Source organism: Panicum virgatum, chromosome 6N (assembly GCF_016808335.1).
Source record: "Panicum virgatum strain AP13 chromosome 6N, P.virgatum_v5, whole genome shotgun sequence".
NCBI classification, from domain to species: domain Eukaryota; kingdom Viridiplantae; phylum Streptophyta; class Magnoliopsida; order Poales; family Poaceae; genus Panicum; species Panicum virgatum.
This window is the reverse complement of record NC_053150.1, coordinates 40842426-40913556: the sequence shown is the minus strand read 5'-3', so window position 1 is coordinate 40913556 and position 71131 is coordinate 40842426. Positions and strand designations below refer to the sequence as shown.

Sequence of the window (71131 nt, the reverse complement as noted above, 5' to 3'; positions counted from 1 at the left end):
GATTGGCGGACTCAGTTTATCAACTTCATCAAGGAGTTCAAGCTTCCACTGCACGTCGATCCTAAAAGCGCTGAAGCTGCCCGCATCACTAGGCATAGCAAGGGTTTCGTCGTGGTTGGCGACAACCTATACAAGCGCTCTGCTTCAGGCATCCTCATGAAGTGCGTTACCCTTGAAGAAGGCAAAGACATCCTCCGAGAAATACACAAAGGAGTTTACGGAAATCACGCTGCATCAAGGATACTAGTCGGCAAGGCGTATAGGTCAGGATTCTTCTGGCCAACAGCTGTTTCAGATGCAGAAGACCTGGTCAGGTGGTGTCCTGGCTGCCAATTCTTCGGCAAGAAGACTCACGTCCCAGCAATAACTTGATAACAATCCCTCCATCATGGTCGTTCGCCTGTTGGAGTTTGGACATGATCGGACCATTAACCGTCGCTCCAGGAGGATTCAATCATGTGCTTGTAGCAGTCGACAAGTTCATCAAGTGGATCGAGTACAAGCCCATCATCAAGATCTCATCAGATAGAGCAGTGGACTTCATCTCCGACATTATCCATCGGTTTGGATTTCCTCACACCATTATTATAGATCTTGGCTCCAATTTCACATCACCATCTTTTTGGGATTTCTGTGACAACTACTGCATTGAGGTCAAATATGCTTTAGTAGCTCATCCTCGGGCAAATGGACAAGTTGAGCGCATCAATAGTTTAGTACTCGATGGCTTGAAGAAAAGACTCTATGATGCCAACACCAAGAAAGATGGCAAATGGATTCAAGAACTACCTCATATAGTCTGGGGGCTGCAAACCCAGCCTAGCAAAGCAACTGGACAATCTCCTTTCTTCCTTACCTATGGGTCAGAGGCTATACTACCCGCTAATATCATGTGGAGATCCCCAAGAGTAGAAGCCTATCAAGAAGGAAAAGCAGATGAAGCTCGACAACTGGAGTTAGATTCAGTCGAAGAGGCCAGAGTCAACGCCTTAACTCAATCGGCTAGATATCTTCAAGGAGTCAGACGCTATCATGATCGCAACGTCCACCAAAGATCCTTTAACATTGGAGATCTAGTACTTCGCCGGATTCAGGATGAGACATGACTGCACAAGTTAAATTTCAGATGGGAATGTCCCTTCATCGTAACTAAGGTTACAAGACCAGGTTCATATAGAATCACTGATGCAGATGGCAAAGAGGTACAGAATTCCTGGAACATCGAGCACTTGCGCAAGTTTTATCCTTGAACCAAGCAATCTAGTATTGTCAGTTGATTTCTTTAATGAAGCAAGGGTCCTTAACGGCATATCGACTACATTAAAGGCAATCTCCCCGTCTGACAGCATCCCCAGTGCAGGATAGCTTATACAGTTTTCCATCAGAATAACTACACAAGCCGCATCCTTGACCTTAATATAAGGGCGCAACCTACTCGCCTAGCTCGAGAAGGTGAATGGATACCTTTACTAGTTGTCCATCTTAGGTAACTCGACGGAGTTCATCCTAATAGATCAACTATGAGGAACTCCAGCACTGTTGTAAATGCAAAACTACTCGCTTGCTCGAGTACGTTGTCGATACTACTACATTTTGTCCATCTTAGGCAACCCGACGGGGTTCGCCCTAATAGGTCAATCTTAGTAGTTACTCCAGTCTACAAGTTAGACACCTTACTCGCCTCGCTCGAGTAAGTTTCGGATATCTTTCTGGTATTTACATCTTGAACAACCCGACGGGGTTCGCACCTAACAGTTTTGCCTTAAGAATTACTCCAGTCCTTAGTTAAAGGACACCTTACTCGCCTTGCTCGAATAAGCCTTGGATATCCCTATGACATTTACGGCTTGGGCAACCCGACGGGGTTCGTACCTAACAGTTTTGTCTTACGAATTACTCCACTCCTTGATAAGGACACACTACTCGCTTGCTCGAGTAGTTTATGGATACCTTTACAAGTTTCTCAAATCGGGTAGTCTGACAGGACTCGCCCTAAATGATTAACTTTAAGGACTACTCCATTCAAGTATTCTACTCGATTAGTTCATATTTATCCTACGGTATCATATCATGCTTCTGAAGACACACCAACATGATGCAAATTATGGACAACGACAAGAATCCAATGAAGATTATAAGAGTTGTTACAAACAGTCTACTCTACCATGTTCTTCAGAATTTCCTCCGCAATCACTTCTGATACCTTACAATACTCTCGGAATTTCTCATCAGAGCAACTGGGAGCTATTCCTTTAGCTATTGGAGCTAAATTAAACTGAGGCAAGTATGACTTGACAACTCCTATCATGTGGGTTAGATAATTTTTGGAAGTACCAATCATAACATCAAAAAAATTCTGGGGAGCTTCTTCCAAATGCTCCACCAAGTACTTGCTACTTGACGACTCTTCTCTAGTATCAACCACATCCACAAGAGCTTGAGCTGCTGCTATTAGTCGAGTATGGTCTTCCGGAGAACCTGATGAGAAGATATCTCAGAAATTGATATGACAAAGCAAAATCAAGACAAAAGATCGAGTGCTTACAGGCTTGGGCAGTCTGCAATTGCTTCTAAAGCCTGAAATTTTCCTCTTGAAGCTTTGATCTTTCTTCTTCAAGGTTCTTAATCTGGCGCTTCATGTCACAAACCTCCAGATGATGCTGCTGACTTGCTTCATAAAGCTTGTTCCGAGCAACAAGGGCTTCATCTAGTCGTTTGGCAATCATGGTCTTTTGCTCCTCTAAGATCTTCCGATTGTCTACAGTCTTATATAAAGCATGAGACTTCAAGAAAGTTCGATTGGCTACATCCTGAGACATACAAGGCGAATCTGGTCAGATATCAACAACTACTCGACGAAGACAAGTCGCGGCAGAAGACTCACCTTGTCGAATGGAAGGACCTTTTGACCCTTCTGCTCCACTACTCCTAGACCCACCAGCATTGGAGGCTCCTTCAGCTGCAGCTGGAGTATGTTCATGTACTTCAAGGGTTGGCTCGCTTGGCTTTTCAGTTGTGTCTGTACTGGGCAAACTGGCAGCTGGGGTTTCGATCAACCCAATTATAGGGGACTCGGGGGCTGATCGACTAGTTCCCTTTGAACTACTCGACACCCAGTTGCGGAAGTCTTGGACTTGATTCTTCTCATGCGCCGGAAGATGTTGGACCCTAGCCAAGCAAGATTCTGAATAAGAAAGCTGAGGCAACAAGGATAAAATCAACAAAATATTATATACTTACTGGTCGACATCAAGACGAGGAACTTTTCTCTGCAACACTGATCCGGGAGTCGCCTTCCGTTTCTTGCTGTCATCAGAATCAGCATTTACAGAAGTCGGTGGCATGCAATACCAGGATTTATAATTTTACTGCAGAAAAAAGGCCAAGAATTAGTCAGAAGATCACAAATGGTTAACTACAAGTACTCGACATGGTATCCAAAACACGTACCCAGGTATTCTCAGGAGGATTTTGTGCCGAGAAGAGTGTTGGAAGCGTCAAAGACTTGTCGAAGTTATTGAGTACTTTGCAGCATCTCTTTATTACTTCAGACTGAGCCATTGACTCTGAGGACATCCTAGTGGGATCCTGCGTGCCTTCATATCTAAAGACAGGATGTTTTCGCAGCTGGAGAGGCTGCGTCCGGTGACTGATAAATGAGAAGACCACACGATCTCCAGTGACTCCCTTCTTCTTAACAATCTATTGCACGAAGAATGGCTTCAACTTGCTTGCCACTAGGTCCTCTTGTAAGGATCGATGGACCAAGAGGGGGGGTGAATTGGGCCTTTTTCAAAATTCTAAAGCAATTAAAACAACTTTAACCTATGCAATGCTAGTAAGGCTCAATTCACCAACCGGCTAACTAAGCAAGCTACACAAGCTACTAAAGAAAAGAAACTAAGCAAGGTAGAGCTAAGTTATGATCTCTAAGGTCAAGCACATGAAAAGATGCATGAAAGTAAATGCTTGAAATGAAAGAGTGGGCAAGAGATAACCGGATTTTTTCCCGTGGTGTCGATGTGTTGGCACACACCCCTAATCCACGTTGTGACACTCACTAAGAGTCTTGTCACCTCCCATGTCACCGAGACTTGGGCGCTCACTAAGAGTGTCCTCAAGAACTAGAAACTATAAAACCTAGCTAAATCAAGTGTCCTTCATCTCCTTGTGACACTTGAGACTAGAAAGGTCCTTAATCTTTGAAATTGAGTCCTTGGTACGCATGATTGTTTCGAATTGAGGGGTCTCCTTTCATATTTCATATGAGACTAATCCAGTCATTGAGTTTTCCTTTAAAACACACGTTAGTTGCATACGGTTGTCATTAATGACCGAAACTTACCATTAGCATCTATCGGCCTAGATGCGCTACAATCTCCCCCTTTTTGGTGATTGATGACAACACAAAGTAGAGATACACAATATATGAAATTGAAAGCGATAAACAGGCATGCATTACTCCAAATAAAGCACATGTAGGGACATGTCAACACAGAGCATACACAATATCCAAAAAACATGTCCATACACAAAATCCAAGAAGATCCAATCACGCCACAAACCACCAAGCTCCCCCTATCTCTACTCCCCCCTATCTATCTCCCCCATTGGCAACAAAGCACCAAAAAGGAAGGCAAACTAATCCTGAGCTGGAGAAGGCGGGGTCTTCAGGCTGGGTCCGGTGGAAAACTGAACGGCGGAGTCGTCGGCGTCGTCGTCCGTCCAGTCGTCGTCGACCGAAGAGGACTTCTGCTCGACCGGAGTCGTCGGAACAGCAGAAGTAGCTGGTGTAGCGGTAGAAGCTGGCTCGGCGATGACCGTGGAGTCCGTCGGAGGAGCAGACGTGACGGGAGTCAGGTCTGGCTGAGTGGGGCGTACGACGGATGGACGGAGCACCTCAGGCTGTGAAGGTGACTCGAAAGTGAGGGACTGAGCCGAGGGGTGCTGGAGCTGGTGTAGGATCTGTTGCTGCCTAAGAAACTCTGCACGCTGCTCGGCAGTCCAAACACTAGGCTGTGGAGCAGGAGCCGGAGCAGCAGTAGGAACAGGACTGGTAAACAACCCGGTCTGAAGAAGTGGTGACATCGGGAAGGATGACAAGGGTGTCTGCACAAAACCGCCAACAGGTGGAGGTGGAGCTGGAGCAGTGGGGTCGAACTGGAGCTGCTGGGGTGTAGGGAGCTGAGGCTCAGGCAGTCCAGTGTGACGGTACAGCTGACCGAAGCATCCCAAGAAGAAAGTGAACATCTGCTGCTGGATCTGGGACTGCTGGTGAAGCTGTAACCTCATGGCCTCCTGCTGCTGCCGAATCCCCTCAAGCACTAGAATCTGGGCCTCCTGCTGGCGAGCCTGCTCGGCTTGCATACTCAGCTGAACTGCAGCAAATCGGTCCTGCTGGTCAGATAGCCTCTGAAGAATAGTAGCGAGTGCATCGGGCTGAGTGACCTGAGCAGTGGTGACTGGAGGAGCAGGGGCTCGTGCTTCACCGGAGGATCCTGCCTCATCATCATGAGCTCCTCGAGGGACGGTAACAGTAGGTATGAAATCCTCGTCATCCTCCGAGTCCTCTGAGTCTGTGACCAGGTAGTGTTGGAGCTGGGCCTCTGCTGCTGCTACTGAAGCGTCCTCGGCTGCTGTCGGATCATCTGCAACTCTGCCCTCAGCCAAGACACGCTCATCAAGTATCTGCTGTGCCCTGCGCTGGCCTCTCGAGCCACGACGACCGTCTCGAGGAGTAGCAGGTGAGTAAAAACTGAAGTGTGTCCTCGACTGCTCCAGCTCATCCATATGCTCATTCTGACTGAGCTGAGCAAGTATCCAGCAGATCCAATGAGCAAAAGGATGGCGACGGTGAACTGTCATCCCATCCAGAATCAGGTCTTCTAGCTCGCAGATAAAGAAGTCGACGAGGTCAAAATCTCGTCCTGTCATGATGTAAAGTAGAAGCCACTGCTGCAGAGCTGTGATCCCCTCATTGTATCCAATCCGAAACAACAGACTCTTCCTCAAAGCTAGATGTACTGAGTGAGCTACGTGAGTAAGTCTGTCCGGGGTCCTCGGTGTGCCAGGCAGGAAAGGCTGCTCAAAGAGAACGCTGATCTCCTCGTCAGATGGGACGTGAGACTCATTAGGACGAGGAGGAGGCATCGTGCTGCCATAAGCCTGATAGTGCACGAAGTGTAGCTCCTCGGCAATCTGAACTCCAAGCAGTGTAGCTAAATGTGCTTGAGTCAATCTGTAATGCCTCTGCTGGAACATAAAATCTATGAACTGTCGGTCCTCCTCAACAAATAGGGTGGTGTAGAAAATGCGAACCCACTCTCTGATGTACCGAGACCTCTCATTCAGTAGAGCTGGTAAACCCTCATATCTCTCAAACAAGGGGAGGATAGGAATGCCTCCTGCTGCCACGCGCATAGCCACCTAGTGGAGCATTTTGTGCTCACTGATCTTGATATCCATCTGGGTATAAGCGTGGTAGAAAGACTCCTGGAGCAGAGTGTGAAAGCGACGGTCAACTCCAATATCCCTCTGCTCGGGAAACCACTGCTCCGGGGTCACATATCTCAGTCTCTGGACCCTAGGTCCTGGAATACCCCTGAGATCAAATAGCTCAACCTCGGGCAGCTCCTCACCACTGTCCTGACCTCCTATCTGAGTGCCACTGCCGGTGTGCTGCTACTGCTGTGCATGACCTGCTCCCCTCTGAGTACCACCACCTCGAGTCCGTGGACGTGAGCGGGACTCAGGTGTGGTCTGAGCTGTCTGAGTACGTCCTGAGTGACATAACTGCTGCTGTGGCTCCCCCTGAGCCTGAGGATCTCTGATCCTGAGTGAACCCTGCCTGTCTGCTGCGTCTGCAACTGCCTCAGCTTGCTCTCGCTCGCGGTCCTCACGGGTGCGCTTCTTCTTCTTCTGCACAACCATCTTACCCTTGCCCTTCTTGTCACCAGCCATCTGTCATAGAAGCAAAAACATGGATTTGACTTGAGCCTATGACGTGAATTCTAGTGGATATCTACTGAAAGAACACACTAATAGAGATCTTATCAAGTCAAGAGCCCAGGTGTGTGTGTGTGTGAGAGGCAAAGGTCATATGTGGCCATGTGTAAACGATATATAAAGAAAACATGACACATGCCACTGAAGTGTGAAGATCATACCCTTGCGGATTAGTGAAGAAACCACGAAGAAATTGATGAGAATTTCTTTGAGGCAAAACATCGAACGCCTTAAGGGCACACGAGCAAGGGGTGGAAGGAACTCAAAACTGGCTCGAATGCACGTGCGTGGGGAAGGAGTTCGGAGCAGGAAGGGCTGCGCGCGTGGAGAGAGGGTGTCGGCGGTGGTGGTGAGCGGCGGCGCGGCGGAAAAGAGGCGGCGCTGCAGGTGTTGCGCAGGCGCGGCGTGTGCGTGTCGCGGGAGCGGCGGCAGAGCAGGGTAGCGGTGGAGGCGCGGTGGAGCAGTGCGCGCGCGGCGACTGAGCGGCGGCGCAGGGGGTGCAGTGGATGCACGGGCGAGGAGCAGCAGCGGCGCGGCGTCTGGTGTGGGGGCGACGGTTCGCTAGGTTGAAGAAAGAGAGAGAGCGACTGATGCGCGGGGCCCGCAGAAGGGTTAAGTGAAACAAGTCAAGCGGGCCCGCCAACCCTAAAGCACCGGAAGTTCCGATGGTTCGGAGAAATAGGCATCGGTGTATCCACCAGTTTGAGTTTGACCAGATCTAAAAGAGTTGAAAACGGGTCAACAGAGGGCACCGGAAGAACCGTTACTGAGGCATCGGAACATCCGATGGGCGTCGGTGCAACGGCAGGAGTAAGGTCCAGAGACACTGCAAGGGCCAAAACTCCACGCAGTAGCACCGGTTGAACCGATGCTGAGGCGTCGGTTCATCCGCCAACCATCGGATGCACCGGTGGCCATCGGTGTAACGGTCGGAGGTTGTTCCAGAGACGATGCAAAAACCGAGCCACGAAGACTTAAGCACCGGTTGAACCGATGAAGGAAAAAACAGGGCGTCGGTTTAACCGGTGGTTAAGGAAAATTTCTGCTGAACTAGAAACTCTACTTCTGATCCAAATTTACAAAACCAAAGCCATAAACACTCAATTTGGACCATTTTCGAGAGACAACCTCACCCCTCAAACACGCATACTAAGTTCTCGCAAGCTTTTACATAAACATAGGCAAATTAAGATCCAAGCGAGGTTTTAAACACAAAAACCAAATGTATGAGCCACTTTGCCTATGAACTTAGAGATTGAAACTTTAAGTTCGATAGGACGTGACTCAATAGGCATGAAAGCGCAACATTGATCTTATCACCCTTGTAGAGATGATATTTCATATTTAGCATGAATATCTTTCTCGAAGTGTGATTTGCTCCCTTGTGATGCTACTAACGTGATGCAATGCCAATGCAAAGCTTAGAATTAAACATGGATGCATTCTATATGACAAGCACATGCATTGCACAAATTTAAATCCATCTTGTCAAGTTTGAACCCTTGGCAAGCTTCTTCATGATGAACCATTCTTCATGCCATGAGCGAAACGAAGACCACCGGCTCATGCAAGACCCATGTTCATCACTATCTTGACAAGGTTAGACAAGTGTCCTATATGTATGCATTTTTCTATATGACAAGGCAACTTACATGACGTTTGCCGCATCTAATACATTAAGCTCATTCCTTAGCCTAACAAAAGTACTCTCGTCTAAAGGTTTTGTGAAAATATCCCCCAATTGCTCCTCGGATCTCACACCTTGAAGAGATATGTCTCCTTTAGCTTCGTGATCACGCAAGAAGTGATGGCGAATATCAATGTGCTTTGTACGAGAGTGTTGAACCGGATTTTTGGCAATTTATACGGCACTTTCATTGTCACAAAGGAGTGGGATCCTATCTAGTTTCACACCAAAGTCCAAAAGGGTTTGCTTCATATATAGGATTTGGGCACAACATGCACCGGCCGCTATATATTCCGCTTCCGCGGTGGACAAAGCCATGGAATTTTGCTTCTTACTTGACCAAGAAACTAGAGAACGCCCAAGCAAGTGGCAACCCCCGGAGGTACTCTTGCGATCCACACGGCTTCCGGCAAAATCCGAATCTGAGTATCCCAAGAGATCTAAGCTAGCGCCTTTGGGGTACCACAAGCCTATGCTTGGGGTGTGCTTGAGATACCGAAGGATCCTATTCACAGCCGAGAGGTGTGATTCCTTTGGGTTTGCTTGAAAGCAGGCACACAAGCACACACTAAACATTATATCGGGCCTAGATGCGGTAAGGTAAAGCAAAGACCCTATCATAGAGCGATAGAGGGATTGATCAACCGATTTACCGTCCACATCCAAGTCGAGATGCCCATTAGTTGCCATGGATGTCTTGATTGGCTTGCACTCATCCATCTTGAACTTCTTCAAGATATCTTTAGTATACTTTTCTTGATGGATGAATGTCCCTTCCTTCAATTGTTTGACTTAAAAACCAAGGAAAAAGGTCAATTCGCCAATCATGGACATCTCGAATTCCCTAGACATCATGGTAGCAAACTCATGGCTTAGTGAATCGTTAGTTGAGCCAAAGATAATATCGTCAACATAAATTTGACAAATGAAAAGATCCCCGTTGACGTCTTTTGTGAACAATGTGGTGTCCACCCTCCCGATCTTGAAGCCTTGCATGATTAGGAAGTCACGAAGCCTCTCATACCAAGCCCTTGGAGCTTGTTTGAGCCCATAGAGTGCCTTGTGCAACCTATAAACATGGTTAGGATTCCTCGGATCTTCAAACCCGGGAGGTTGCTCAACATAAACAAGTTCGTTAATAACGCCATTTAAGAAAGCACTTTTCACATCCATTTGATATAATTTGATATTATGATATGAAGAGTAAGCAAGAAGGATGTGGATAGCTTCAAGTCTTGCAACCGGAGCAAAAGTTTCACCAAAGTCCAAACCTTCGACTTGAGAAAACCCTTTTGCCACAAGTCTTGCTTTGTTGCGTATCACCACCCCATGTTCATCTTGCTTGTTTCGAAAGACCCACTTAGTGCCGATGATGTTCTTGTCTTTTGGAGGAGCTTCGAGGACCAAAACTTCATTGCGGGTGAAGTTATTCAATTCTTCTTGCATGGCCATCACCCAATCCGAGTCCTCAAGCGCTTCCTCTATGCTAGTGGGTTCAATACAAGAAACAAACGAGTAATATTCGCAAAATGAAGCATGCTTAGAGCGAGTTCTTACTCCCTTGGAAGGACTACCAATGATTTGACCAATTGGATGATCCTTGGAGATGCGACCATGCTTCACTAGCGGTACATGTGTGGATGCTTATTGGGGTGAATCATGGGTGACTTGTGCTTGTGGTGGAACATTTTGCTCTTCTTGTTCTTGATCTTCATCCATTTGGGGTGCCATGGAGGTGCTTGGTGTAGATGAGGAAGGTCCTCCCCCTTGATCATTGCCTTCATGCACCTCTTCCGGCTTTATATCCCCAATGGACATCTTCTTCAAAGCTTCATCAATCTCCTCATCACCTACATTTTCATAGCCAACAACCTCCTCTTGGGAGCCATTAAATTCATCAAACTACACATCACATGTTTCTTCAACTAACCCGGAGGTTTGATTGAATACTCTATATGCTTTGGAGTTTGATGCATAACCAAAAAAGAAACCCTCATCACATCTACTTTCAAACTTACCGAGCCTTTTCTTCTTATAGATGAAGCATTTGAAACCAAAGACTCGAAAGTAGGATATATTTAGTTTCTTCCCGGTGATGAGCTCATATGGAGTTTTCTTGAGGAGTCGGTGGGGATACACTCGGTTGGATGCATGACACGCCGTATTGATTGCTTCCGCCCAAAATTTCTCGGACATGCCATAATCATCCAACATTGCTCTTGCTAGAGTGATTAGTGTCTTGTTCTTTCTTTCCACCACTCCATTTTGTTGAGGCGTGTAGGTGGCGGAGAACTCATGCTTGATGCCCTCTTCATCGCACCATTCTTCAATCTTCATATTTTTGAACTCGGTGCCGTTGTCACTCCGGATCTTCACAATTGGGGAGTTGTACTCCCTTTGAGCTCTTCTTGCAAATGTCTTGAAGACTTCCGGAGTTTCACCCTTATCGCCTAGAAACATGACCCAAGTATAGCGTGAAAAATCATCAACAATTACTAGGCAATAGAGGTTATCACCAATGCTCTTATATGTAGGTGGACCAAAGAGATCCATGTGTAGTAGCTCGAGCGGCTTGGAGGTAGACAACATCGTCTTGATGGGATGATGTGTTGCAACTTGCTTTCCGGCTTGACATGCTTTACATAGTTTGTTCTTGTCAAACGTGACATCCTTCAAGCCGGTGATCATCCCTCTCTTGTGGGCTTTCTTGAGGTTTCTCATGCCAATATGAGCAATTCTTCTATGCCAAAACCACCCAAGAGACGACTTGGTGAAGAGGCATGTCATGGAGCTTGTTTGCTTTGAAGAGAAATCCACCAAGTAAATATTGCCATGCCTAAACCCCGTGAATACCAATGACTTGTCTTCTTCAAGAGTTACTACAACACCATTCTTGTCAAAGGTACACGTTAGTCCAAGATCACATAATTGAGCAATAGAAATGAGATTAAAACTAAGTGCTTCAACAAACAAGATATTAGAAATAGATAAATCTTTAAAGATTGCTATTCTACCCAAACCTAAAACTTTTCCCCTTGAGTTATCACCATAGGTGACATGTTCATGATCGCCGGGGTCTTCAAGAGAGGTGAACATGCTATCATTGCCGGTCATGTGTTGAGAGCAACCGCTATCAAGTACCCAATGTTTGCCACCGGCTTTGTAGTTCACCTACACACATGAGAATTCACTTTTGAGTTTTTGGAACCCAAACAAGCTTTGGGCCTTGCACATGTGTGACAAGAGCTTTTGGGACCCAAAGTTGCTTGGGGAGCTTCTTCTTTGACTCCTTAGCAATTTTGCTAATGAATTTGGCATTCACCGAGAAAATGGTTATTTTGAAACATTGATGAGTAATTCTTAGGTAAAGTGGGAAGATGGCGTGATGGTAAGGTGCACTCCCTAGTGTGGTGCCCGGTGACTTGGCAATGTTGGCAATATGAACCAACTTCCTTGATGAAGCTAGTCTTGATCTCCGGAGAAGGAGTAGTGCCTTGATTTGGCTCCGGAAATGAACCAAGACCTCTCTTGCCATAGTCACGAGCATTATTGAAGAGAATTTCCTTCTGGATGTATTCTCCTCTTGAGAGCTTCTCCACACTACTCTTGAGGCTTGCTACTTGATCCATCAATTCATTTTCCCTAGAAGGAGCAAGCTCGGGCACAATATTAGTGGCATTTGCATTAATGAGTAGGTCATCACATGAAGTAGAAGCATTGACCTTTTCAATAGTTTCATTGACAAAGTTCTCAAGACTTGGGTCAATTGCTTCATAGGCAAATTCAAGTTCTTGATATTTGTGAGCCAACTCCCTATGCTCTTGTTTAAGCTTTTTATGGCTCTCTTCAACTTGCTTAGCAAGTACAAGTAACTCATTGTGCTTTTTGAGCAAGTCATTGTACTTGCAAAGCAAGTCGGAGTGGGCAAGCTCTAACTTGGCATGAGTGCTCTCAAGAATCTTGACTTTGCCCTTTTCCCTCTTGATAACGGATGTATACTCATTAATGAGGTTAGTAAACTCAAAAGGGTCAAGCTCATCATCACTATTATTATCACTATCACTATCCTCCTCACATACCTTTGTTTTACCTTTTGCCATGAGGCACATGGGAGGTGGAGGTAGCGATGATTCTTCATTGGTGAGGGCGATGGTGACGATGTCTTCTTCCTCATCACTTGACTCTTCGCTTGATGAGACATCGGTCACCCACTCTTGTTTTTCTACCAAGAAGCTCCTCTTGGTGTTGCCCTTTTTCTTTGGGAAGAGCTTGGTCTTCTTGTCATGGCTCTTCTTCTTCCCAAATTTCTTGTTTTTGTTCTTCTTTTCATCTTCATCATCATCATCGCTTGAATCATGGCGATGCTTGCTCTTGTTGTCCTTCTTTCTCTTGTCCAGCTTGGGGCAATTTGGAGAAATGTGACATTTTTCTCCACAATTGTAGCAAGTTTTGTTCTTGATGTCTTCCTTTAGCCGGAACATTCTTCTTTTAGGGTCAAAGTTGTAACCCTTCTTGTTTATCTTGTCGCTCAAGCGTGTGAACTTTCTCATCATGAGAGCAAGTTCTCCATCTTCTTCATCATCGGATGAGCTCTCATGATGATCTTCTTCTTCATTGCTTGAGCTTGATTCTTGCTTGATCATCTTGAGCTTGCGGGGCTTGTTTGCCTTGGTTTTGAGAGCGATTGACTTGTTTGTAGTTGGCTCTTCGGACATACCAAGGATACCCATTTCATGAGCGCGAATTTCGCCCACAAGCTCTCCCACTTCCATTGTATCAAGATTCTCCTTTTGAAGCATAGCATTGATGATGTTGTACTTGGGCTTCGGAAGGAGCATGAGAATCTTGCGGTTGATGGAGCCACTGTCAATTTTATAAACTTCAAGAGCATTAATGTCCTTGACAATGACATTCAAGCGAGAATACATATCATTGCAATTTTCGTGAGCTAGCATCTTAAAGGAATCATACTTAGCTCTAAACAAGTGATATTTTTGTTCACGGACTTTTGTGGAGCCTTCATGAATTTCAATTAGCTCTTTCCATATATCACTTGCTAAGTCCATGCCATTTACTCTAGCAAAGACTTCCTCACTAATAGCTTCGAAAATTGCATTTCTAGCCTTAGCATTCCATTTTAATTGCTCCGAGGTGGGAGTTCCGGTGAACCCGGTCTTTGTTGCCAACCACACTTCGGGAGCAATCGCATCAAGGTATGCGGCCATACGAACTTTCTAATAGACAAAGTTCTTGCCCTCGAAGTGAGGCGGCGAACCTCCCATCTTGGCCATAGCTCTAGGCGCTGAAGCCTAATGATCCAAATGAGCAACGAGGCTCTGATACCAATTGTAAGGATCGATGGACTAAGAGGGGGGGTGAATTGGGCCTTTTTCAAAATTCTAAAGCAATTAAAACAACTTTAACCTATGCAATGCTAGTAAGGCTCAATTCACCAACCGGCTAACTAAGCAAGCTAGACAAGCTACTAAAGAAAAGAAACTAAGCAAGGTAGAGCTAAGTTATGATCTCTAAGGTCAAGCACATGAAAAGATGCATGAAAGTAAATGCTTGAAATGAAAGAGTGGGCAAGAGACAACCGGATTTTTTTCCCGTGGTGTCGATGTGTTGGCACACACCCCTAATCCACGTTGTGACACTCACTAAGAGTCTTGTCACCTCCCATGTCACCGAGACTTGGGCGCTCACTAAGAGTCTCCGTTCACCATCCCGGCGTGGTGGAGCTCAAGCCACGTACAAACTTCTTCGGGCTCCCACAATCCTTGGCAAGCTCCGAAAGAAACACCTTCAAACACCAAGATCGTCTAGGTGCTGCTAATCACCAAGAGTAACAAGCTCCTAAGCCTTCACTTGACCTACACTCAGTTGGCCCTAGCTCAAGCACACTTGCTACACTTGCAAAGGATGAATTCTTCAAGGTTGAAGCACAAACAAAGCACTAGATCTTCTCTCTTTTGCTCAAAACACTTTCTCTTCTTCTCAAGGGTGGCCTCAGGTTTTCAAGGTGTCAAAAGGCAACTGAAATGAGCCAGGGGGTACCCTTATATAGAGTGGAGGAGGTCACATAGCCGTTGGAAGTTTTCTGCAGAAAAACCGTGACCACCGGAAGAACCGACGGGATAGAAAGTATAGGCATCGGTTCAACCGGTCTCTCTGTGTCCAATTAGTAGCCGTTGGAGTTCTGACACAGTATCCACACTTGCGTCATTGCACTGGTGCATGCTCCGTAGGGGCATTGGTTCAACCGGTGCTGAAGAGGTTCACTGATCAACTCAAACAAGCGTTCTGGAACAAAGTACATCCAATACACCGGTGCTTTGATTCTAAAGCATCGGTTCAACCGGTGCTGAAGAGAAGTTGAAGTCCACCAAAACATGCTCTCTGGAACAAAGTACATCTAATGCACCGGTGCTTTTCTTGGGACCATCGGTTCAACCGGTGCTATAGAGTTTTTTGACTTGATTCCTGCCTGCTTCCAAAGAAGATAGACCGACAGAGCATCGGTCCTTCCGCCATGCATCGGATGCTCCGACGCTAGGGCACCGATTCAATCGGTGCTGCTATTTTTCTTTGTTTTCAGCTGAATTGACTTGGATTCGAATGTGACTTTGATTGTTTCTTCTTCCAAGAGTTGTGTTAACTTCTATTGACCATCTTTTCCTGTTTTTGAGTGAGTGTGCAAGATTTCTAAGGCCAACTCAATTTTGATCAAGCTACTAACTCATGAACCCCTCTTAATAGTACGATCAAGAACAAGAAACTATAAAACCTAGCTAAATCAAGTGTCCTTCATCTCCTTGTGACACTTGAGACTAGAAAGGTCCTTAATCTTTGAAATTGAGTCCTTGGTACGGATGATTGTTTCGAATTGAGGGGTCTCCTTTCATATTTCATATGAGACTAATCCAGTCATTGAGTTTTCCTTTAAAACACACGTTAGTTGCATACGGATGTCATTAATCACCGAAACTTACCATTAGCATCTATCGGCCTAGATGCGCTACACCTCTACTCGACCAGCTCTCCTGGACTTGGGAGGCACCAGCAGTCCATTCTAGAAGTGGGGATTCAAAGTTCCCAACATGGAACCAGAACTTCTTCCATTCGGCTCCTTTACCCGTCGGATCATAAGCCAAGTACTGGCCTCGGTTCTCAGGGCGGAGTACCAATTCACATCCCCCGACGACGGCGGGATTTATGGCATTAGGGATGGGAACAAGGAAGAAGAAATGTTGAAAAAGGTGAAAATGGGGGAGAATTCCAAGGAATGCCTCACAAAAATGAGTAAAAATTGAAAGATGCAAGATGGATTGGGGAGTGAGACGGTGTAATTGAATTCCCCAGAACTGAAGCAGTCTATAGAAAAATTCTGACACGGGAAGAGTGAGACCATGTTCTACAAAATCACGAAACATAATTGTCTCAAGGGTACCTTCCATGGGGTAATCTTCTCCTTCACCAGCGCGCCACTGGCTTACGCCCTGCTCTTGGAGGAGACCCATACTATCCAACTCCCGGACCAGTGATTCAGACATCTTGCTTTTATACCAACCTGTGGACATATTGGCGATCGCTTTCTCTTCAATCTTGGACTTGTTCTTCTTGGGAGCCATCTCAAAATCACGAGTTTTGGCTCGGGGGCTACGAGAGGGGCTCTTGGATTTTGACTGAGAAGAGGCGAATGTGAATCTGAATTTGATGGCGGCCAGGAGTTCAAGGGGTAAAACCCTTGGAAGTTTTCAACCGGCTTTATACGGTTTTCGGGGGCAATTTTGTGAATATTTGGGATGCCAACGGATTCTTTCCTTCTCAGGGAAGTCTTCAGTTTTTGCCACGAGTTTACATTGATTCTTAAATCTAAATGGAGGGATTTAAATTCAAGACTCGGGGGCTGCAGAATATATGTATCAGAGATTTATTTTTCAAATTTTTTGAAAAATAAAGAAGAAAAAAAAGACAGAAGTGACCCTCAGCCTGATTCTACGATTCAACCTAAGGCTCGGGGGGCTACTACATATGGAGCGCGAGTACTTCACGCACCATATATGATCAAGATTTTGGGACTTGAGCACCTCACAGTCTCGAAGCAAGCGGAAGTAATTGAAGGACTACTCGAGGAATCAGAAGCAACCAGAAGGATGTTCTGACTACTCGAAGTACTCGAAGACGCCCAGCCAAGTACTCGATGCCTGCAGAACTCGGCTACGAAGAGCTCGGGGGCTTGTCAGACCCGGGGCAGCGGGACTGCTTATAGGGATAGCTCATAGATGTACCTTACCTCTTTTGTAACTACCCGAATAGGCGTAGAACTAGATGCAGTACAAGGAAACTACCCGATCATATTGTAGAAGGACTCCAACTGTACTCAGTTAGGACTTTCCATGTAACCCTGTCCCTCTGAATATATAAGGGCGGGCAGGGACCCCCTCAAAACACATCTACACCTAAGGCAATACAAATCATCACACAGGACGTAGGGTATTACGCAACTCGCGGCCCGAACTTGTCTAAATATTTGTGTTCCTTACACTATCGAGTTCCAGAGCCGTCGATCCCTACCTACAAACCCTACTGTTAAGGGTATCCCTAAGCAGGCTTGGCGGTAAACACCGACATATACCTCTTTGTGCTCATCGTCTGATGAATCGGAATCATATTCAACAGCATGAGTATTTGAACGATGGGACTTGTAGGTATCCTTTTCTTTTTTAAATTTAGTTTCTTGACTCAAAACTTTAGCCTGAAGCTGATTTATAGAATAAAAACTCGAACCATCAAGTTTCTCTCTATAGCTAGAACATAAACCCGCAAGAGCCAAATCAACCAAATTTTTTCAGAAAGCGACAAATTAAAGCATCGGTTCTTAATATCTTTAAACTTCTTAAAGTACTCTTGGATAGACTCATCTCTACCCTATCTAACCGATGTTAAATCCGTCAACTTAGTCTCGTTATCCCCACTATAAAAATGATCATGAAATTTTTGCTCTAATTCGTCCCAAGAACGAATCGAGTTAGGAGCTAACGAAGAAAACCAAGAGAAAGCCGTTCCAGTCAAAGATAAAAAAAATATGCGAACGCATAAAGACTTGCTAGAACCGACTTCTCCAAGTTGAGCAATATATTAGCTAATATGCTCCCAAGTGGATCGGTTATCATCACCGCTAAACTTGACAAAATCGGGAACACGCCAACCAGTGGGGTAAGGAATTAAATCAAAAGCATCAACATACGGCCTACGATATAGCCGACTCCTACCCGCAACAAAACCAAGTTTTTCTTTAAACATATCGGCCAGATCTTCTCTCATCCAGATCGGCCTCATAGTTACCCGTGGATGTTTGGCCGAAATGATGTGTCGCAGGACCAGTAGTGGACATCGTTTGTGTGGCATACCGCGGATTGGCCCTAAGCCAATCATCCCAAACATCCTTGGGCAACGGTGGAGGAAAAGGTGGTTCACCGTATGACTTCGTCGTATACGGAGGTACAAAATCCACCAATTCTTGCTCCAGGCAATAATCAACCGAAGCAGGAGGAGGCGTGATTTGTGGCTGTGGCGCATAACCGAACACCATGGCACCGGTTTGACCGGTCTGAGTGACCGGTCTGACCGGTCCGCCCGCTGAGGCACCGGTCTGACCGGTAGGTGCGACCGATCTGACCGGTTCGGCCCTGGACGGCCGAACTGAGCCCGGCGGGGGTGTCTGCCTCGCGAAGTAATTCGGCGGCATACCATACTGATAATTCTCTTCAGGTGCGGCCGAAAGACTAGGATTAAGGGTAAAATTAGAATATTCATTGACATGCTTCTTACCCTTGTTTTGCATACTCAAGTCCAAAAGAATATCTTGTGTAAGTTTTTGGGACTGTTCGAATCTACTCAAAAAGGCATCGACGAACTGCTTAATAGAATCGAAGGTAAAACTTACCTCACTTGGAGTGGAAGCAGATGAAGCAGCAACTGTAGCCGTAGTAGATGGGTTCGGCGGTGGCGGTGCAAACATGGGCATGCTGAATTCCTCCTTGAACACACCTTGCCGAGTCTTCCTGAAGCATGCAAGCAATCTAATCTTGGCGTCCTCCTATTCCTTCTGGAACGCAGCCTCGAATTGCTTGCGTATCTCCTCAGGTATGTCTTCATACTTGATGTCGATGGGAGTTGCATCTACCTTAGGATCAATCTTCTCACCGGCCATTGCGCCCGATGAACTCAGATCTTTCCCCAGTGGAATCGCCAAAAAGTATGTTGACACAGAATTGGCCAACACACAAGCGCTAGAACGTGCAATATCGCAACGATCAGAACCGAACGAAGCTCGCCGGCGACCAGTCAGACCGGTCGCGCCAACCGGTCAGACCGGTCAGACGCAGAGAAGCTTCGCGAAGACCTAAAACCACGAGCTCGGGAGGGACCCCGTCGGAGCTCGCAGATCTAGGATTGTCTTGAAGTCGGTAGGCCACTCAAGACGTCCTTGAATGCCGTCGAGACAAGCAAAGAACAGCACGAGGTTGGAAAAGCTAGGGTTTGGAGAAAAATAGGAAAATTGTAAATTGATTGATTCGATTGGGTAGAAAGACCTCAATCGGCCGTGGCCTTTATATTTATAGGCTGGGGAGGACGTACCCCTTCCAAATCGGGTTACAAACGGACTCTACATCTCAGATCTAACCTGATTCGGATTACACAGGACCGGACCGGTCTGACCTGTCGCCCCGCCGGTCTGAACGGTCGGCCTTCGATAGTGCCAATTTCGGCTGCCAACAATATGGTACGATGACTTCATTGTCATATGGTATGTTACATCTGGATCCACAATTCCACGTACTGGCAGCGGCACCTTTTCGTCGTACTGTGCCCCGTATGGCCGTATGCGTGATTGTAGGTCACCGAATCAAGCCGTGTTTGAACTCTTCAAAAAAAGGGGGGAAAACCGTGTTTCACGACTTATCGCGTGTGCGGTGAGACGGTGCTCCCGCTCGTCCTTTCCGCATGTCATAACATAGTGGGGATTTTGACCAGCTCCCTGGTTTTTTTGTTTTTTGAACAAACCGCATAAGATAGTGCGAATTTCTAATTATATAGCAGAAAAATTCAAAACTACAGTCCTGGGAGACCATAGGCAGGAAAAAGAAAAGAAACGAAAAAAGCTCACCCGATTGGATTGGGATATCAACACGGGGAACACTGCAACTCAAGTCGCCCGGTTGGACTGGGCATTAACACGGGAAACTCCACACCTCAACTCTCACCCGGTTGGATGGGGGCATCAACATAGGTAAAACTCAACAACTGCAGGGGCACAGCAGCCGAGCAAGCCAAGATGCCGCGGCTACCAACCTTCTCCTGCCCAGAAAGTCAGAAATCGAGAAAACCAGACAACACCACAACAAGTAGGCCACCGCCATGCATGACCTGTTGTCGTAGTGCCGCTGCCCCACCATACACCATCCGACATAGCGAAAACTACCGAATCCATACCTCTCGCGGGCTGTCTCTCCATCACAACCGCGATGACACAACGCAGGGGCCTCGCCACACCCGTCGTTGGACCTCCTCCTCGCTCTCATCGCCTCGCAGAAAACACCGCACGTGGAGGTCTCGCCACGTCCGCCACAGTACTCCATGTCGCCGATCCGTTCCTTAAATCGTCGTTAGGATGATTAATAGTGTTGACCGATGTTCCAAGATCCCTCTTAAACCGCCGAACCGCACCCGCCGGACGACCGCATCGCGTTACGTCACCCCGCAACAGCCACCGCCACCGTACTAGCATGCGCCGCCTTTCGACGATGTACCACACCGGAGTCGCCAAGTAAGGCTGAGCAACCCGCCGCAGTCCGCTGCAAGCCAAGCCGCCCACTATGATGGTGCTGCAAGCGCCGCCCTCCGACGCAGTCCCACGCCACACAGACAGTTGTCAAGCAACGCCAGCCGTCGCAATTCACTGCAAGCAGCCAAAACCAACATCCATGTGACGATCCCCAGCCGCCGCCGCGCTAGACCGTGGACGCAAGGCCAGGCGGACACCGCGAAGGGCCACAACACCGTGGACGCCGCGTTGGGCCACCGCCACGCCACGCCTCCAGCCCACTGCCAGTCCGCCGACACGAGGATGCCAAGCCACCGGCCTGCAACGCGCGGACGCCGCGTCGCCGGCCCGCCCACACATCGCAAGTCACCAATAGCGCCGGCCGACGCTCCCACCTCCCTTCAACGGATCCGGCCACGGGGACACCAGATCTGCACTCGCTAGTACCGGATCCGGCCACCCATGTCGGTGACGCCACAAGCTGCGCGCACCGACTGTTGAGATGGCCATGGCCACAGGACGTCAGCCCACCCCCGCGCTGGAGACCCCCATTAGCCGATTTGCCCCGCCGTCGCCTTTCTCGCCGGCCACCGGACTTCCAGGGGCCTGCTCGGGCGACAGCGAGGGAGGGGGGAGGCGGCAGGGGGTGCTGGGAGCGGCGGCGTGAAGGGCCCCTCGGTCACCTAGTGGGGGCGAGGTCACCTAGTGGGGGCGACGTGAGTGGAAGGACCCCGCGTCAGCTCCCCAGGTTTTTATTTGTTCTTTTTTTTCCTTTCATTTTTTTTTTTTTTGAAAAAGAAGCTCCGCGGGTCTTGGCCAGGCTAGGAGGTGAGAACCTGTGTGCACTGGGCATGCATGTTATGCTGCGCGTCGCTACACCGCGCTATACGGATGCATTGCAGTCAGTCATCTTGCTGTCGCTATGCGCCTGCCGTTGGGCTTTAATTCCCTCATAAAACGCTTGAATCGATCGGACTATTTTTTTTGCGAGGTAAAGGAGAGTTTCATTAGCTTTGCGATACAGAGTTACATTCAGACCAAACCAGACCAGTGACACTCAGCAGGTGTTTTATTTCCTTGCAAAACACGGTACACGTACAGATACTCACATACTCATGCACGCACAAACAATAGGTGTTTGTCGAAGTCAGACTGCCGTACGATTGTTCCGCCAAGCTAAATGTGCTAGTTCATGCCCTGTTATGTAGCACTCTCTTTTAACCTGAACGATCTTCTATTCTTCTAGCAATTGGGCATGCTCCTGTGCGGCTGTGCCTCTTCAATGATGAAGCTGATCTCCGATCTGTCCTCCTTGCTTTGCAATGTTTTTACCTTGTAGGCACAGTCCGTCTCGATGATCACCGAGCTCAGTTCCCATTGTGAAGCTGACGCCAGACGAATCCCCTCCACACAAACCCTTGCATCGGCTTCATTCGCACTGGTACAGCCAAACAAAACTCTTCAGGCCGAGAAGATCACTGCACCCTCATGATCTAGAGATAACCAGTGAAAGTTTTTAATTGCACTATAACAAGATTATTTAGTGGAATGCTTAAAATTTGCATTCATCGATGCGTGATAAATATGAGCGGGGAAGTACTACTGCTTCTAGACCATTCTTTGGCAGCATGTTGGTGTAAGCTTGCAGATACTCTGCTCGGAAGAACACAATTTCAGAGATTGGATGAAGCATGACACATAAGTCTTCAAGTTATTGTCTGTGTTTGAAAGTTCAGTTAATTAGTAGTTCCAATGTTAGCCGATCTGAATTGATTAAGTAGTTCTTCTAAAACTAACTGGGTGTTAGTTTTATTTTTCCCTGCACACACAGGGATGGCATGCATATTGTATATAGAACCTGCTTGTTAATAAATCTTCAATTCCTGAAGCGTATACGTTTCATTTAAATGAGAAAAATGGATGACGAGCATTTGATGTTGAGCAGTGGCAATCCGTGCAATATTTTTCATGTAGTAAATTTGAAAGGTAAGCGTTGTTAACTTTTCAGCAGTTTTAGTTTTATATTACCGTTCTTTTTCCTGGCAAACCAGAGTTTCGTTCCTTAATAAATCAAATCAAATTACAATTTCAAAAAAATAAATCAAATCAAATAAACATGCAGCAGCACCACATAAATTTATCCACCAAATTATATATATATATATACACACTAAAATGTTGCCCAGGCATACGCACACTACTATACATGAAATTCATTTTCAGCGTCGATGGCGACTGATCCAAGGCTGCAGAACTTGCAGCCAAAACTTGTCGACATGCCAGTACACCCAGCTCCTCCCATTTCTCCACAGCAGCATGGTCGCAACTATAATCGCCAAACCCGAAACGACCCCTACCTCAATTGACAAAAATTCCAAGTTCAGCTCTTTAGAAGTGCCCGGTGTAGCAGTAGCTGATGGTGTGTGGTTCGTCTCACATAGCCGTGTCAGTGGTTTACCGCAAAGCCTATCGTTCCCCAAAAATGAGGTGTTCAGGAATGTCGAGAACTGGCTGGATTGTGGTATCTGCCCTGACAGGTGGTTGTAGGAGAGGTCGAGCACCTCGAGAAATGACATCGCCGCCATTGCAGGAGGGATCTCCCCGGAGAGTTGGTTGTAGGAGAGATCAAGTGACTCCAGCTGCATCATGTTCGCGATCCTGGGAGGGATCCCGCCAGGAATCCATTTTTTTGCTAAACATTTATCCAGCTGCATCATGACTCCAGCTGCATCATGTTCACACTACCATACATGAAATTCATTTTCAACTTCGAGGAATATCTCAAGCTGCTTGTTATGTTTCAGCAAACAAGGTGGTATTGATCCACTGAAGCTATTAAAAGAAAGGTCTAGAACTTCGATATAAGTTGCATTGCAGATCAAATGGGAAACTTCTCCAATAAGGCTATTGTATGCCAAGGATAGGAATACAACAGAGCTAACGCGTGACCAAAACTCAGGCATGATAGAAGAATTGAAATGGTTATTGGAGGAAGTGGGAGAGCCCCCTCAATCTTGTTGTACTGGAGATCAAGAGCACCAATTGATCTATTTGATAAATTTGATGTAACACTGGTAAATAAATTATGAGAGAGGTTAAGATTAAGAGAAAAAGGTCCTCCAATTCTCCACAACCAATCGGGTATGTGTCCTTCAATTTTTTTTTTGAGAGGTCTAAATAGCGAATAGTTCTCTGGCGCATCAAGAATGTAGGGACATAGGATAGATTACATGATGCCAACCCCAACCCCAACCCCGACTCCCACATAACTGGATGTTCTAAGTAGGAGTGATTTCCCTCTTCCTCTACAATAGACAACTTATTATATGATAGAGATAGATACCGGAGCTTGTTGTAATTTTTTATGAAGCCTAGATCTACGGTTCCAGTGAGATTATTTGATGAAAGATCCAACCATTGTAGTCCTACAAACTTCGGCAACAAATCTGGAAGAGGTCCTTGTAGTTTGTTAAAACTAACATCGATCTCTCTCAAACTAGAGGATATATTGGGATACAATAGAAACTTTCCAGTGAAATTGTTTTGGCAGAGAAATAGATACTCCAAAGAGGGATGAGAAAACAGAGATGTAGGTATCGCACCACTTATCGAGTTGTTACTAAGATCAACTAGGGTTAGGTTGTGTAGAGAAAGGTAGCCATCTGAAGGTAATGAACCAGTTAGGTTGTTACCTGACAAATAAACCCGCCTAATCATCGGCCATTGAGCAAATAACGGGATGAGACCATAGAACTGGCAATTAGAAAGATCCAACTTAGTCAGATTTCAGAGGTTGCCGATCGACTCTGGTATTTTTCCTGAAAACTTAGTTCCACTAAGCATCAATTCCTGCAAAGCGCTACCCTCTACGAACTCCGGCAACTCTCCACATAGATTCTCATTCCCCGATACATCCAGAGATGTCAAGCTTTTAATACAAAATATCCAAGAAGGGAAGGTCCCTGTCAACCCACAGCTGTAAAGACTAAGAACTGCTAGCGATGAGAACTCTGCAAAAGTTTCTGTCACAGGAATGGGGCCACTGATATTTGTGACATCAAGAGTCAGCTTGGAAAGAAATGGGAGCTTAGTAAGAACAGTATCTAAATGACCTCTAGTGATTGTGCACAACCACATGGTCATCTCTTTGAGGCCTGACGTTGTATTTGTAGAAGAGGCATGTGCCAAATCCGTGATGGGACTGGCCGAAATGTTTACCTCTTCAAGATATAGTTCTTGGAGACTGCTAAGGCTGTTAATTAAGGTATGAAGGCTCAAATTTTTAAGATCAAAGTCTGACAGGTATAGCGTGACTAAATTGGCAAGCTTGGAACGAAATAGGAGATTAGTAAGAACAGTATCGAAATGGCCACTAGTGATCGTCCACCCCCACATTCTTAGCTCTCTGAGACTTGATGTTGTATGTGCAGAAGAGCCATCTGCTAAGTTGGTTGAACTAACCGAAATTTTCACATTACCAAGATATAGTTCCTGGAGGCTGCCAAGGCTGTCAATCAAAGTCTCAAGGTTCAAATCTTTTAGATCAAGACCAGAGAGATTTAGAGCAATCAAATTGGAAAGCTGTCCGTTCTCGACGGGCAAAGCGCCAGACAAACCAGAATAAGAGAGGTCAAGGTACTTGAGTTCTGTGAGCTTCTCAAACCCGGGGTTTGGCCACGGATTTGCATCAAAGTAGTTGTAAGCAAGGCTAAGGGAGAGAAGCGAGGTAAGTTTAAAGATGTCTGATGAGCTGAGATTACCCGAGATGCATTGACGGGACTGGTCGAGAGCAGTAACATGGCCCGACATGCCACCACATGTTACACCTTCCCAGGTGCAGCAGTTGGTATTCTCCTTCCACGACGGAAGATTTCCAACTTGGAATGCAATCCATGGGCAATTTAAATATGTGTCTGGGAAGCGGAAGCTAGCTTCGAGGCGTAGCAGGGCGGCACTTTGATCTTGGTGGCACAAGCTTGCTCCACCCCCGCTGGTAGCGAGGATGACGGTGACCAGGAGAAGGTAGCTGGGAAAATGATGCAAGCAAACCATGGTTTGATGCTAGTGGTGACTTGAGTAGAGAAGGTGCTCGGTGCTTATATATAAAATGTATTATGAATGACAGTGCGCTGGCTAGGTTAGGAAGCAACCTATCTATCCACCTTTAATAGGCTGTAGATGGATGACATAGGCGAGGACCAAGACTTGGAGTCAACGGTGAGGGAGCAAGTCTTCGAAAAAGGTAACATAACTATAGTTTGAAAGATACCCTCTTTTTTCTAATTATTTTTTAACTAAGATATGAGTGCAATTTTCGCCGCTATATATGATGGTTGTCATCATAGTTCAGTAGGAAATTAGAAATGGTACAAGTATGGTCTAGTACTATGGCTAACAAGATAGCCAGCATGAGAGGAGAAATCGCCAAATAACGGAAATGTGGATTGCAGCAAGGTGTACCGGTATATATAGTGAAGTCAATGAAATAATTGAGTCAATAACAAAATAAAGGTCTGGCATGCTAGTATATACAATAAGACGCATTGGTGTAGACATCACTGAATTAATTCTCCAGAGAATTGTCTACCCTATTCCACACGGAACACTGACATACATTTCCATCTTTAATTACTACTAGCTTCTTCAGTGATCAACTTGACGAATTTTTGGGGTTACCAATTAAAGCATGACACGGACAGCTTGCAGGTTTTTCCGTGACAGAACCATCCACTGCAAGGATCAAGATGCTTTGTTCATCACAAATTTTGTGGATACACCAATCCTCGCGAAAGGGAAAAAAGGCTTTGACACACCTTACTTATGAATTCAACTTTTCCGGGACTATATACATGCATTTGTTGTCACATTATTGGCGAGCCCTGTATTTTTTTTGGCAATGACCTACACAATGATTTGTTGCGGATACTGAATTCAGCCATGCTTCTTCCGTGGCGAGTGATTTTTTTCCCACCATATGAAACAAATTGTTTGGTACTGTATGGCTTTTATAGCGGAACATCGGCAAATTGGTAGCAATGAGTGGTCTAAGATCAAAACTGTTGACAGCCAATTCTGGCAGTTCAGAGGCCGATCGGTCGGGCCGACCGGTCGGGCCGGTCTGTCCAGTTGTAATCCGAGTAGGCTTCGTTTTATTTTGGAAATTCTTATATGAACCGACTTGGAGAGGGGGTACGACTTGCCCGGCCTATAAATATAAAGGCTAAAGCCGATTGAGGTAATCCCAATCGATTCACACATTTATCCTTTACTTTTTACCTCCAAACCCTAACTTTTCCAACCCCATCTGTTGTTCTTCGCTCGTCTCTACGGCGTTCGAGGATGTTCTAAGTAGCCTGCTGATCTCAGAGCAACCCTAGATCCACGAGCTCCGACGGGGTCCCTCCCGAGCTCGAGGTTTTAGGTCTTCGCGGCATTCTCTGTAGAACCGGTCTGACCGGTCGCCATAACCGGTCTGACCGGTCTGTGCGCAGGGAGCCCGTTGGTGAAGATCGTGTCGACGATCAACGCATGTTCTAGCGTATTCGAGTGTGTTGGCGCAAATTAGTGTAAACAAAAACCTAGTGGGCATGAGTCATGACCAAGATGGCTACTTGTAGACCAAAACCACGTCAAAGGATACATCTATCTATCTATATCTATATTATAAAGATCGAAAATAATTGAAAACCTTTCTCATCCAGATCGGGTCCGTCGTACCTCTCACGCTGGACCCGCATGTCGGGGGCGAAGGGGGTGGGAGGAGGTGGAGACCTATAGAAACTGGATATTAAGGGATATTTCTGCTAAAAATCAATTCTTTTTGTCACCACATGTTTTCTTACCCACCCGAGCACACCCACCGAGCACGGATTGACCCACCCCAACCAAATACGAGTGGAGACCGTCCCCTCCCATAAAATTAAATCTAAAAAATCTCATCCACCGTACCTTACCTGGACACCAAATGTGTGCTTAATTTCCATGTCATCGCCACCCTTTTCTTAGAGGAATTTCTACCGTTCGCGGTATTGTAGTCATGTAGTCGCACATCAATTTGAAGCGGAAACGGAATCCAACATCAATTTGATCACCATGGCCTGTGATGAGGCCGGCCAATTCCTGGCGTGAATAGATAACGAAGAGAGGGAGAGAGCGGACAGGGCAATTGGCATCTCTCGTTAATATACCAGGATCCATCGTCAATCAAGAAGAATTACATGGTGGAACGTGCAGAAAAGGGTGAGCTCCAATCGTCCTTGTCGCCCTGCTATGCGCCCCCTGACCGAGCGCGTCCACCTCCCCCCCCCCCCCACCCCCCACCTAGAGGTGGTAAAGGATCTTAAAATTTAACTTAGATACTCTAAACACTGGGCTCTAATTTTATATAATTTCGAGCTAAAAACATATGAAGCCCAAGCTAGATTGAGGAGACCACTAGAGCGATCCAGTCCAATTTAAACTTTTTGCATAACTAACCTAAGATTTTTTCCAATTTTGCGAACGCTATTCAACGTTGTTTTCCAAAATGACCTGCTGGCCCCTAAAGTATAGAGTTAATCACATTTAAAGCGCTATTCTTATATTTTTAAACCTTAACTGGTTGATTGTTTTAGCTCCATTCCTGTTGCAATAGGTTCGTATTGACCTACGCTACTATATAGCAGTAATATATGTCACTGTACATATTTTAGGAATTAATTTGAATATTTTTATAATTAATATGTAATTCAATGTATTTTTGAATTAAAAGCTAATTAGTTTTTTCAAATTACGTGTGTGTCGCACGTGCGTCTATGCTAGTGGTGTAAAATAGTCGAAGAAAAAGGCGCATGAGTCCACCGTATTTTAAATTTAATAGAAGCCAAAAAAATTTATTCGTTGGACGATTGTTGAGGAAAAATAGTGTCAAAGTTAGGAAGCAACAATACCACGTTTCGCCCCACTTGAACTCTGAATTAGTCTCGAGTCTTGACTAGAGGTCAAACAATGATTGAACAGAAAATTACCAACGTACAAAAAAGGTTTTCCAAAAAATATGATCCGTGTCGTATGGTAACTATATAATAAGATCCAAAACCGTACATACACAAAAATTTTGATTCAAAACCAAAACAAAGTTAGGGTGTATTAAGTTCCCAAAAATTTTCCTGCGATACAGTAAATTCGAATGTTTGACCACTAATTAGGAGTATTAAATATAGATAACTGACAAAACTCATTCCATAACCCCTGGATAAATCGCGAAACGAATCTAAGAACCTAATTATGCAATGATTAGATAATATCGTACTACGGTACAACCACTAATGATGGATTAATTAGGCTTAATAAATTCGCATCGCGATTTTTCGTCCATCCGTGTAATTAGTTTTATAACTAGTTTATGTTTAGTATTTCTAATTAGTATTGTAAAAAAAATTAAAATTTTATCAAAATTTTTTTTAACTAAACAGACCCTTATATCGCCGGTCTAGCGCGGAGACGGCAACGTCCAACATATGGACCAAAACCGTGTCGTCTCGTGGCTATAGTGTCAAATGGTCAAAGAAAGGTAGGGCCCATCATTTTGGATTGGGCCGGATGTTGAATTTATTTGGATTTTTGGTCAGAGAAAAGGTGGGCTCATCATCATAGTGATGATATTTCTCTAACATCTTGTGTCACTGCCTCTTCTCTTTCTTTTCATAATAACTCTATTATGCCAATAAATTTAATGCTCACGATATTCTTATGACACTTGCATTGTGAGTGGCCGCAGATAGAAAAGGCACCCTTCATGTTCTGGTTTCTGAATTCATTATTTGGGAACTAAAAGTCGATGGAAAAACTGTAAGCTAAGTTGAATTCATTGTCCACGAATTATTTGATTTGAACATTTGACACCTTTGCTGCAAATGAACAGCGTGTTACTGCTGTCAGGGGTCGATATGAGCCTAGGGCCACTAGGGCCGTGACCGTGAGAAAAAAATCCCAGCCCCGTTTAGTTTTCAAAAAAAATTCTACAGTATCTGTCCTATCGAATTTTTGGACACATGCATGGAGCATTAAATATATTTAAAAATAACTAATTACACAGTTTAACTAATTAGCACGAGATGAATCTTTTAAGCATAATTAGTCTATGATTAGATATTATTTGTTAAATAACAATAAAATGTGCTACAGTACCAAAATCCAAATCTTTTCACCAACTAAACACACCCCCAGTAGTGCTCTGTTTGAAAGAAGTCTATATAACACACCAAACTATCAAGGTCGGAGCACTTAACTCCCCCAACTACAAAACCGGATATCTAACACCCCAAACTATCGAATACCATGCACTTAACCCTCTCGGGCGGTTTTGCTAAGCCGTTTCGCCACGCTGGACGCTGACGTGGCCTCCTGATGCATGGGGCCCACTTGTAAGCGACACATGGATCCTTTGGATCCTTTCTTCTTCCTCTGTTCTTCTCCCATCGCCGCCGCCACGGGCGGGCGTGCCATGGGCGGAGGAGGGCCTCGCCGCGAGCGCGAAGCAGGGGCCTCACCGCGAGCGCATCGCCCCTCCTCTGCTCCTCGCCCCTCCGCTCCCTCGCGCGCCGGCCGCCGGAGCTGGAGCTTGTGCGCTCGCCGGCCTCGGCGGCGAAGCAGGGACGCCCGCGGTCGCCGGAGCTCCAGCTCCCAACATGGAGCTGGCCCTCCTGGAGCTCGAGCTCGGCCGGCGCAAGGCCATGGCGCGGGCCGGCGGTCGAGCTCGGCACGGCTCGCCATGGACGCCCGCACGGGGCGGCGGCCAAGCTCGCCGTGGACGCCTGCGCGGGGCGCCGCCCCCTTCCTCTACCTCCCTCTTTCTAAGGTCGACGGCGGTGGAGCTCGCCCCCTCCTCCTCCTCCCTCCTCCATCCCTCTGCTCCCTAAGGCCGCGAGGCCCGCGCCCCTCCTGCTGCGCCGAGGCGACGAGGCGTCCATGTACTCGTCCAGCCAGGCCGCGCCGTCGGGGAGGTGGAGCGACGCGACAAGGCGCGCCAGGCCGGCGTGCGCGGCGCGAAGCAGCGCCAGCGCGGCCGGGAGCGAAAGGAACGCCGACGCCGCCCCTTCCTCCCTGCCCTCCTCCCTCCGCCGGGCGGCGCCCCTCCTTGCATCGAGCTGTCGTGCACGGCGCGCGGCCGTTTCCGGGCGCCGGTCAGCGCGTAGATGTCCTCCTTGACCTCCTCCGCCGTCAGGGACACGAAGAACGGGGCGCGCCTGCGCCGCCTCTGTGACGACGATGAGGGTGGCGGGGACGGGGACAGGGACGCGGCCCACGATCTAGCGGCAGCGACCGCTCCCGCAGGTTCCACAACCTCGTCGCAGCCTCCGTCTGCGACTGCGGGGCTGCTGGCGGAGGAGGCAGTGGCGCACGGAGCTCGGGCTCGGGCTCCGAGTCCGTCTCGAGCGGTGGGCTCGCGGTCTTCGGCGGAGGTGGCGGAGGAGGGTGAGGCAGGGAGGAGGCCCGACTTCTAGGCTGGGGCACGCGGAGCCGGTCGGCCGCGTTGCGCAGGTGACTCGGACGGCGGACGGGAGAAGAACAGAGGAAGAAGAAATGATTCATGTGTCACTTACAAGTTGGCCCCACACGTTAGGAGGCCACGTCAGCGTCAGCGTGGCGAAACCGCTTAGCAAAACCGCTCGAGGGGGTTAAGTGCATGGTATTTGATAGTTTGGGGTGTTAGATATCCGGTTTTGTAGTTGGGGGAGTTAAGTGCTCCGACCTTGATAGTTTGGGGGATTATGTAGACTTCTTCCTGCTCTGTTTTTACAGCCCACAAAGAGAAAATACTTTAATTTATAATTTATAGGACTAAAAAGAAAATCATTCACGTTATGTACGTGGCTTATCTACCAAGGATCAACAAAGGCACAAGGGAGCAGAAAGAAATTTTCTTTTCTTACTGATCGAGAAACTCAACAAATTTGTCCTTCGAGATGTGGCTTTTAAGTATAATAAGTACATAATTGACATAATCTGCACAATATGCCTTAAACATTATGAAATAAATTAAGTAAAAAAGAGACAATAGTGTGTTACAAAACTTGCAAGCCCATGATTTGCATGACGAAGTTTTCAAGGGTGCCAACTGCCAAGTTTTCCCATATCCATCGCCATCTGTCCCATGTAATTTGCGACATTGCTAGAAGATCCAGCAGGGCCCAGGGATCCAGATGTTAGAGTTTCTGCAAGTGACAGTAGTAATGCTTCCACCCCTAGGGAAAGAGCATCTCTGCTTGTTGGGAGGACTGTTGCAGGTTGGATATACCAACAAGCTGCTGATCAGTAAGAGGCTCTAGCTGACCTGCCAATAACTGCAACAGTAATGTTAGTATAAAATTCAAAGAATTAGATGAGAACATGAGCACTGATCAGAAGTTTGTCTCATAAAGGAGTAGAAGTTTATCATCTTGCATTTTGTATAAGGTACTTAAAAAACAATAATTAACAGATTTGCAGTTAGGTATTTTCAGATGGAAAATCATAAAAATCACTAAGCAAAACTGCTTGGTTAAAATAACAATTACCATTGACTGGACCTCGGAGTTCATAGGCAAGACCCAAGAGGTCAAAGAATCTCATCGTACATTCAGAATAAAACCATTAGATTAGTACCTTAAGAGCATAATTAGTCTATGATTAGACATTATTTGTTAAGTAACAACAAAATGTGCTACAGTACCAAAATCCAAACCTTTTCACCAACTAAACACACCCCAATAGTGCTCTGTTTGAAAGAAGTCTATATAATCCCCCAAACTATCAAGGTCGGAGCACTTAACTCCCCCAACTACAAAACCGGATATCTAACACCCCAAACTATCGAATACCATGCACTTAACCCTCTCGGGCGGTTTTGCTAAGCCGTTTCGCCACGCTGGACGCTGACGTGGCCTCCTGATGCATGGGGCCCACTTGTAAGCGACACACGGATCCTTTGGATCCTTTCTTCTTCCTCTGTTCTTCTCCCATCGCCGCCGCCACGGGCGGGCGTGCCATGGGCGGAGGAGGGCCTCGCCTCGAGCGCGAAGCAGGGGCCATGGCGGGCGTGCCTGCCCACGAGCGCGAAGCAGGGGCCTCGCCGCGAGCGCATCGTCCCTCCTCTGCTCCTCGCCCCTCCGCTCCCTCGCGCGCCGGCCGCCGGAGCTGGACCTCGCGCGCGCCGGCCTCGGCGGCGAAGCAGGGAGGCCGACCTCGCGCGCGCCGGCCTCGGCGGCGAAGCAGGGAGGCCGACGGCCGCCGGAGCTCCAGCTCCCCACATGGAGCTGGCCCTCTTGGAGTTCGAGCTCGGTCGGCGCAGGGCCATGGCGCGAGCCGGCGGTCGAGCTCGGCACGGCTCGCCATGGACGCCAGCGCGGGGCGGCGGCCGAGCTCGCCGTGGACGCCCGCGCGGGGTGCCGCCCCCTTCCTCTACCTCCCTCTTTCTGAGGTCAACGGTGGTGGAGCTCGCCCCCTCCTCCTCCTCCCTCCTCCCTCCCTCTGCTCCCTCCGGCCGCGAGGCCCGCGCCCCTCCTGCTGCGCCGAGGCGACGAGGCGTCCATGTACTCATCCAGCCTGGCCGCACCGCCGGGGAGGTGGAGCGACGCGACAAGGCACGCCTGGCCGGCGTGCGTGGCGCGGAGTAGCGCCAGCGCGACCGGGAGCGAAAGGAACGCCGACGCCGCCCCCTCCTCCCTGCCCTCCTCCCTCCGCCGGGCGGCGCCCCTCCTTGCATCGAGCTATCGCTGCACGGCGCGCGGCCGCTTCCGGGCGCCGGTCAGTGCGTAGATGTCCTCCTCGACCTCCCCCGCCATCAGGGACACAGAGAACGGGGCGCGCCTGTGCCGCCTCTGCGATGATGACGAGGGCGGCGGGGACGGGGACGCGGCCCACGACCTAGCGGCCGCGACCGCTCCTGCAGGTTCCACAGTCTCGTCGCAGCCTCCGCCTACGACTGCAGGGCTGTTGGTGGAGGAGGCAGCGGCGCACGGAGCTCGGGCTCGGGCTCCGAGTCCGTCTCGAGTGGTGGGCTCGCAGTCTTCGGCGGCGGTGGCGGAGGAAGGTGAGGCAGGGAGGAGGAGGCCCGACTTCTAGGCTGGGGCACGCGGAGCCGGTCGGCCGCGTTGCGCAGGTGACTCGGACGGCGGACGGGAGAAGAACAGAGGAAGAAGAAAGGATTCATGTGTCGCTTACAAGTGGGCCCCACACGTCAGGAGGCCACGTCAGCGTCCAACGTGGCGAAACCGCTTTGCAAAACCGCTCGAGGGGGTTAAGTGCATGGTATTTGATAGTTTGGGGTGTTAGATATCCGGTTTTATAGTTGGGGGAGTTAAGTGCTCCGACCTTGATAGTTTGGGGATTTATGTAGACTTCTTCCTGCTCTGTTTTTACAGCCCAGCTCAAAGTGGCCCTAGTTTCTATCCATCCATCCATCCCAGGCCAAAGCCCCCGGCTCAGCAAAAGTCAGGTCGCGTCGCCTCCATCGTACGTGCGAAGCGTGCCCGACTTGTACAAAGACGGGTGCAGTTTGCAGGTTTCTGGTTGGAGGGGCTAAGAATAAGTCCAAAATGGGAAGTTGCATTTTGGGCCTTAATTTCAGGTTTTATGCCCAAAAGTGACATTGAAGTGGCATGCTGGCAAAAGCAAGTCATGAATGTATGGAAGTGCCATTGATGCGAAGCAGTGACCAGCCACAGCGGCGCAGCCAATTCGCATACGAGACAGAAGATAGGCGAGCGGCAGCGCAGCTAGCAGCTCACATGTGCGCTGCCAAATCCAGTAGAGGAGCGCGCGGCCACCGGCCAGCCGGCCAGGTGCCTGCGGCATGCGGCTCCTGCGCAGCGGCAAGAGCGACGCTCCTGAGCTGTATCGTGCATAGGCTGATAGCGGGGTTGGCTATTTTACGGTCCACCGGAGGGGAGGGGTCCCTACGGTTAATATTATGACTGCTCTTTTTTTCATCTTTAGTAACTCTTATCGTTTTTTGAGAAAAAAAGTTCAGAAAAAAATTTGAAGAGACAGATAATTTTTAAAGTGAAAATTTGGTGAGGTAGAAAAATTTCAAGAAAAATTTTGGTGAAATAAAAAAAGTTTTACGAGAAAAAATTTGACATAGAGAAATCTATGAAAGAAACTAAAAAATTGAAGGAAAAAATTGTACATCCAAAAATAAAAAAACTCGGGTAAAATTTTTTTTGCTAAACAATTTTGTTTGAAAAGAAGAAAAAAAAGTGAAAAAAAAAACCAACTGGCTGCCGACCGGTGGCGGCGCCACCCCCGACTCGCCTCCGCTCGCCGGCGGCGCCGCCACCCGCCGTATCGCCTCCCCATCGCCAGCCCACCGTGCCGCTCCCCCAGCCGGAGCTCGCTGCTGGCGTCGCGGATCACCGTCATACCGCGCCTGCCCGTCGCTCTGCGCCACCTAGCCGCTGCCGCCGTGCCTCCCCACCGCCGCCACCGCGCCAGCTCCGCCGCCGCACCACCCTGCTCCGCCGCGCTAGATTCTGGAGGAAGGGGAAGGGGCTTCGGTGGCTGGATCCGGGAGGGATAGGAAGATGGAGGAGAAAAGAGAGAAAAAGGAAAATAGGAAGATAGAGGAGTGGATCAACCATAAGTTGCAAAACTTACGGTCAACCGCAGACTCAACATTGGTCAGGCTAGCAGCAGAGGTCATAATTATTAATTAGCCACGCTCACAACAACTTGAACTGTTTATTTGTTCCAATCCGGCAATCTACCGTTGCTTATTTTAGCAATGCAAGCATATTATTTTACTTGATTTTGATGCCAAATTATGTACGGTCTAATGTGTAGGTTCAGGATTACATGTTACTAGTGCGGATGAAATTACCAGAGCAGAGAACTGATCAAATCCTCTTTAATTAGGCACTTATTTTGTACCATACTATATTTTATTGTCCGTGTCCTTTTCTTTCTTTTGGACTTTCTTTGTTTCTCGGCATAACGTCTGTCAGTCGGTCTGTGGCTAGGCTTTTTTTTATTAAAGATAGCAGGAGCACTGCTCTGTCATTTAAAAATGAGAAATATTCGTACATAATGCGTTGAAATGTACACCACCACACAAACAAACATACACCACACACACCACACACGCTACACCACCACCACCTAGGAGAGGAGTTGAAAGCAAGCCGTCGAAAACTGCGCCGTCGTCACCAATATTGTGTCACGCCAAAGCCGTAGCCCGTTACAAGCCCGAGCGGTTTCCCGGACTCCTCCACCATGGGACTATCACCCTCAAGCCGTACGGACAAGATCGTCGATCCCTCTGCTCCCGGTGCATTAGCAAAACACTCCCGTCGCAGCACCAGTGAACACCACTGATCCTGGCCACTCTGCGTGGGGGCCTCGCCTCTCCCACCGCCTCACACTCCTCCGCCAAAGACTCAGATATCAGAAGCCGCAAAGAGAGCATCACCTCCGCCCAGCCGTCACCGAGCTCACCACTGCACCTTGCTCGCCAGCTCAAGTCCTCCAGCACCCATGGGCCATCTGCTCCTTCCTGCCAACGCGGACCGTGCGCACAACCTGCAGCACACAGGCGAGACCACCAACCAAACCACCAACACCACTACCACAAGCCGTTCCGGGTCTCCAGATGCGACGCCTCCAATGAGGGCACACGCCAAGGCGCCGCCGTCGCACGTCCATAGATGGACAGGGTTTTCAACCTGAGAGTCCCGCGCTGCAGAGAACATGGTGTCGCGCCATGGTGCCCCCAGCAGGAAAACGACGCCCCAAGGGCGCTGCCACCATGTCCACCGACAACGCGTCAGTGAAGGCTTTCGCCTGATTCAACACCATGCCTGCCGCACACACATGGCCATGGCAGTAGCCTGCTCCTGTCGCTTCTGCACCGCCTCTATCGGAAGAAGCCCGGCGCTGCTCGAAAGCACTACCTCGGCGCCACCAACAAGCATCAGCCAGCCCCCAGGCCCACCACCACGGTGGGGCTGGACCAGTATCGTCGACGAAGAAATGAGAGCACCATCCTCTCACATTAGCATCCGCCGCCCACGCACTGCTCACCCCCGGCACCGCCATCTCCCAGCCATCATGGCCGAGAAAGACAGAAAAACCGGCGGCCCGGCCACAGCCACCGCCGTGTCCACGGCGCCGGCCGCAGCCACCATCCCGCGCCCCGCACCGGCCGCCGCTGCCGCCAACCCACGGCAGCCCCAGACGTCGCCAGCGCTGCTCGTGCTTGCCGAAGCCGCCGCCGTAGCAGCTCTGCGCCGACCACCCCGCCCCCACCCCCCTCCCGCCACAAAGCCGCGGGAGCAACTTCGCCGTGCGCCAGCAGCAGCGAGCACCACCGCGGCCCGCACCACAGCGCCGTGCCTGGACGCACCAGGCCGCGGTCGCCGCCACCGCCGCGCCCAGCAGCGCCAAGCCGCACCAGGCCACGCCCCGCCGCGCCGGGCCGCGAGCGCCGCCCCACGCACCGCTGCACCAGGCCACGAGCTACGCCATCGCGCCCCGCCCTGCCGAGCCCCAGGGAGGGCATATCCGGCGTCCAGGGGCGCGGATCTGGCCGCGGGCCGCCGGGAACGGCCGCCGCCACCGCGGACAGGCAGCCACCAAGAGAGGGCAAGGGGGAGGAAAAGAGAGGAGGAGGGAGGTTGGAGCCCCGCCTCCGCCTTCCTCACGGCCGGCTGGACTTCCGGTGGCCACCGGGCGGCGGCGCACGGGCTAGGGTTCCGCCCGAGCCGCCCCCGGAAGGAGCGACGCAGGGGAATGGGGGTGGAGTCTGCTCCTTTCACAGATTGGCTAGGCTATTTTATCCTATGTGGCGGTTCATCAGTTATGTGTAAGCGCTGAACATGCTACTTTGTTTCGTTTGGAATGGAGCAGGGCAAATATTGCCTGCATTTTTAAAAATGCTATATTCTTTTGTATAATTTGTTGTACAATTACATACTCTAAATTAAATATTTTATCCATTGATTGATTATGTGAACTATGGGTACCATGAGTACCTTAAGGAACGTTTAGCAGCTTTCAAGAGGCCCTAGGCGTGTACATTCGCCAGCTCCGGCGGCCCTGTTTGTTTTCCGATTATAATCCGTTTATCTGTGGAAATAAACAATAATCCCTCCAAATGCCTTATTTATTTCGTTATGTGGTAATCCAATTCAGATATTTAAATTACAAGAAGCGAGAATAGAGAAATGAGAAAACCTTCACTTCTCTCAGCCACGTTTAGATTAAAAACTAAGCGAAAACAAATAGTACTATAACATCGTCAAACAGGCACCACCGTCCTCAAGTCTGACGGGTTTTTTATATTTTTACCATTATACCGAGTGACAATCGTTCCAATATCACTTTTCGGATGACACCTACAACTTTAACACTCTTGTTTCACGGCTCTTACAATTTACCACATTTGCCTACATGGCACGCTATGGCGGCCTGAAACGCTAGCGCCCAGTCAGCAGGGGGCAAGCAAAATGTCCTTTCTACCCCTCACCTACTTCTCTCTCTTCCTCTCGGTGCCAGGTGGGCCCCATCGTCAGATTCGTCTCCCACCTCGGGTCAAGCCACCCCGCGCACCTGCCGCATTATGCCCGGCCGCCGGCCCGCCCCACGTCCGCTGGTCCCCAGCATGGTTAACCAAACCGGTGGGAACCGGTCAAACCGGTCCGCCCCGGTTCCGGTTTGGGCCGGTATCAAACCGGCCCAAATTCAAAATTCAAATTTGAATTCAAAAAAATGAAAAATTCTCAAAAAAAATTAAAAATACTTCAACGTGCGACGAATCTAATGGTGTCAAATTTTCTCAAAAATTCATTCATTTAGTATAATTTGCGGGGATTTGAAGTTAAACAAAAAAACGTGCATACAAAAGTATACAAATACAATGTAAAAGTAGTAAAAAAAGGTTGGAGGGTTCATTTAGGCTAAAATATGTTATACAAACATTTATTTAGTATATTTTACGGGCATTTAAATTTAAACAAAAAAAATTGAATTTGGCCGGTTACCAGTCAAACCGGCCGGTAAACCGGTCAAACCGACCGGTAAGCCGGTCGGAATCGGTTGAATATACGATTTTGAATTTGACCAATTTTCATCGGTTTCCGATCAAACCGGTCCGGTAAACCGCTACCGGACCATGCCGGTCCGGACCGGTCGGTAACGCTAACCCTGCTCCCCAGGCGGCAGAGAGGAGCGTGGCGCGGAAGCACGCGCTGCTGCGGCTCCACACGTTGTACAACGGGGGGGGCACGATGAGGGCGCCGACTACGCACTCCGAGATCTACTTTCTACCGTCCATGTACTTCTCGTTCTCGGAGGGCGCGGGCGGGCTGGGGCACGCGCTGGCCTCCGGCCGCCACGCCTGGGACGCCTGCATGTGCTGCGCAGGATCAGATAGGTGCTTCGGTTAATTATTGGACGACCCATCCCTCAGCGTTGAGCGGCGACTGACAAGAGCCTTGGTGCTCCTAATAATTGATCGGCGTACCACGCCTGGGTCGCCGTGGACCCGCGCCCACGCAGAGCCAGCGCCGGCGTTGGCCAGGCCGCGCCCGGGTGGTACGTCCGCGCGTGCCTCGCCCAAACCTCCGGAGCCGCCCAAGAGCATAGACTTCACCAAGCCGGGCAAGGCGGAGCAGGCCGGCAGCGAGGAGCGGAGGCCGCGGAAGCGCAGGTGGAAGTCGGCGAACGGTCGAGAGGAGCCGCTGAACCACGTGGAGGCGGAGTGGAAGCGGCGGGAGAAGCTGAACCAGCGGTTCTACATCCTGCGCGCGGTGGTCCCAAGATCTCCAAGATGGACAAGGCGTCCCTGCTCAGCAACGCCATCGCGTACCCCCAGGAGCTAGAGGAGCGGGTGGCGAACCCAGGATTTCAGAGAGGGTATGCCACGACGTTTTTTTCATTTACAATTCGGTATAATCTATATATAATTCGGTAATAAATTTAATTTTCACCGAGAAATTCGGTTACCAGAACATATATTACATTCCACATTCGATGGTTAAATACCAAAGTTGTATAAATTATAATACAAATACCTCAAACATACTAGTTCAAATGAAAACAAAAGCTACTTGTCGGGTCTACGATTTCTAATGCTCATGAAAGTCTTGATTATGTCATTTTCATCCACCTCAAAGAAAATATCCCGCTCAATAAATGTGACAAGACAATCATATAAAAGAGCATCACCCAACTTATTTCTTTTCTTAGTTTTGAGTGAAGTCATTGCAGAAAATACCCTTTCAACACTTGCTGTTGCCACCGGTAGAAGCAATACCAATTTGAGAAGCAAGTAAACCATATCATACAATGTGTGTCTATTTGTTTGAACAAGCTTTACTGAGAGGTCAACAAGATTCACAAGTCCTTTGAAGCTATCATTTTGCCTCACATCATCAATATAATTGTCAAGTTGCAATTCAAGTTTCATCAAATCATGGCCTTTGATGTCATTAGGGTAGAACTCAGCTAGTCTAAGTAATTTTTGTGCATCAAAAGAAGCAAATGAGTTGGAAGGATTGAAGGCCGACATACAAGAAAACAACTCCATATTTATCTCATCAAATCGATAGTCAAGCTCTTGACTTATTTGATCAATGACACCAATATATATTTCTCTTCTAAAATGATCATCATTTGTTTGGTTCCGAGCATAACGAGCTGATTTTCCATAAGGAACATAATTATCCTCCATAACTGGAATTTGGACACCATGTTTGTTGCAAAACAAAGTAACTCTTTCAAGAAACTGTTCCCAACCATTAGTCCTCAATTGCTGCATTCTATTCTTTGCCACATTAACAAGACTGATTGCATTAAGAATATCTTGCTCTCTTCTTTGCAAACACTCGGACAATTCATTTGTATATCCAAGAATAAGAAACATTAAGTGTGCAGCAACAACAAACTCAAAGGACTCAAGTGCTCCAACCATAAAATGTATTTTTGTCCAATCAGCCTTATGTAAAGGATCATCTCCAAGATTGACAAGTACTTCATGAATTGAAGGATACATAGCAATGATGTTGCATATAGTTTTATAATGAGAACCCCATCTAGTATCACCAGGTCTAGGCAGCCCCATCTCTTGATTTAATCCACTCCCAGATTCAAGTTCACCACAATCAAGTGCTTTTGTGATTTGCTCAAGTTTGGCATTTCGAAGCATTCCATGACGCTTACAAGAAACTCCAACAATATTAAGCAAGAGAGATACTTGATCGAAAAAAGCCCTTACAATCAGTATTACCCTTGGCGACAGCAACAAGCACTAGTTGGAGTTGATGTGCAAAACAATGGATATAATAAACAGAAGGTGACTCTTTCATTATCAATGTTTTCAACCCTTTAATACCACCTTTCATGTTGCTAGCCCCATCGTAGCCTTGACCACGAATTTGAGTTATAGTCAAGCCATTACGAACAAGTAAAGCTTCAATTGCTTCCTTAAGTGATAAAGAGCTAGTATCATCAACATGAACAACTCCAATAAAGTGCTCACATGGCCTTCCCAATTTATCCACAAAGCGCAAGCAAAGAGCTAGTTGTTCTTTATGCGATATGTCACTGGACTCATCAGCTAAAATTGCATAAGGCTCATCACCAAGTTCTTCAATTATTCTCTTTCTAGTTTCTATGGCACAACAATGAATAACCTACGTTTGTATCTTTGAGCTGGTTAAGGAGCAGTTACCTATAGCATTTTTCAGAACATACTTATTCACTTCTTCACTATTTGCTGCAAGAAATTTCAAAAGCTCAATGAAGTTCCCTCTGTTGCTAGACTCTTCACTCTCATCATGTCCACGGAATGCCATTCCTTGATGCAATAGAAATTTAATGCATCTAAGTGTATAAGTCAACCTGATCTTATAAAGACGACGATCCTCATCACTCCACTTCTCAATCTGATTATCAATTGCTACATTGGGATTAATAAAACCAATGTATTTCTCTTCAGCTAACTTGTGTACTTTAGAACCCATATGTTTCAGAAGTGATTTGTCTCATATATTCCAATTTCTCCAGCCTTTCACAGTAAATGCAATTGTACCCTTGGCCTTGCAATTTGGGTTTTTGAACAAGTAGCAAAAGAAGCAAAATGCAGCATCTTCCTTGATACTATATTCAAGCCAATCATAGTTGTACAACCATACAGGACTACATGAACGATATCTATTTCCAATTTTCCTTTTTGGAAATTCATGGTTAATTGGCTTGAATGGCTTTTTCAGAACATATGTTCTTCTAATTGCATCTTGATCATTAATATCATAACTTGCAATTGGAAGACGTTCACCTGGATCATGTGGAAGGCGATTGATATCATAGACCGGCAACGACGACGGAGTTGGTGGCTGTGGTTGCGGTTGCGGTGGCAAGATATTATCAACATCAATTGCTTCTGAAAGCACAGAAGCTTGCTCTTGATCTTCCTCTTCAATCACTTTTGTAGCTGGGGCTGGTGGTGGTGATGAAGCAGCAGCAAGTTTCTTTGCTTCATATTTTCTAAAAAGAGAAGCAATATCCCCATTCCTCTTCATAGTTCAATTGCTCTACAGAGTACAAACAAAGTATGAAAGTGCAATAATGTGATTCACCTATTGAGCTAATAATATGTGGTCAAAATTATGTACCATATAGAAAAAATAGAACAGAGATTTCAACAAACATAATTGCTTTTGCAAGGGGCGCTGGCCTCCAGGCAGGCAGGCAGCAGGGTTGCAGGGGTGCCAGCCTACAGTTGCAGGGCAGCCGGGGCCCGAGGGTGGCGAGGCGCCGACCTGCAGGGAGGGGGCGGCAACGTCCTGTCTGCAAGGAGGAGCAGCATCGCGCATAGAGGCGGCGAGGCGCCATGGTCGGCAGTTAGGGTTAGGGCGAGGAATTTGGGAGGACAAATCGGGGAGGCATCGTCGGCAAGGGAATGCGAGGGGGAACATACCGGCAGCAGGGTGGCGCGTTGCGCTGGAGCACCAAGGCGGTGAGGATGCCGAGCAGGGTGCCCGCCGGCCGCCGGCGGCGCGCAGGGTCACCCAGGCACACAGCTCCCAGGCGCAGGGTCGGGCGGGGCGCTGGTGGCCTCTGGCCTGCCGCTGGTGCCTGGTGTGTGTAGCGAAAATGGCCTCTCATGCCATATTTCAATATAATGTTTTGGCGATTGATGACACACACAACACTTGGACTAATATGATTGTTAAAGATGACCATTCTCAGGCTTTTAGGTTCAAGTGATGACAAAGAGAAGATAGGCATAGCTAGGCCCAAAGCTCTTCGTTTCAGGAGCACCGGAAGAACCGACGCCAGGGCATCGGAGCATCCGGTGGTAGTCGGAAGAACCGACGCCATAATACCTTGGTGCAGAAGGGAATCGAAGCCAAGTCAGCCTATAGGCACCGGTTGAACCGACGGTCCAAAATAGGGCATCGGTGCATTGGGCGTCCTATGTACCAGAGACGATGTCAAGCGCCCAGGAGAAGTTTCTTCAGCACCGGTTGAACCGACGGTGCATCGGAGCGTACCGTCGGTGCATTGGCCGTCCTTTGTACCAGAGACGATGTCAAGTGCCCAGGAGAAGTGTCTTCAGCACCGGTTCAACCGATGGGGCATCGGTGCATACCACCGGTGTAATGACGTCAGCGTCCAGGAGAAGATTCCTTCAGCACCGGTTGAACCGGTGAGGCATCGGTGCATTGCATCGGTTCAACCGGTGGTCACTGCGTCTGCTGTCAGGACTTCAACGGCTACTTCATGTTGTGAGTGACCGGATGAACCGACGCTACCCCACCAAGAGGCATCGGTTCTTCCGGTGATACGCAGTTTTTCAGCTGACCGTTGGAGCAACGGCTACAAGACTTGGTGGCCTATATATATACCTCACCCCGTCCATTTGAAGTGTGCTGGAGTTGCTAGACATCTCATACACACCCAAGAACATCTCCAACCACCATAGAGCTTCATTGTACATCATATAGGCTTAAGCACACTTGTGAGAGTGCTTAGTGCTTGTTTAGGCTTAGTTCTTGAGAGAACTAGCTTGAGAGAAAGCCTTGCTGCGGCAAGCACCTTGTGTACTCGTCGTATGACCCTCTGACTTGGTGTGGAGTGGCAACGACACTTTGTGCGGGGAAGGAGGCCCCTACTTGGTGTTAAAGCTCCAAGATAGTGAAGACGGTGCCGTGGTGACGCTTCGAGATAGACGGTGGCGGTGACCTTGTCTTTGTGACTTGGCGTCACTTAGCCTTTGTTTGCCGGAAGCCTTGGTGGCGAACACAAGACGGTGATCAAGCGAAGAGACTTGGCATCACACTTGTTCGTGTTGGACAAGTGGCCGTGGACGTAGGGAGGGACTTTGGTGTCCTAACCGAACCACGTTAAATCGTGTGTCTTGGTGTCTTCACGGGAGTTTGCATATCCTCTCCCTTACCGCATTACGTTTCCGCATTTACTCTTCCTTGCTTACTTTTACTTTCCTAGTTAGTTTGATTAGGATTGGCTATAGGTTGCAAGTCTTTTGGGGTAAGTAGAGGGTAGCATAGATAAACCTTAGTCATAACTAGCATGTGTAGGACGTGTTAGGTTTATCTTATGCAATTAGATTGAGCCCTAGGATAGAAAAGCGATTAGCGACCCTATTCACCCCCTCCCCCTCTAGAGTCGGACACCCCGGTGATCCTTACAGTGTGGTTTGTGGTGTCGATTGGTGGAGCTTGATTGCAACTGGTTGGGCTGGGCTTGCAAGGGAAATTTTTTTTCTTGCTGGGCCAAAAAACTAGGTATGCCAAGGCATACCAGGCCCACCTATTGGGCCCGCCAATGGCGGGAGGTGGGAGACGAATCTGATAAGTAGGCCCACCTGACAGCGAGAGGAGCTGTGGGACCCGACTGTCAGACAGGGAGAGAGAAGCAGGTGAGGGGTAGGAAGGACATTTCGCCTGCCCCTACTGACTGGGCGCCAGCATGTCAGTCTGCCGTGGAGTGCTACATAGACAAATGTGGTAAATAATGTAAGAACCACGAGATAAGAGTGCTAAAGTTGTAGACGTCATTTTAATAGGGAAAAAGTGTATTTTTCATCCCTCAAGTATTGAAGAAGTGTGAAATTCATCCCTTATATTTTAATTGGTGCAAATCGGCCTCTTAACTAATTGAACCGGTGCACCAATCATCTTTTTCCTTTTAATAGTAATATTCGGACGATTGCCACTCAAAAATAAAAATGTAAAAAAAAAGCCGAGTCAAACACCTCCACCCGCGGCCCGTCCCGTCTCCCCCTTCTACGCGGCTAGAAGCCCCGAGCCCCCCAAAACCCGTCCCGTCTCCCCCTTCTACGCGGCTAGAAGCCCCGAGCCCCCCAAAACCCTCGCCCCCTAAGGCTAGCTCCAAGGGCACCCCGTATCCCTCCCCCCACCCTACGTAGGGGGGGTTTGGGGGGAGCGAGCCCTCCAACGGCTCCCCCCACAGCTCCCCCTATATACAGGGGGAGTTGAAACTCCCCCATGTATAGGGTGAGTTTCAACTCCCCCTATATTTTTAATCAAATCGTTTCTTCACGATATTAATTTTGTTTGAGCCTTATAACATGATGATAATGTGTATTATGACAGCACAAATATTGTATGATTTTTTTTAAATTCAAAAATGTTAAATAAATAGTTAGTTAATGAGTGATAGTATATAGGGGGAATAGATATGGGGGGAATGGTTGGAGAGAAGGAGTTATAGGGGGAGGAATCTTTTGGAGAGAGGTAGTAAAATATAGTAAATAGTATCTTTGAGGGGAGTTAGATGGAGGGAATGGTTGGAGATAGCCTAACCATGGAGATCGCCCGCCGCGCCGCCGCTACGGCCCGCCGCGACGACGCCTACCGCCTCCCGGACCATTCTCCCCCGCACGGTGATGGAAACTTGCCTTTTGCCTTCGTTTCCGATTTTCGCCACCGAATCAGTTCATCTTCTCGATAGTTGTTGGTACTCTTCTCGATGTCCTAGGGTTTACGGAATCGTGGCGGATTTCGATCGGTTAAATGATGACAAAATCAAGCGATTACTTAATTGTTAGAGCTTAATTTTGATCGCAAGCTGGAGGATATCATGTTTGATTGACGAGAAATTTTTAGCGATCTTACCGGATTATCTTGATGACATGCCGCCCGGTGAAGAGGCTAACAGCGGTGGCGCTGGGGATGCAGGGTGAATGTCGTTTGACGCGCTCCGGTGGGAGCTTGTGAAGGAGAGCATTCTCCAGGAGATCATCCTGTCCGAACTGGCCGAGCGGCGGGAGTTGGAGCCCGTGGTTCGGCGCGAGCTTGGAAAGGAGCAAGCCGGTCCCCTGCCCCTGGGTATCCGTCCAGGGCTCGAGCTGACCGCGTTACCCCACCATGACACATCCCCTGCGCGGCAAGGGGCTCAGCTCTGCCCCCGCTTGCCAGTGTTGCTGGAACCTTGCTTGAAAGAGGGTGTGATGACGCCCGGAGGTCTGCTGGTGCCAAGACACTCTGCTAAAGATTGCATTGATGAATGGTATCAGCCTCCATGGCATAAATGGTCAGCAGATGAGGATGCGTTCATTGACTGGGTGAGCTTATGCATTCACTTCTTAAATTTCATCTGTTGTATATACGTGTTGAAAATCTAGAAATGTTGCAATGTTCAAGGTTTGTGTGCAACCATTTGCTACAAGCCTACAACACTGCAACTGTTGCCCTCTTATAAAGCCAAATATATTGCACACTAACTGAAAATTGGTTAACAATTTCCCATATCTCCCAGGTGTTAGTTCTGTTCTTGAAGCATGTCATGCCAACTTATGAAAGAGGCTTTCGAGCCTGTTTGTAGTATAGTATTCGTTTTGACTATCTATGCAGATATGTTTAATTTGGATTTAGCTTGTCATGCAAGGAAGTTTATCATCCCCCTATCTTGGGACTAGCGATTAAGCATGCCACTGATTTAATGTGTGCATTTTTCATGTATTGAAAAACCATGAAGTTGATCCATATCAGTCTTATGCTAATGTCATTAATTTAACTTCTGGAATAGGGCCCCTGTTGACCTTTGACTCTAGGTCTATGATAGATATTGGTTTTGGGCTTTAATAATTGTTGCCACCCTAATATTGAAGCTTCGTGGTTTCAGTGTTATGTTTCCCTTAAAAATTAATATTGCGCTACGCATTAGTATGCTTAGCAAGAAGTAATAGGGTGTTCTTTTGCCTTTTGGCTATGGACTAGCAACAAATTATGTAAATCATGTGAATTCAGCTCTAATACTGTGTTGAAATGTCGAACATAGACCTTCATCAATGCATGGATTGTACACAAAATACATTGTAAGATACTAGTGTTCCTACAGTTTTTGACATGGTGTGATTATCTGCTCCAAAAATAGCAGTCCCAGATATAGTCTGGAGAATGATCCAAACTTTTAACTTTTCTCAGATCCAATGTTTCTTCTAGTATTCACTGAATATGAGCTTGCAAGTATCCTGTATGCCTGCATGTGCTTTTTTTGTTTCATATGCTGCCTGGGTTCTCGTCAGAACAATTTAAATGATAAAGTAGAGACTAGGCAGAGTACATTTGATTTCTAAGAGTACATCTGATTTCATATTGAAATTCTAGACTGGTGAAGTATCACTGGAAGTAGAGGCTACATATATCCTAATAGGGTACTGACATTTAATATATCTAGTGCCCAATTATTGTGGTAAAATGTATAGCTACGAAGTATATGTCGAAGATGGTAGAAAATTTTCTTTTGGCATTGTCATATGCTTACATCCTGTTATTGAAAACTAACTTGTCATTAAGCAGGCTAGGCTACCTAAGAAGACATTCTCTGGGTTTAAGAGGAAAAGGACTGCTGAAACTTCAACATCAAACAAGAAAAGATCATCTGGGAAATGGATTTGTGCTCTCTGCCACGTGAATACATTCAGTGAAGTCTCGTTCAAGGAGCATTGTGCTGGCGTCCGGCACCAGTCAAATGTAGCAGAGTTGGAATGGGCTAACGAAGCTGCTGAACCAAAGAGGATGGCAACAGAGCTAACCATGGCATGCAGCACAATCCAATTGCTTGGGATTGCAGCATTTGCCAAGTTAAGTGTTCAGGTGAATTGGACCTAAAGAATCACCTGAAAGGCAGGAGGCACCAAGAGAACTCAGTAGTTCTACGGAGAGAAAGCAAGGAAGCTGAGGTGTATGATAAGAAAGAGCTACAGCTTGTTGACATGGACCAAAGACCCGCCTCAAGATGGAATTGTAGCGTCTGCAAGGCTAACTGTACATCTGAGTCTGACTTGGAGAGCCACCTCCGAGGCAGAAGGCACCAACAGACAGTAGAAGCCCAATTCATAGAAGGCAACAGCACCACAGTTGCCTCTCATCTTGGTGGGAAGAAATAGCAGGCAGTGCTCAGTGCATATTGTTGAGATGCAGTGGCGGACATATTTGCTAACGATAATGTTGCAATTTGAGGCAAGTGTAAAGAACTGAAGGATGGGAGTGCATTTCTTTTATCCAGCCTTGCTGATCTCCTGGCATTTGGGATCAAATTGCAAGAATTTGACTCTTTTGTGGCCTACTAGTATTGGTATGATCTGTTGATTGTTCTAACTTGTAGACTTGGTGTTGCCATAGTACTTCACTGGAAAGCAGCTTATATGGCCATCGGCCTCCCCTTTTGCAAAGTAGGCATTGCCTTGGGGAAATCCGATGCCTGTTTACCCACTTCTTTCACAGCTTCAGCTCCATTTGTGGAGTGCATATTTACCCCCTCCTCTTTTATGTATTTTCTGTTGCATCCTTTTGGCAATTTTTGATGTCATGTACTCCTGTTAGTCGCTAATTAAAATTGTTATCCATGTCACGAAAATAGTATAATATTGAAAGATCTCGAAGTGTATAATTCTGCATGTTTCTTATTGCGTAATGCTGTCGTGCAACAGCAATTCATGACCATTGTGTACAAATAGGTTAGTTGGATGCACATTTGATTCAATCAATCGAGACGATGGAGAAGGTACTCCACCTCCACTTGTTTAGTCAACGGAATCACCCATTGGTCATACAGTTTATAAACAAGCGAAGGGTCAACTTTGAAGTTGGTTTCACTGCTGTTGTTAACACCAGTTTCAGTTGGTCCATCTGATGTTACGCTTTGGCCAAACACTGTGGCCTTCTTCTCTACCCTTCTCTTTACGGCATCTTCCTGAGCTTCAGATGTCAATAGTTTCATCAGAGCATCTCTGTCCTGCAAATGTTAAATGGTAATCTCAATTGGCTTAAACTTTCACGTCTCCAATTGATCACCTGATGCTCTGTAAACAGTGAATACCTTGGCCTGAATTAAACTGGTGTAGGTCTGCTGGTCGCCTCTGAACTTCACTTCTGCCACATACCTGCCATAGTTGATCCTTCTTGAAAGCACCTGCAGGAGGAATGACATTTTCAGTGTAAATATTTTTTACAACTACCAAATTGCACATTTGTGATGCCACTTCGGGAATTTGCAGTATAAAGTTGCTCTGTTTACCTGAAGACATGCAATATCTGAATCAACAGTCACAGCATAGTTGCCATCATCGCCATTCTTGGCCAGCAGAGGGAGCAGCTCGTTGAAGTACATGCTCCAAATAGCATCATTGACGTTAACAAAGGCAGCCGCAGGATACAACTCCTGGAGTTATAGCATCATGTTTATGAGTTAAGTGAGATCGTTTCAGAAATGCTTTTCCATGTATCATTTTCTTTTCAGCAATGGCAGCTGAATGCTTACGCGTGTGAAGTTGTATGGAGGTGCCAGAGTGAAAGGAACTCTGTAAGCGAAGAATGGAATCTCTTGTAGGCTTTGGTACCTTCCGGCCTATGTAAAAGTTCAACGGTAACTCAGGATTAGTGAAGCACAATTAGCACACACTTCAAATCTTTGGTCACAATTCACGCATTTTTTTTGTTGCTTGATGCCAACGAAAGTAGCAGTGCAGGAAAACTTGCCGTTAGAACTTAGTATATGACTGTAATTCTGGATTCAAATTCCGATGCAAAAAACTTCTCTCATCACAAATATACGTCTACCACCAATATCTATGAAAATATATTATTTCTTATCAAATTTTTTATAATGATTTAGAAACATCTTAGGTTGTCAATCAATATTTGTTTTTAGATATTGATGTTTTAAGCAACCCTCCATTTTAAAATTTTAAATATATGACGTTTAGAACCAGCAAATTAGTCATGCTTGAACTAAGCATATTTAAGGACAGACGTATTACCTATTTGAAATAAATAGGTTATATATCATCAAAGTATTTCTCATGATGAAGCTCTAGCACCGATCTTATTACCAGTCTATGTAAGTACAAATAATCAAAGTTTAAAACATTTGACCAACAACAATCACAAATTGACTTATATTTGTGATTTAGAGGGTTGAAGAAACTTTCAGATTTCATATTACTTTAATCCGTAAACGAAAAAATTGTTGGCCGGCTACCCTTTTTAAAAACACCTCTTTGTTCCCTGGATCAAAGATTGCTCAAATTTTTTTTGAAAGGGAACGAATTAATTAGCATCAGTCAACACCTTCCCCAGAGAAACTGTGACATTTGACCAGGATTTTCATACGCCCAGGTCAGCGCATGTTAAACAAGTCCAGACAATCCAAATAGTACTTTAATAGATCGCCGGCCATATGCAGCCACTGGCAATGCCGACAAACAGGTTTTTTTTTTCTTTTTAGTACCATGCCGACGAACACTTAAGCAGCACGAAAAAGAAGCGAGCTCGCGAATAGAACTCTTCTTCTTCATTGTTCGGAAAACAAAACCTGAAGTCTACCTGAAACAAGAACACGAGTGGATTGTCGATTGAATTGTACCTTGGATTGGACGGCCTCGGACTCGCGGATGAAAAGCTCGGCGAAGGAGGCGTTGAGGCGGCGGCCAGGGCCGTCGCCGTCGCCGAGGTGGATGGGGTCGTAGGCCGGCCGGTTGAGCGGGTACCTCGCCCTCTCGATGAGGCTGAAGACAATGGTGTCCTCCTCCCGCGTCAGAAACTCCCTCACCGTGTCCAGGCTGAGCCCGGCGGACGGCGACACGACTACGGCCAGCAGCAGCGCCGCCGTGCACACCAGCAGCGTGGAAATCGCGCGCACAGCCATTGCTGCTGCTAGTGTCTAGAGAGAGAGAGAGAGAGAGAGAGAGAGAGAGAGAGAGAGAGAGAGAGAGAGAGACTTTACAGGTAAACAGGTGGGAGAAGAAGACGACGACGACGAGGGAGGGAGATGATTTGCCGGCTCGGAGATTAAGACGCCCTGGGTATTTAATGCTGCCGAAAACAAGGCCACGAGATGGTCAAAAGGGGAGGACGATGGAGTATGAACAGGATGATTCACCAATCAGTTTCCTTGATTAGCGTTGAACCGAAGGATGGTGCGACTTGCGAGCATCAGCAGCTGCACGGATGAGATGAGAAGTCAGACAGCTTCTCCCCCGTTGGCGAGTTGCAAGGTCAAATGGATGTGAACAGATGTGGCGTCCTGACATCCGCGCAGCTCCTGACACTCACAGTGGCCGCGCGTATTGGTTTTTTTTTCATGACAGTGGCCACTAGAACAGGGGAAAACCTTGCTCTTAGAAATGATTGCAGAGCTTGAGCTTTTTGTGTGGTGTATGGATGGATGATGCAACTATGGAGATCAAGGATGATTTCCTTTCCTGCAAAGTGGCATTCTTGTCACCCTCGACCATCACGCTAAACTACTGAAAAAGTATGCCACTTAACCTAATTGGATAGATAAGCCACGATTAAGCGATCAAAATTGAAATGGAACGTGCCACGTTCCATGGCATATTGGCATGCGCTTAATCGGCGGCCATAGATCATCCTGATCTCTTTGCAAAGTTAGGTATTGCTACACGTGCTGCAAAAACTTGATAACTTCTCTAAAAAGGTCGACAATAATGGAGAAGATTAACAAGTTCCCTACAATCTTGACTGAATAATACTGCCGTCGGCTGAATAAGCTGTGGTCTAACGTTGAAAATGCCGTGGATATTTCCCTCGGCTTGAGAGCAAAACAATACCGACCATGAAGAGAAGGATATCTGAACTCTTTGAATTCAAAGCTCACGGAAAGTAAAAAAGGAACAGAAAAATATCTACAAGAACCCAAACACAAAAGAAGCCTGCCTGCGAAGCCCACCTCGCCGCTTCTGTGTTCTGTCGTTCCCAACCAAGCGGGCCCTACCACATCGGCCCAGAAGCACTATCAGCGCGCCGCCACGGATCCTTTTGCACGGATACAGCCCAAATTTAGTAGCCCATCAGTGATGACATCCAGCCCAACCCCGTATACGGGCACCCAGATTGGCGGTCCACACACCCCTCAAAAAAAAAAGATTGGCGGTCCACACAACGGTAACCGCAACTGCGCGAGAAACACAAACAAGCCATCCTGGGCCCACAATAGCACAATCAAGCAAGCAGGCCCACAATAGCACTGGCTGCGGCCCACCTTACTTTATTCAGCTGCGGCGGTACACATCGGCCCATCAATGATGACTTCCCATTCGCGGTTTTTTCTTTTTTATATTTAAAAAAAATAAGAACTATAAATGGGTTATTTATCCATGCTGCTATACTGAGTATTAGAAGCCATAACTTTTACAATACCATTATTTTATTTCCTAAGAGCTATAAAAAAAGTTTGGTAAATTTTAGATAAGCACAACTAGACCAAATGAATCATTTCAGATTTTTCTAGGTATAAGAACTATTTTTCTTGATTTAGATACATTGATCAAATGAAAAACTTTATGTAACAAAAGTTGTAGATATTGTTTCATAGAATCCAGAACAGTTGAGTTTGTATTTTTTCCGATTTTTCTATGATTTTATATCGATTTTACAAGTTCACTGTTTAATGCGCCCTGGGCGTCAGGACCTAAATGTAATTTTTTTTACATTTAGGTCCTGTCGCCCATTAGGGGCCGACAAGCACCCATTTTTGAAAATTTCCCTATTCGATATATATTTTTGAAATTTTATTTTTTTAAAATATAAAAATGAAAAAAAGGCAACCGCAACTACGCGAGAAACACAAACAAGCCATCCTGGGCCCACAAATAGCACAATCAACCAAGCAGGCCCACAATAGCTCAATCTCCCTCGCGCCGTTTTTTCTTTTTTATATTTTTTAAAAATTAAAATTTCAAAAATATATGTCCGTTTTCAAATATTTCAAAAATATACCCCGGTCGCCCTCTCATAGGGCGACAGGCCCAATGTGTAATTTTTTTTTTCAAATTTGCAACGAAGTCCCTGGAGAGAAAAAAAAAAGGCGGGGGACCTGTCGCCCCCCCAACGGGCGACAGGGGCCTGTCGCCCTCCCCTTTTTTTTCTCGGACTTTTATTTTTGCAGGGACCTATTTTGAGCTATTCGAGCGTGTATTCGTCATCATCGTCGGCAAGATCTCGGACGCTAACTCCTACCGCACGTTACTTGTCCTTCATTAAATCACGGAAAAAAATCGCAAGAACTTCCCTTATTTCACGAGCATTATGGAACCCACAAACATAATAAGTTCACATAAATAATATCTATAAAAACAAATGACAAGTAACCTACCACAATCATAAACATCGGATACAAATAAGCGGTCCACAGCTATCTCATTACAAATAAACATCATATACATCTAACCACCCCTAGGGCGTCGGACCCTCTTAGCCCTCTGCTGGGCACGGACATGTCCCTCGGAGTAGGTGAGAACATCCGGAAACCTCACCTGTCGCTCAGGACGCGCAAGGGGCTGCGGTGTCTGCTGCTGAGAGATCCCAAGTGGTGCTCCTCCTAGCTGTGAATACCCCAAGACATCGGGGTCACCTTGCGCGGCAGGCTCTTCTGGACTCAAGCTGTCGAAGTCGTCTAAGGTGAATGTCTCGTTATCTGGTCGAAAGGAGGAAGAAGAAGGTCCGGCGCCCGCATCGGGGTAGAATCCTACGCAAAAAATATGGATGTTAGCGTACGCTCGTATATTTCGTAATGACATGTAGAAACCGAAATACGAAATATAAATTAACTTGTGCACGCCGGTATCTGTGGCCCCGGTACCATCCCTGGATACGGTCCGCCAACTGGTGCTGTCCCTCTAAACATTCCAGTATGTCCGAACGCAGTAGCTGGATCGTATCCTGTATGTGATATTAGTAAATATGTAGGAACACTTGATGTAATTTTAAAGAGATATGTACGTTACCTGTACTTGGGAAGAACTGCGACGTCGGCCCGTGTATGGTCGACGGACACGGGAACGACGACGACGCCTGAGACGACCCGTGGCTGTCTTCGTACTGCACACGGCTTCCGAAGTTGTGCGTTACCTGACGCAACTGATCACGCTGTCTCGACCATGCCTCTATCTGCTCAAACTGGGTCATTGGGGATCCGGCACGTACCCTCATCAGGTAAGTCGAGCAGTCCGTCTCCATCATGTTGCAAAGGCGAAACTGCATCAATTCAGTAAAGTTACAAACACATGAATTATCTTATGAATATGATTATATATATATGCAAATATGATCAAGAGACTCACCGCGCCAGCTAGTGCCTCCACGTGGTGTCGGGCATAGCCATCCTGAGGCCTCGCCTGGTGTGGCTGCGGGTGAGTGTCAACAAAAACCAGACGAGCCCGAGTCCGGGGTAAGTACCAGGTGAGGTAAGCCCTAAAGGAGCTATCTGTGTGTGGTCCTGTTGGATGGACCAAGTGCTCGTCTGCCTGTTCCCATTGGTCCACCCACGGCTGGATCTTGGTGAGCCAATCATCAGAGCACGGCAAGCCACTCCTTGACAACCTACAAAGTGGACCACGAAGAATCGTTAGAATCGACACGAATGTATGAGCCAAGTTCATTCATAATTACCTGTGGTCCTGGCGACTGACACGCTCCAACGCGGTGGGCACCGGAAACTCCTGGCGCTGCCCAAACTGTCTCCTGACTCTCCAGGGGCAATATGCCTCAACCGCGATGTCATAAACCAGGACGGCGGAAGTAAGCCACAGGCTCGCATTCGCGGAGCAGTGCGAAGACAGGCCTGCTGGTGCACGGGTAGCCACAACCTCTGGGCTGTAAGGCTCCCAGACAACGTCCTCGGGCGTCAGCATGTCGAGCTCCGAAACAAACTCAGGATATGCGCGTTTAACCCGCGCATGTGCCCAGGACCTCTGCATTCCGAATAAGTAAAATTAAAAGTGCGCTAATACATCATGTAACAATGAATAACAAAATTAGGTTTGTTGCGAACATACCTGACACCAGATCCAGATAGTTCCCATAGTGGGCCTCTCGTCCTCCTCGTCGCCGTACATGCCCCCGTGGTAAGGCTCGTGGCTGACCAGGGGGCGACCAACGGCTAGCCTCTCGTACGACCAAAGCTGTAGCAGTAGTGGGCACCCTGACAGGATAGTGTTCCCATGTGTCTTCATGGACCCATCGCAGAGTCCACGGTAGGTGGCTGCAAGTACCGCCTCACCCCAGCTGTAGGGCGGTACGTCCTCGTCCCCATCCGCAATCTCCCGTGCATACGGAAGGAGAATCCTATCGACCGAGTTGCCATGAGTGTTGTTGAACATGATGTAACCAAACAACCAAAGTAGGTACGCCTCCAGCGATCTGGTCACACTGTACTCGTCGGCATCCGCAGCCAAAAGGGCAGGCTGCATAAACAATTAAGATAAATAGTTTCAACTATCAATGGAACATGTGAATTGTAACAATTAAATTTATATTTGGAATGAATACGTACTGTAAACTGTAGGAACCAGGTCTTCGAAGGACCTGCTGCTCGCGGGTGCGGGTTGATCGGACCTGCTTCATCCACGCGGTCAACCAGGGCAAAACGGGCCTCCAGCTCATCCTTCCATGAGGCCACCACCACACGCGGACCTACAGCCTCCCCGACGATAGGGAGGCCGAGGAGGTAGGCCACGTCCTGCAGCGTAGGAGTCATCTCCCCACACGGGAGGTGGAACGTGTGTGTCTCCGGCCTCCATCTGTCAACGAGCGCCTTCAGGAGGGATCGGTCGAGCTGAATAGGCCCAACCTCGACAAGACGGCTCAGAGTCAGTAGGCCGGCCTCACGTAACCTGGAAAAAAACAAAAAATGTCGAAACAAAGGACACTTCTTGTAGTTGTGACTCAATGATCCACATTGGCTGCAACGTTTTTGTGCCTTGCTTGCTTCCGACTCGTCCATATCATTCCGAATACGACGTGTCTGACGGCGGCCTTTGCCTTTCTTAGTGGCTGGATCAGGAATAAACATCTTATTCTCATTATCCTGAGTGAAAGGCCCCACAATTCCAATCCCGTATACCTCATGTCCCCATGTGGATACAGCTGCTTCCTTGCTGAAGTACGGTGAAACAAATAGTCCTGGCTGTAACGCAGACTCTGCACATGCCGCAATGAGATGGGAGCATGGCATATGCAATAACTTAGGCTTCATGCAGGAGCAGAATGCTTTGCCATCAACTGTAATCAAACTCTCCTGTACCACTCTATCTCTACGGATACCACGACCACTTCTATCCTTACATAGAACCTCAAATCTATGCTTCATTGTACCTGTGGATATGACGCGGTGCAATTTTGCCTTTTCAATCTTCTCTTGCATATATTGTGTCACTCTTTTGCAAAACTGAATTTGGGGGTTGCTGATGTTTATGCTTGCAGCCGTGTAACGCTCTCTGAAATACTTCATGCACCCATACATGATGAACTCAACAATTCCCACAAGTGGAAAGGCACGACAAGAACGCATAACCATATTGAAACACTCTGCATGGTTCGTTGTCTGAATACCATACCGTATTCCGTTGGTATCATAAAGGAATGACCATTTCTCCTTAGGTGCACCTCGAATCCAGTGTGAAAATGGCTTCTCAATTGAATCCCTAGCCTCTGCAGCCTGACTCGTGCCTGCTCCTGATGCCCTTACCTTCACTAGCTCTGCAGTCAACTGATCAAGCATCTGCCATAATGCATTGAATTTTCTCCGTTGATTTTGGGTGCACAACCTCTTAAACAGGTTCTTAAGATCCTTGTTCTTGAAGTGTTCATAGAAGTTTGCACCCATATGCCTAATGCACCATCTGTTTTGGACATCAGGCCATAATGAAGGCGTTGTCGCAGTTCCACATTGCAATTTCAGTATTGATTGCAGCATACCTGCATGCCTATCACTAATAAGGCACACATCTGGACGTGCAGCAACAACATGATTCTTCACTCGTTCAAGGAACCAATACCAACTGTCTATGTTCTCATTCTCAACAAATGCAAATGCGAGCGGAACAATTTGGTTGTTACAATCTACACCGATTGCGGTGAGTATCTGACCTTTATACCTTCCAGTCCAAAATGTGCCATCAATGCAGATCACCGGAAGACAAAACTGAAATGCTCTAACAGAAGCACCTATGCAAAAGAAGGCTCGTTGCATAATTCTTTGTCCCCTAGTCACGGCTGGTAAAAGGTATGTGTCATAAAAGCTTCCAGGATTTCTAGCAGCAACCTGGGATAACATACGAGGTAGGTTATCATATGATGCCTCGTATGTGCCGAACCGCATCTCGAACACCCTTTGTTTAGCCCGCCATGCCTTCAAATAACTGATGGTGTACTGGTAAGTCTGCTCAATGTGTCGAATAATCATTTTTGGCTCATAATTTAGGTTGTCCATAATAAACCCATACATTTGCTTTGCAACAAAGTCGCATGATATATTGCGATGCGAGGGAATAACTTCTGACAGCAAACAAGTGTGCTCTGTGACAATGGAACATTTCCAGTTTGACTTCCATTTTCCCTTGAATGCATGTACTCGCCATGGACATCCAGTATTCACACACTTCACCTCATATTCTTTACTGCCAGACTTCACGACTCTGAATTCTCGTTTCAATGAGATTGCCCATAGTCTCACAGCATCTTTTACGGCTTCAATGTTTGGATATGTTGCACCTTACACTACCTCATTCCCTCTGTAGTCCCACTCCTGATTTCGTACATCTTCTGCGATATGACTGCCAAAACCATGCTCTTTCCACTCTTTTGGCAATGAGTACTGCTCGTCATCAGATGAGTCCTCATATTCTTCCATCTCTATTGCGGTTTGGTCTTCTGCCTCCATCTCGTCTACAATGCTATGTATCCTCTCTCCCTCATCAGCAAGGTTCTGTGGTCCCATGTTTTGGTTTTCTGTCTCTTCTGACTCATCTTGCTCAACATAATTGGTCTCTCTTCGAATACTCGGAGTTCCTTGATCTGCACAATGTTGGATTTCATTTTGTGTCTTATCCCGGATTTGAACAAGAATGGCCAGAGGCCACCCAGGCTCTAGAGCTGCTTGCATGTACTTCTGCCAGTCATAAGTGCTGTGTATCATCATTAATTCCCATAATTCACTTTCTACCTCCCAATTAACAAGAGACTGGACAGTGATCACATGTGTCAACGGATCAACATAGAACACACGCTGCAGCCACTTACATATGGAACCAAAACTCCTTTCCAGAGGTTTATCTATGCCGCTAGATGTGCGCTTAAAGGCAGAAAGATCTACTCCATTTGGCCCATACATAACATTGTATTCACCATAAAATACTTGAAACTGCATTTTGCTCGACATATCTGTATATCACATAATACTTATCGAGTTATACTCTTTACTTCACTACCTTATTCAATAATCCGTAAAAACTAAGTATGGAATTCAACTATAACGTATAAGTATTCATAACTACGTGATGACTCTCGAATTCTATACTGCATATGCCAAATTCTATTCTAAATCATAATTAATTTATAAACATGTCTCTAATAGCACTGCAATTGTAATAATAAATGCGTAGAACTAATTTTCTAAACTAATTTACTACTACGTAACTACAAACTAAAGTATCATTGAACTCCTACTTAAATGGATCTACTATAGCACTAATTAAATTAAATTACTCATATTTAAAACTTAAATATAACAATATTTAAACTAAATGTACTAACCTGCAGATCACAAGTGCTGAATCCGGCAGGGCTTCGCCGCTTTCCTTCTCCTCACTCCTCTCTTTTTTTTCTGGATTTTTGGTGGAATTTTCGGGCTCAAATGAGGAGGGAATGGGAGGGCTGGGGCTTTTATAAGGGGGGAGACCCCGGTCGCCCGCGGGGGGGGGGGGGGGGGGGGGGGGGGCGACAGGCCCCCTGCCGCGACTGTGGGCCGGGCCCAGCGGCGGTCGCCCGTGGGCCGGGCGACAGGCCCCTGTCGCCCCCCCCCCCCCAACGGGCGACGGGGCTTGTTTTTTTTTTCTCCAGGGACTTCGTTGCAAATTTGAAAAAAAAAATTACACATTGGGCCTGTCGCCCTATGGGAGGGCGACCGGGGTATATTTTTGAAATTTTTGAAAACGGACATATATTTTTGAAATTTTAATTTTTTTTAAATATAAAAAAGAAAAAAGTTCCTCCCTCGCTGGCTCCTGGCTGCGGCCCAACTTACTTTTTTCAGCTGCGGCGGTACACATCGGCCCATCAGTGATGACTTCCCATTCTGGGCCTTCAGCTTCGGCGATACAAATCGGCCTGCGCAACCCAGCTGCGCGCGGCCCCGTGATATTGGGCCGTGAGATTGTGGGTCGTGCCAAAACCGGCCCAAACCACGCCGCCCAGTTCCAGCAACATTTTTTTCGCCGTTGCTTGCCCTGCGCCCCTGCCGCGAAACCCTTCTTCCACAAGATAGGGGCGGTGGCGACATGAGATTATTATCACGGCAAAACTAAAGCTCTCTCGGTGAAAGCGACGGCACGGCACGGCACGGGCGGATTTCAACAAGAGCCCTGCCCTCTGAAACGACGCTTTCCAGGCTCTCTTTTTTGTCCGAGCCCCGGTGGTTGCATGCTGCCTCGCCATTGTTACCATCAAACCTTTCCGGCAAAGGCTAATAACCAAGCGAGGGGGCCAAGAGGCACTCGCTAACCGTGCCCGTCACCTCGCCTTTGCCGCGCGCAAAAAGCCCAGGCTTAGCGCATCATCACGGCGAACCTGTAAAAGAACCGGAGGTAGATAACTATTCCGTGGCCGGGGAGTGCCCGAATGTGATGGGGCTAGAATGCTGGTAGGTGCTCGCTGTTCAGCACAGCGCCAAACGTGCGCCGGCGATCGGATCACGCCAACGGCGGTGTGCGGGGAGGGCAGCAGGGCTCTGAAGTCGGGAAAGATATGGGCAGGGTTCACCGTGGCGGCGATCCGGCGACGGCGATCGGGCACTTGCAGCAGATCGCTTGGAGATAGCACGGCTCGGCCGGCCGGCCGGGGGCTCGCGTCTACGCCACTGTGGCGAACGGATCGGGGTGGGTGATGGATGGAATGGGAGGGCTGAGGGGCTCGCTCTCCTGACGAGAGAAGAGATGGTGATGTGCTCGGACCTGGATATATACGGCATGTCACGCCTTGCTGTAATTACAGGCAGGTTCGCGATCGTTCTCTAGTTTCTTTTTCTAGCAACTGTGGACAGGGTTGGACGAGTTCAGCTTGTTGCATTTCCCTGGAAGCCATCTGGGAGCTCTAATCTTGTCCGAGAAACAACGACCTCGCCACATCTCAGCAGATGAAGAGGGATTCTCAGGGCATGGAGTGCTCAACTGGAACTGGGTGCCGGATACAGCAAGGTCTGAATCTGAACAAGGAGGGAAAAGGCGTGCAAGTTTAGCCATACACAGGCGTGCAGTTTACACAGGCTCTGTTTAGTTGAAACGCAAAAAAATTTTTGCGAAAGAATCTTGCTAATTTGAAGTACTAAATGAAGTCTATTTACAAAACTTTTTGCACAGATGGGTTGTAAATCGCGGGACGAATCTAATAATGCTAATTAATCCATGAGTAATCTATAATTAGCGGATGGTTACTGTAGCATCATTGTTGTAAATCATAGATTAAGTAGACTCATTAGATTCGTCTCGCGATTTACAGCCCATCCATACAAAAAGTTTTGTAAATAGACTTCATTTAGTACTCCATGCATGTATCGAAACATTCGAAGTGACGTTTTTTTTTGTGTTTACGGGATTTATGGGGTGTGAACTAAACAGGGCCACAATACATGCATGCAGCTGGAAGTGTGCTGACTCTGCACACGCAAAGCAAACATTGGTAAGATTTTAGGAACGTAAGGCCCTCCCAAAACGCAAATATAAAAATTTTGTAAATCGCTTGTATGGTATACTAAATATAGTCCAAAAATAAATCGCATTGCACAAATGGACTGTAAATCACGAGACGAATCTAAGGAGCCTAATTAGGACGTGATCAGACACTAAATTGCTACATTAATGTTACAGTAAACATGCTCTAATGATGGATTAATTAGGCTCATTGGATTCGTCTCGTAGTTTACAGACGAGATCTATAATTAGTTTTGTGATTAGTCTACATTTAATACTTCAAATGTTGAAGATTTTTTTTCCAAAAATACAAAAATACAAAATGCAAAGTAATCTGAACCATCTGACGGAATAAGGCTACCATGCATTTAACTACATATATAGTACCCCACAGAGAACAATTACCATCGGTGTTTAATGTCGCCAAGGAAAAAAAAAGCACGCCACTGTGGCAAAGGTTATCAGGAGTGTACTGCACAGCTCAGCATCTCCATGCGACGCGGGCAATTGCTACTGTCTGATTGGTTAGTATGGCCTTGCGTTCTAGCATTTCTAGAATGCATCTTCTAGACTCTGTATGAAGTACTAAATGAAGATTATTTGCAAAATCAGGGATAGGTGTAATTTTTCGCGACGAATCTAATGACGGTAATTAATCCGTGATTTGCTATAGTGATACTACAATAACCATCCTCTAATCACGCGGTTAAAGACCTCGTTAGGTTCGTCAGGGTTCCTAGCGCAGGGATTCTGGAGTTGGTTTTATAAACTGGCTTTGCTTAACACTATAATTAGCAGTCAATAAAACCACCATTGGGAATGACCTAGAAAGCATGCATGCGTCGTTTCAGTTACTGAAACGAACATGCCACCATTTATGCCATTTCGAGTGATTTTGGTAATCGAATGACAACACAACACTTGGACTAATATGATTATTAAGATTAACATTCTCAGGCTTTTAGGTTCAAGTGATGACAAAGAACCGATGCCTAAGCATCGGTGCATCCGACGCTTGTCGGAAGAACAGACGCTATGATATTTGGTGCAGGAGGGAGTCGAAGCCAAGTCAGCCTATAGGCACCGGTTGAACCGACGGTCCAAGAAAGGGCATCGGTGCATTGGGCGTACTGTGTACCAGAGACGATGTCAAGTGCCCAGGAGAAGTTTCTTCAGCACCGGTTCAACCGACGGTGCATTGGAGTATTGCGTCGGTGCATTAACGTCAGCAGAAGAGAAGAAGGCTGTGAGTGACCGGTTTAACCGACGGGCAAGCATCGGTTCAACCGGTGGTCACTGTGTCAGCAGTCAGAAGTTCAACGGCTATTTCGCGTCTTAGAGTGACCGGATGAACCGACGCTACCCCTGCCTGAGGCATCGGTTCATCCGATGATACGCAGATTTTCTGCTGACCGTTGGAGCAACGGCTACAAGACTTGGTGGCCTATATATATGCCTCACCCCGGCCATTTAAAGATTGCTGGAGTTGCTAGACATCCCACACACACCCAATAACATCTCCAAGCCATACAAAAGCATCAAGATCATATCATTAGACCTTAGCACACTTTAAAAGTGTTGTGTAAAGGATTAGCTCTTAGTGAGTGAGATTGCAAGGCTTCGAGCCTTTGTGCTGTGGTTCATTAGCGAACCTAAACAAGAGCTTGGTGCGCCGGCACCTTGGAGCGTGAAGCTCGCCAGCAACGTCATCGACCCTCCGACTTGGTATGGAGCGGCGACGACATCTTTGTGCGGGGGCGTGGAGACCCCCATCCTTTGTGGAAAAGCTCCTTAGTGGAACCGTGATTGTGTCCACGGAAGAGATTTGGTGGCCGAGTAGCAATAATCTTAGTGAGCGCTACAACAACGTGGATGTAGATGTGCCTTTGTGGCTAACCGAACCACGGGATAAACACCCGCGTCAAGAGTTTGCTATCTCATATCCCGCTCATTAAGCTTCCGCATTTCATACTAACAATTTGTGTGACTTTACTTTCATAGAATAGTTTTTTGATAGGAAAGGCTATAGGTTGCTAAACTCTTTTGGGATAGGAGTTTCACACTAGAACAACCTAGTTGCACATCTAGATAGCATATTTTAGTTTAAGTTTTGTGCAAACTAGTTGGAGCCATAGGTCAAAATTTTTATTAGTGCCTAATTCACCCCCTCCCCCTCTTAGGCTAGAGCACCCGATCACTTTCAGTTACAAATGCCCAATCTCCCTTGTGGTCTTCCATCGTCCTACCACACATCGTATTGGTGGTTGAATGACGAGTTGCCGGCTGAATTCTTTACCCGGATGCTGCTTTGCTTTTCCGGAGAAACGCCCTTGTATCATGCCGAATCCACTCTCCACTATCGTCTGGCTATGGAATTATGGTCCCTCGCTTCAGAAAGGCCAAGAATGTTCTGCCCTTACCTTACCATGCATGATCGTTCAAGAACATGGATCATCCCCATTTGCCCCTGTGCGGGGCACCAAAAGCAACCGCCCAAACGCCCACTGATGAACACACCCTGCTACAAGAATCACCTGGTCCATGCACGCTTTCCTCACGATGTGGACAGTGTCCAACACTGCAAACAACAGAACCGGAAGGAGGCCAAGATCGAATGCGTTCTATCTTTGGCGCCATCAGAGTAGCTGCAAAGCAGTTTACTATAAACTACAGAGCTAATAGACTCATCACAGTCAAAAGGGCAAAAAAAGGACTGCAATAATGAACGGTAAAGCATGATGCCGGTACAATGCGATGCCTCCCCTCCACTATGGCGAGCTACTTTGGACGTAGTGGCCGGCGGCGTGGAATAAAGGTGGATTGTGAAGTGTGCAGCCGGGTGTAGGAGTAGCATCCGGCCACATCATCCTTCGGATTGCACCGGCGGTCATGGCCGTTTCCGACTAGTGGTAGTGGATCAATGACGACGCGTAGCCTTCTTGTCCTGTGACTTTTGGTGGCCCTTTTGCACCGTCTCGCTCTCGCCTCTCACGAATCCATGGAAGTGGAGTGCAGCATGCTCTCGGCATCTTGTAGTAGGTGGTGGCATGGGGTAAAGAGGTTTCTGCTCTCAACCATATCTATCCTGTGTAGTAGCCTTCATGGGGCGAACTGCAGAGAGAGACGCCTGCTGTTCGATCTCTGATCTCTCCAGTCGTCTCAACCTCATACGGTTGGTGATTGGATTCAACAATGATGCAGGACGGAACAAAGCTGACGAGCGAGCATCCTTATCGAATACTCTCCCTTAGTCCCAAAATAAATGTAATTCTAGTAGCGAGCACGCAAATCAACGCTATGCTCTTCGGCACCGTAGCGCCTGGTATGAGCCTCGTGGAGAAGCAATGGCTAGTCCACGCACTACCAGGAAACGTACTATTCCTGACGGCCAAAAACCGTTAGAAATTATAGGATTACCGATAGGAATGAAATTCCTGACGGCCAACCATCGGGAATGTGCCGACAGGACACCGGTGTCAGAAAAGACCACATTTCCTGACGGTTGGCCGACAGGAAAGTTTTCCTGATAGGAGCTCCTGATGGTCTATGGTAGGGCGGGTCTGGTTGAATAATTGACGGCTACCCGTCAGGAACTGTGGTTTTGGCCATCAGGAAATCAATTATGAGCAGTAAAAAAATTACATGTGCGGAACTACATACATCAAATTCAGTTTGTATGCAAGTTCCATATCATATACATATATCAGACTGTCATCCAGCAAGCTATTGGATTAGAATGAATAAATGACTACAAGATATATAATTTTTCAGATCTACAGGTCCTTGTATATGACTCATGTCTAGTCTTCAAAAGTTACACACAGATCAAGACAATGCTAGGTTCATAAAACTAAACTTCAGTTCACCTTTGAAGTTGAATAAGTTAAGTATCTCAGCATCCCTCTCTACATCCGAGCTTGGTCTGTCCTGAAAAGAAGAGTTCCAAAAGTCACATAAGTAGAACCAATCTGTTGTGATGCAGGCTCCCATAACCTCTAGTGGTTAGTAATTGTAACACCTGCCTCGCGGACAGTCCGCTCGGGGTCGGCGGACAGTCCGCCAGGCATCGACCAGATATTTATCTGGATGGATGTGGGACTCACTTGTCATTCCTCTCTTCCTCCTCACTTCGTCCAGAGCCGAGCGGAGCTCGAGCGCTCGCCCCGCCGGCGCCCCCTTTCGTCGATCTCCCTCCTCCGGCCACCAAACTTTGATTCCTCGCGCAAGAACCTTTCTCGGCATCTCCTCCACCTTCCCCAACCCCTAGACCGGCTTCTTACGGCCGGAATCGCCCCCGCCCCCGCCCCCGCCCATCACCATTTGGAGGTGCTGGAAGCTTGCTCCACCGTCGATCCGCCTCTCCGATCGTCCTCCGCTCGAACCGACCGCAGGAATGGGTTCGTGGTGAGTTCCTTGTGCTCCCCGGTCTTTTTCTCCTTTCGCGGTGTGCCACCGGCGCCAGTGAACGGCCGTCGCCGTCGCCGCCGCACTTGCTGCCGCCTGCGGCGCGGGGCAAAAGTTAGGTATCGCGGACGGTCCGCCTGGGAGGTGCGGACAGTCTGGTAGTTTAGCAGAATTGACTGCGGACAGTCCGCTATAGGGGAGCGGACGGTCCGCCGTTGAAACCTAAAGTTTGTCTAGAGACGATGTCTCTGGTGGGAGTTCGCAGGATAGAACTGCAGACGGTCCGCCACTTGGGCGCGGACAGTCCGCAGTAGAGTCTAGGATTGTGTCCAGAGACGTTGCCATCTCTGGTGGATTGAATACGTGAACTGCGGACGGTCCGCCAAGGGTGGCCGGACAGTCCGCAAGAAGAATTAGAAATTGTTCCAGAGACGTTGTTGTCTCTGGTGAGTCGGTAGAATAGTACGGCGGACGGTCTTCCACTTGGGCGCGGACAGTCCGCAGGGTATTCCAGTTGAAGTAAAGTAGTTACATCATTGAGCTGCACTCATTTATTTCATATGCATACGTGTAGCATCCGCAGCTGAGGGCGCCGTATTTGAGGTGATTGCGGCACCGCAGGAGCAGCCGACGCAAGCCCAGGAGGAGAGTTGTGAGCACCCGGCCCAAGGCCCGTCTGACCCAGTTCTGTGCAGCAGCCCGAAGGCAAGCCCCAGTGCACATCCTATTAATTTAAATTATGACACCTATATATGTATTTTATTACTTATGCATTACGTTAGGAGTTGTTTGAAACCTTAGTTGCATGAACCCTAGGTGTCCTTGAGTTGTACTAGTATGTATAGGACGTTAAAAATGCTATGCTAGATAGGGTTCGGTAGAAGTCGAGTAATTCTTAGTTACTCGCGAGATATAGGATAGTTTTATGTTTCCAGATATGAGTTACTAATTTTTTTGGTTGAAAGTCTTGGATTGAAAGAAAGAATAGAATCTGAGATCGGGCGGGAGAAATGTAGTTCCGCCTGTGTCGGTTAAGGACCGAGCCATTGTTGGCCCTGCTGATCATGTTTGAATAGTACTAACCGCATACCAGGAGTAGGAGGTAGTCGAAACCGGTAAGCCGAGTACTGCTTTGCTTCGAAAGTATAGGAACCCGCACCCAACTCCTGGGGCGAGTCGAGTAGTCGCGAAGAGTTGGGATGCATATGTTTACTTTTGGTGGTCTCACGTTGAGCTCGGCTGACCATATGTCGTTGGGCTGGTTCCTGTAGTTCGAGGCGGGGAGGGGAAAGTTGGTGCGTGGGGTCCGACGGGGCTTTTGCGTGCCGTGTTGGTTAAGTCCACCTTGCAAGGTTAAATCGAATCGATTCGTCGTTAGTCGCTCTCGGATATGAGCACCTTGGTCACTGCGTTGCAGCGTAGTGTTGTGATGGAAAAATGGTTATACTTATGTTGATGAGCATGTGAATTATTATTTATTGTTCCACTATGTGTGCTCTAGATTTGGTTATGCAAATATTAGACTATGTTAATTTATATAGAGCTTGGGCTAAAATAAGGAAAGTGAGGAATTACTTTAGTTGCTGTTTTCTGCAAAATAACCACCAGCCAAAAGTCTTGCATGTCTAAATATGTGGGCTAAGTTATACCCACTGGTCGGATAAGCCTTGCTGAGTATTAGTATACTCAGGGTTTGTTGCCACAATTATTTCAGGACACGCAGACGTAGACTTCTATCCCTGCTGCATCAAGTTCATCCGCCGGGATGCAGAGGGGTGGGAGGTTGTGGAGTCAGACGTTTAGTTAGGGATCTCCCTAGGACACACTTTTGGTAGTTGTAGGCCCCTTTCCTCTAGTTTGGACCCGGATTTCAGTAATGCAAAGTTTGTAAATTATGTATTTATTCGAACTTGGTTTGTAAAACTTAAGGTGAAGTCTTATGTGTATTTGTTGTATTTTCAAATTAGTGTCGTGCTTGTACCATCTGCGCCCACCTTCGTGTGGGACTATCGGTGATGTTTCAATCGGGACATAGGTTGAGAAATGATCGCCAAATTAAGCCGTTAAGCTAATGAGCCCGATGTGTTCAAAGGACGGCCATTACGCTTAATTAGAGTTTTAATTTGGCGGTTCTGTCACAGTAATTTTGCTCCAAATATTTTTCTAACCCTCTGTATACACTACTCAGCTAAAAATAAAGTAAACTCGGCTAAAAGGTTAAGTAAAGTTTGCCTTTATGTTGAACTCTAGCAACATGAAGATCACCAGCACTCCATTCACCATTGTGTTGTTTTTTTTACCTGACCAAGTGACCAAATTAATTGGATCAGTTGGCTGTACATGTTCATGTTGACAAAACTGATCAAAAGAACTCTCTGTGCGTGTCCCCTGAGGATCCTTCACATAACATGCATAATGCCCAGAGATGGTTGTATTCATAACATCATGATGGACAACTACAACATACAAGCTGTACACAGGGCTATAATCATATGTTTTGTGCATGAATTGAGACAAATTCAAGTGCTCTAGGAACTTGACATCCTTGCTGATCTTACCAAAAACGAATTTATTGATAGCACATGGTACATTAGAGTAAGGAAATAGCCTAAGATTGTCAATGGTACCTGATATCTTTTCAGTGTGACTGTCAGAATATTTGGCGCCTCTGATATTGTCAACTTATTTTTGACATGCTATAAAGAGAAATTCTACCAATCAATCAAATAGGCCATGCATGCCTTGAAATTACACTCTAGGATCTATCATCTAAGAACAGAAACAAAGTCAGTTCTCATGCCATACTAATATATTTCCTCCTACGAAATTTGCAGATAGTTTATCTAAGAACATAAACAAAGTTAGTTCTCATGCCATGCTAGTATAAACTATTGGATCTCAGTACATCATGATAGTTTATTTTACTCTAAGTGGGGGTTGCAATTTTGAGTTACCTCTCATAGGCATGTAAAAGGTCAATCTTTTTCTATCGAGAATCACAGGAGAAAAGCGGGCGAGCTTTTTCTGTCGAGAATCACAAGAAAAAACAAGAAACATTAATCTGTAAGATAGAGTGAGAGTCGTACCACATCGAGCTTGAGGATGAAGGGCATAGCGATGGCGCTGGTTGCCCCAAACAGTGGCAGCAGTAGCAGCGCGGCCACAGCCCCTGGCTAATAGAAGCACAGCGCCTCGGGCGAGCGGCAACGGCCACGACCGCTCCATCCATCCGAGCCACCAGAGGCACGGCACCCCGAGGGAAGTGGCGGCCCAGGGTCCCTGGCCCCTGGAGACACAACACCCCAAGGCGAGTGGCGGCGGCGGCCAGGAACCCGCGGCCATTAGGACCACCAGGGGCACACCCCCTGGGGCAAGCGGCGGCGAGGAAGGCGCGACCCCTGATTGGATCCGGCCATGGGCACCTCGGATCTGGCGAGGAGAAGGCCAGATCCGGCCCCGGTGGCCGGCAGAGGTGAAGGGGCGATGAGGTTTGTGGCCGGGAGGAGGTGGGAGGTGGGGGAAGAGAGAGGTGGGAGGGCGAGGGAGGGGCGACCTGAGCCGAGCAGACCGCTGTCGCTACCCGGACCATCGCCGCCGCCGGCGACGGCCATGCCCCCAAAGGCAGCCTGGGGGCGGAGGTGGCGAGCGGGCGGGCGAGATGCGGCCGCAAGAGGTGCGTGCGAGGAGACGCTAAGGATAGGATTTGTATGAAGGAAGTGGCTCTTTGTCAGTTGTTTAGTCTAGACGGGGCTCGGCCTGTTGGGCTCCTGTCGGTCCAGGTTTACCATCAGGAGCCTTTCAGTTTCCGGTAGTGACGGGGCTCATACTTCAGCGCTGCAGCGCTTGGTACTCGGACCTCGGCTCGAGGCATTTTCTCTACCCCTTCTTATCCTGAAAAAGCAGGGTCACCTTGTGTCCTTAAACCTATAACCATCTTTCGGCTAACCTAGCCTCCTCCGTCCCTCCGTACCAACAAGAGGTAAAATTACAAAAATATTCCTTATCATTTGTGATGAGTGGATGAGATGTCAGTTGTCTTTTGTGAGAATGTTCTGAAAATTGCCTTGTTTTTTTGTTAGGTGGGTCAAAGTTACCATTTTTTATGGGATAAATTTTGACTCTATAGTTGCAATTACTTTGGGACGGAGGAAGTACCTTGCAGGAGGACAGAGATTTGTCGCAGATCTTTTTGTCCATCTACAAAATTCCAACGCTACCTTGGACCTGTGGATTGCAAGTTTTCGCAACTCGTACGTAGTGTGTCGCCCGGCCGGCCCCAATCACGAACCTTGACCGGTTGGCACGCACATCGCGATTGGAGCAACAGCGCCGGCACAGCCGCGTGTACACACGATCTTCCTCGCCGCCGCCGGCGTGTTGTCCGGCAGCCCGGAGAACGATCTTCCGATGCCGACCTCCCCTTGTCGTTTGGGTGCACCAGGGCGTAGTAGTACGTGCAAGCTGGGCTTTCTTTCCAGCGAGACGACGAAAGGGAGGTGAGGTCATGAGGAGCAAGCAACAACGGCATCGATCAGTTTCGGGACGCGTTCGTGCACGGTGTGGCGCGTGTCATCGATCGTCGATCATGGTAGATTTGTTTATGCAGTAACTTGAGATCGTTTCGTTGCCTGATGATGCATGGGCGAAAAGGACGGGAGCTGGTAGATCGATCGATCATGGAACGAGCGAGGAAGCAATGGTCCGCCTGCACGGTGCGTGAGAGGAGGATGTGCCGTGTGTCCTGTCTGATCTGGTCGTAGCCTTGGCTAGCTGGGCATGGACAACTTGCATTGCAACCTGCTGCAAGGCTGCAACTCGTTCTGGTTCCATCTACTAGATCCTCGCTGCTAGTAGTACTCTTTATCAAGAGCGAGGTTAGGGTGTTGCGCTGGTGTATGTTCTACGACGGCTCAGTCAGTCCACCTCGACAGCCGGCGTTGAAGAAACGCGGGATCTCGCGCAAGAGTGCGACGGCGACAGTCATGGCGGGCGGTGACAAGAAGACTCCTCCAGGCTCTCCGAAGAAGCCGTTCGGCGGCATGGACGGCGAGGACGCCTGTGGCAGCAGCAAGGGGGACGTCGTGCGCGTCGTCAGAGAGATCGGCGGGTCGGCGAACTGGCCCATGCTGACCAAGACCAACTACACGCAATGGTCATTGCTCATGAAGCTGAAGATGAAGGCCCGTCATCTGTGGGAAGCAATCGAGCCCGGGGGAGTGGCGCTGCATGAGGACTGCATGGCACTCGAGGCAATCGCGAGCGTCGTGCCGACGGAGATGGTGGCGTCGCTGGCGGCGAAGGGGACCGCATTGGAGGCGTGGAATGCAGTGAAGGAGCGGCGCGTCAGCAGCGACCAGGTGCAGAGGACAGAGGCGCAGCGGCTCCTACGGGAGTTCGAGAACATGCGCTTCAACTCCGGCGAGGGCGCCGATGACTACACACTGCAGCTCCAGAACATCATCGCCGCGCTTGAGACCGTGGGGAGACGATCCCGCCACGGAGGGTCGTGGAGAAGTTGCTGCACACCGTCCCCAAGTCGCTCCGGCAGGTGGCCGTGGCGATCCAAGTGTCGGCAAACCTCGCCACGCTGACACTGGAGGATGCCACCGGGCAGCTGCGTGCGGCAGAGGAAGCCGAGGCTGAGGACAATGGTGCTCCTCCTCCAGGCGCTGACGGCAAGCTCCTCCTCACCTTGGAGCAGTGGGACGCGTGCCGGCGGGAACGCCGTGAGAGGGAGAGCACGCGTGGCGGCGACGGCCGTAAGAAGAAGGGAGGTCGTAGCGGCGGCCGTGACGATAGCAGTGACGACAACGACGACGACGGAGGCAGCAGCGTTCGTTCGGGCGCGAGCGGGCGTCGTCGGAGCTCGGGCAAGGGGAAGTGCTTCAACTGTGGCATTCGCGGCCACTTCTCCTGGGAGTGCCCCAAGCCGAGGAAGGAGGAGGCGCTGTACGCCAATGCCGAGGAGGAGGCGACACTTCTGTAGGTCGGGAAG

General features: G+C 47.8%; 4 protein-coding genes across 5 annotated transcripts; 1 reads left to right on the top strand and 3 right to left on the bottom strand.

Moving 5' to 3' along the window:
- Window positions 1-22628: 22628 nt before the first annotated feature.
- LOC120678851 (phytosulfokine receptor 1-like) lies at window positions 22629-25649 on the bottom strand. Its single transcript, XM_039960257.1, has 2 exons — window positions 25283-25649; window positions 22629-23247 (listed from the first exon to the last, which is right to left on the bottom strand). Exons 1-2 carry the CDS (start codon window positions 25572-25574, stop codon window positions 22742-22744), a joined length of 798 nt encoding a protein of 265 aa, XP_039816191.1. The 5' UTR covers window positions 25575-25649; the 3' UTR covers window positions 22629-22741.
- Window positions 25650-39478: 13829 nt separating this feature from the next.
- LOC120680111 lies at window positions 39479-42620 on the bottom strand. Its single transcript, XM_039961739.1, has 2 exons — window positions 42187-42620; window positions 39479-42070 (listed from the first exon to the last, which is right to left on the bottom strand). Exon 2 carries the CDS (start codon window positions 40681-40683, stop codon window positions 39583-39585), a length of 1101 nt encoding a protein of 366 aa, XP_039817673.1. The 5' UTR covers window positions 40684-42070; window positions 42187-42620; the 3' UTR covers window positions 39479-39582.
- A 2684-nt stretch (window positions 42621-45304) lies between these two features.
- On the top strand, window positions 45305-48426 carry LOC120679942. 2 transcript variants are annotated; one of them, XM_039961600.1, is made up of 3 exons: window positions 45305-45408; window positions 45704-46089; window positions 47327-48426. In XM_039961600.1, exons 2-3 carry the CDS (start codon window positions 45709-45711, stop codon window positions 47636-47638), a joined length of 693 nt encoding a protein of 230 aa, XP_039817534.1. In that variant the 5' UTR covers window positions 45305-45408; window positions 45704-45708; the 3' UTR covers window positions 47639-48426. The 2 variants fall into 2 exon arrangements, with proteins under 2 accessions (XP_039817534.1, XP_039817535.1); XM_039961601.1 differs by lacking the exon at window positions 45305-45408 and having other exon boundaries at window positions 45442-46089.
- On the bottom strand, window positions 48413-51086 carry LOC120679941 (chorismate mutase 2, cytosolic-like). Its single transcript, XM_039961599.1, has 5 exons — window positions 50394-51086; window positions 49290-49376; window positions 49047-49190; window positions 48849-48941; window positions 48413-48764 (listed from the first exon to the last, which is right to left on the bottom strand). The coding sequence occupies exons 1-5, from the start codon at window positions 50673-50675 to the stop codon at window positions 48513-48515; spliced, it is 858 nt and encodes a 285-aa protein (XP_039817533.1). The 5' UTR covers window positions 50676-51086; the 3' UTR covers window positions 48413-48512.
- Window positions 51087-71131: the final 20045 nt, after the last annotated feature.

Bases quoted from the DNA above. Each gene is read 5' to 3' on its own strand.
- LOC120678851 (XM_039960257.1), bottom strand. From the start codon at position 25,574: ATGGTTTGCTTGCATCATTTTCCCAGCTACCTTCTCCTGGTCACCGTC. The intron at 23,248-25,282 runs GTAATCTCAGCT...AACATGATGCAG, and splicing joins GTCCCGTCAATGCATCTCGG to CTGGAGTCATGATGCAGCTG.
- LOC120680111 (XM_039961739.1), bottom strand. From the start codon at position 40,683: ATGCTTCGAAATGCCAAACTTGAGCAAATCACAAAAGCACTTGATTGT.
- LOC120679942 (XM_039961600.1), top strand. From the start codon at position 45,709: ATGTCGTTTGACGCGCTCCGGTGGGAGCTTGTGAAGGAGAGCATTCTC. The intron at 46,090-47,326 runs GTGAGCTTATGC...GTCATTAAGCAG, and splicing joins AGGATGCGTTCATTGACTGG to GCTAGGCTACCTAAGAAGAC.
- LOC120679941 (XM_039961599.1), bottom strand. From the start codon at position 50,675: ATGGCTGTGCGCGCGATTTCCACGCTGCTGGTGTGCACGGCGGCGCTG. The intron at 49,377-50,393 runs GTACAATTCAAT...ACTTTTACATAG, and splicing joins CCGAGGCCGTCCAATCCAAG to GCCGGAAGGTACCAAAGCCT. The intron at 48,765-48,848 runs GTATTCACTGTT...TAACATTTGCAG, and splicing joins CCAGTTTAATTCAGGCCAAG to GACAGAGATGCTCTGATGAA.